Below are 72,089 nucleotides of genomic sequence, written 5' to 3'. Positions count from 1 at the left end.
CAACACAGAAACAGTGGCTTTCCAGCATATGCTGAAGAGGAAAAAACACCCTGCCCCAAAACCATTGTCACACCTTATCCAATTAGAGAAGGGATTTTTAGCCTTTCTGACCCTATCAGCTTCCCACCAAAAATCTTCATGTTGGGCAGCCACAGAACACATCACCAAACCCCAATTGGCACACAGGTACACAAAGGAAGACAGCAGTAGATCCCAGAAGCCCCACCAGAGGATAAGTTTGGGCACACAGCCTGCATCCCAGCTGACACTAATATCCACCTCTAAGAACCCCTCCTTAGTCCAGCTCCTCAGACAGCCAAAATCTGTATGGCCCAACCAGCCCCATACTGCACAGTCCTGTTGTGCCACTGGTCACACGACAATCTCAGGGAAGTCACATATGAACCAGTGACAAGCCAAAGGCTGTCCATCCAGAGAGGCAGGCAGGAAGATAAGCATCCTGGTTTCTTTTGAGAGGGGAGAAAGAGAAAGGTAGTCACCCTAGGACAAAGGTGAAGAAGAGAAAGAGATTGAGGAGATAAATCTTAAAACACAATGTTAGGGAAATTTCTTATGAAAAGAGCTATGGAAGCAATTGCTTTCACCTGACACCTTTACTCTAGCCAAGGTTTTATTTTTTAACCTCACAAAAATAAGTAGTCATGGTTTGGGCAGGAGGTGGCAGGGGTGTGTGAGGCCTTAACTTACTTCCCTGAGAACTCACCATTCAAGAATTCAGTCACCTTAACCACAGGATTTCTCTAGTTCTGGCCATGGTAAGTCAAAAGCCACACAAACACTCTCCTTCCATTTTTCGTTCTTTATTTTTTAATAGTTTCAATGCAACAACTAATATGCTCCACTTCTAAGATTACCATGTACTACAAAGATTCTTGGACCCAAGCTGTAAGACATGTTTCTGTTCTACTGCTGCCTGTAACAGGCTGATTCTTCCAATAGCCATGCCATTTCTACAGAACAACCCCTTCCTTCAGCATGGCTTCCACAAGGTTCAAATCCTGTTTGAACTGTAAAAGTATGTTCACTAAAAGTCACTTCTGTGAGAGAAGACTGCATGGGCTGAGGAATACTGCAGAACTGTAGTAAGGAGAAATGCAGGTGAAACAGGCAATTTTTTTCCCAGTAACCTCTGTAAAGATTACAACAGAATTAAAGAAGCATGTTTCACTTGCTTCTGTCCAAAAATAAAAAGAACAAAAAAATGAAAATGACAATGTACCTTTGTAGAAATCAATACAGAAATAAAGAGGAAGTGAAGCTGAAGCCTGCTTATTCACTTCCCCCCAGTGAAAGAACAATGATTAAAGTGAAGATGAGCAAGGCTGTACCCCTCTCACTAAGTTGAGTGAATGCAAAGCACAGCAGACATCTCACAAAGGTACTGATAAATAAACTGAATTACTTAGCAGTTCTCTCCCAGACTAACATCCTGAGGCAGTCCAGAAAGCCTTATTTAACTCACTTTCTGAATGATTCCTTCCTAAATCAAGAGAGATATTAAATTGCTCACTATAAACTCTCACTTTAATTCTTCACGGTTAAAACGACTCAAGGCAAGAATTATACTCTTAGTGAGAGTTCCCTCATCAGAGTTTAAAGGAATCTCTGAACTCACATAGACACTGGCTACTACATCAGAGGGCCTTCCTTTAAGCCATCCTGACACAACTACTCCACCCTGCAAAGCTGCCTGATCTTTCCAGGAATTAGCAACATAGTCCTGGCACCTCTCAAACCAAGAACTGGAGATGATGAGCTGCCTTGCAATAAACCACCAAATCCAACAAGCAGCTACTTCAGTCCAGATGCAGCACAAACCGGAGCACATTTTCAAAAATCCACAGGACCTGCCTAGATATATGCCAGACAATTGAGACAAAAAAAATGAAATCATAATTTCAGATCTCATTTCAAGACAGTAACTGCAGTTATGGTTGTTTCAGTATTTCTTATCCCACATGAGACAACAAGACATATTCAAATACAGAACTTCAAGCAGCAGGATACTTGGGATGCCTCATTCCTGGACTTCAGATAGGCTCTCCTGTCCAGGAACAGGTAAGGTTTAGAAAACATTTGTTATACCCTGAACAACTAATTAAGATGCATCCTTGAAATTTACCAGTCTCTCACCTTCATGCACTTTTATCTCAGCCTTATCAGAATGATTTTTGAACATCTGTTAGCCTCATCATTACTCCCCTGAATCCTCCTTCTATCGAGCATTACAAACCACGTCAGTTGCATTGCCTTTCTGGCAGTTAATCTTCAACTTGAAGAAATACTAAACTGCCATTCCCTCCAGTACAGACTGACATGCACTTTCCTGCAAGACGCTTTACCAAGTAGCATTTCAGCTTTGGATTTCAATCTCAACAGCTACATTGATGGATCCTCTTTGAAGCAAAGAATATTTTTTCATAACTTGTCATCAACTCAGACTTCCCACTTACTAGCTCATCCAAGTTAATACCAAAGACTTGAAGCGAGTTTCTCAGTTTCTATTATGTAAGAGCTTGTTTCACATTTCTCCCAGAACAGCACTACCAACCTCAATGCTTTCTATGATGAAGACTTTCTCCATGTTTTGCCCTATTACTGATGTCTAAACTTCTAAAATTCCAGCTTTCAGCTCAGCTTCAGTCTTCACCTGAATTCTCTCCCAAAGAATGACCAGTATTCCTTCTCACGTAGTGACTACCCACTTAACAAATCCTGTTTACCCTGTAAATAAATCCACAGGCTTCCTATTTTAAGATCGAGGACAAAAGTGCTTTTATTAAAGTCTTCCTTGGCCTTGTTCCATGTTCTGATCTGCTTTACCACATAGTTCCTGGTCTCCAAAGCTCCCCCATTTCTTTCAGAAATATCACAATCCCTTCAGGAGCTCCATCCCACACCCCAAATTTCTCTGCTTGGCAAGGGATAGCCCACAATGGTTATGTCCATTTCAAAATTGTCATGGGACTAGACCCTCCCCACTCACAACTACTCAGTGTACAGAGCAAGAGAAACCACTACAGCTCTATCTATCCACTATTAAAAGATGGGGGAATGTCACTTTCATGCAAACAAAACTTGAAACAAGAGGATTTTCCTCTTCAAAGGGTCATGAAGAACCTTTGGGAAGCTGCCAGCACACTGCAGCAGCCCCCTGCTCTGCTGCCAGCCATCCTCTTGCCATGACAGCATCCAGGGACTAATTGTGAGACTTCAAGCTTTGGTGCAGCCAGCCAGCCCTCCCCACACCAACTTAGGCATCCTCCATGGTTTGGGGAGAAAACAGCATTATTAGGAGTTGAAACACATGTTTATTTTGCCACATATCCTAATTATCTAGGGCTGGCAAAAAAACACAACTCCACTAAGCAAACAGAAAGCAGTATGAACTGGAAAAAAGATTAAAAACCCAACAGGAAAGGCATAACCTGAAGAGGAACAAAATCTATGGGAAAGCTGGGGGGAGGGGAGTAGAATGGGGAGGAAGCAGAAATAAAAAGTTTTGTTTTCAGAGCAGGACTGCCTCTGCGGCACAGAAGGAATCATGCTTTGTACATCTGATGTACCTCCACAAAATGTTTTAAGTGACACTTACTTTGTAGAAAGAGATCAAAATAAACTGTGGGCAGGTCAATTTCTTTCAAAATCACCAAGAAATTTTAAAGCTAGCTACCTGTTGAAGTTTACCAGCAAGCAGAAAGCTCAGCTGAACAGCTTAAAAAGTGGCTCAAGGACATTAAAATAAAGTGCTTCCAAAACTATCCAGCACTGGATTTGCCACATGCCAGCTACTCCCAGGTTGCTGCATTGCTCTCCCCAAACACAAGCTCATATTTAAATGAAACCTGAACAGAATAACCTCTAGGATCAGGACCATATATGTGAATTTTTATTTTCCCCTCAGAACCATTAGGAAGAGGGCAGACATTTTGGCTGCAATGACTTTTTCCAGACAATTGATTCCCAAAGTTATTTATTCCCCACCATTCCCCTCAAGGCCCTCTCGTCACAGCAATTGTCTGTGTCAGAGGAAGGTTGGACTCAGCTCCCATGAAAGCCAAGCAAAACCACACCCAAAATAGCTATATAGGTCACTAGAGAGCAAAGCTAGCCCTACATCATACCAGCAAGGGCCTCTGGTTAGTTCCCATATGCCAATAAGCTTTCAAAGTCGTGTGTTACAATGTTCTACTAAAACAGTAGCTTATAAGGTAACTAGCACTCTTTTACTGAATTCCAACTTTTAAAAGAAAGTGCTTAAATTAAGTTGTATCCTTCCTTTCTTTTTTTTTAAAGGAGAATACATTTAGAATAAGGGCAGCAAAAAACAACCAGAGTGTTTAGAAACTGCTATGGAGCAGCATTCAGAGAAGAACCCAAGTGGCAGCACATGGATCCTTGGTTTGGGCTTGGCTTCTTCTAGGTGCACCTTTACATCTCAGAAAAGTCACAATGTTGGAAGCTAAGAGCTAATCAGCTTTTATATACTTAAGAATACCCTTAAGAGCTTTGTTGTCATATTTGGGCTCTTGGAATGTGTCCTTTAGGTCATAACCTCCTTTTTATTTTTTTGCATCATGCCTTCCAACCTCATTTTCCATGAAAGATTTTTAGTGCCCAACTACGACGTGGTATTTCCATGACTGCTGATCTTGGGTAAGATGCGAATCACTGAAAGTTAGTCACATTGTGCGGGTGGAAAGAAATCAGGAGGAAAGCTTCCATCAGGTTTCAGTATCTCATCAGAACCCTAATAAAACCATGGGATGCTTCTGCATATTGTACCTCACTCCTTCCTCTGAAAGAGTTCTAAAAATTAAATAATTTTTGGAGTTTCCCTTTGCCTTTTTATCACTGCTACAATATAGACTGTATTTAAGATTTTCTTCCATTAAAATCCAGTAGTTTGTATTTGTGCTAACAAGCTATTCATGGAAATATAAATTATGAGAAACGATGGAGTTAATGTCTGTCTTAACGATGAAGCTAAATTGATAGCTAAATGGCAAAGCTAAATTAATACAGTAACTTTTCTGTTGGAAAAATGAAGGCTAAAGCCTCACCTACACACAAAAGGCTCATTTGTCAGAAAGACAGTTTAATTATTTACTAAAATTTGCAGTTTTCTCTTGTATACAGGGAACATTAAAGTAACATAAAAGTATCACCCATGTTACTTATGGGCATCAGTTAACCAGCTCATAAATCTGAGCAGTTACTGATTTGTTCACAGCGGACAAATTCGTAAGGGTTTGGAAGTGAGGATTTAAGGGAACTGGGGGAAGGAAGACCTTCAGACACACATAGCACTTGTCACACAGTTGCCTGTAGCCTTGCTAGCCACAGACATTTCTTTGAATAACGCCAGATTCACAAGAGCAAATACCAATCAGCACATTTTAAAAGCTTTCTGTCTGAAAACTAATGTAAAAAATGAGTGAGAAATAAGGGATAGAGGCAAGGTACAGGATTCAAGGAGACACTTGCATTTATTTCCACTCTCTTTCTTTCTGTTTACTTTTTTCCACCTCCTCTCACCTTAGCAACCTCTACCTATCACACTATACGCTCCAAACAGAACCAAACCCCCAAGAGCCAGCTGCTGTAGGATGCCTTGGATATGGCAGAACACAGCCTCACCGCCACACTTCAGCAGCTCTGGGAAAACCTGAGAAGCCCCTATTACTCAGGCCTTTCCAGCTTTACAGAATATCATGTCTGGGTTGTCTTTGTTTAGGTTTTGTTGTATCCTCACGCTGCAGGTCCTCCTGCCTGCAGAGCCACTCTCCGTGGGGCACAGACCTGGCACGGAGCCTCCCTGTGTGCTGGGGCAGCACAGGACCACGACACCCACCCACCCATGCCAAGCCCAGACTGAGCAGCACATCCTTCTTCAGTGCACTGCCTGCAGCTTCACCATCGGCCTGATCCACCTGGACTCACAAATAACTCATTTCATGTCCTATTAAAGTCCTAATATTATTTGAGCGTTAACAGGAAACACCACAAACATTCATCGTTTTCACTTCAAAACAGAAAATAACTTGTGTGGAAAAAGAACTACACTCAGGTTAACTGACCCCTCTACACAGACAGAGAAACCTTCACACTGCTCCTCAGGTTTCCACATTAACCAAATCCAAAAGGAACTGCTCACAACTGAAATCTCCCATCACTGCACTGAGTTTTGATTGCAATAGGAAGTATTCCACTAAAGCTCATTTTTACTGACGCTGTTAGAATGCAACATCCCTAGAAATTTTCATTTTCCTAAAAGGACTGTGTGATCCTTGCCTGTGATTGAAACTTTCCTTCATTACTGAAGAGGCAATAAAATAATTTTGGGTTACAAATATAAGGCTTTTTCCTCTGTTTAAATAACCTAACCAGGATTTACAAGCAATAACAGATATGTCATCACATTGTTAAATATTTAGTAAGATATTTGGTCAAATATGATTATCCAATTAGTATCAGCAAATCAGTAATTCAGTTACACTTGCAATCACAAGCATTTAATACTCTTCTAAGAGCCTGTGCAATGGCTTTAATATTGATCTTTATAAATTTCTTACTAAAAACAGCTCAAAAGAGACTGAAAATAAGCAGTTCAGGTTAACAGAAAGACAGGACAAGATGTGTGAATCTGTGGCATTCACCAACACTTTAGTACAGGAAATTTTGTTTCGCAAAACTGTTCCAAACTTCACATTATGTCTAAGACCAAAAATAATTACTTTTTCCAAGCAGCTGTGGTTTTAACCTAGAGGAAAATAGTACACTATCAGAAGGAACTCTGCAAAGCCCTGAGCACATTTACAACACCAAACAAGAAGAAACAAGCAATACTCCCCACTTTTAGTAGCTGGAGATAGGAAAATATACAGAATGTAATTGTTCTGATCACCTGTTATAAACCCCAGAAAGAAATGGTTAATTTTCCCCAAAACTATGTCTTATTTTAGAAGTAATTACTAGAATTTTTCTGCTGCTGTTGTAAATGCAGACCTCTTTAACAGAGCTCTCTCTGACTATCGCCTCACCGTTAAGTTTGTAAGAAAACTGGATGTCTAAAATATGGTCTATGCTGAGCAATGTGATTTCTTTAATTATTATTTTTATTTTGCTGATAAGAAAAAAGAAGTGTTGGAAACTTTCACGGTGGAAACTAGAGAGCTTGGAAGTTCCTCTCTTAGCAGCGCCCAGCAATGGAGAGGAAAGTGTTCTGCATACGTGCCCCAAGCATCCAGCTACATTTTAGCTTTCAGCCTTTTTATTATCATTGTCAATGAATGGGCCCCAGTCAAATTAAAGCTGCCATTTTAGGTTAAAGACTGGAGAGCCTCTGTTGTGCAACAGCGAGACAAAAACACTCCAAGCGACAGATGCAGCACTCTCATTGGAAAATGATGGATTTCAACTTTTATAAAGAAAAAAAAAAAGAAGAATAATTACGGATCATGCTTTTTAATATGAATTATATATTGATACTCACACATTACCGCAAACTAACGGGATTTATAATTGGGAAAAATCAGCTACCCATGCTGCTAAGGTCATAGTCATTAAGATTTTTTTGCCGTCGTTAGAATGGATGATCTGTGAGGAAATGAACAGAAACATTTTTTGTTCAACTTGCTTGTTTGTACCTCCACTAGTCCCGTATAACACAAGAAAAAAAAAAGGAAAAAGGGAAGAAAAAAAAAAAAAGGCTAACACATTCTCCCGAAAGCCATCTTCCAGGATAAACACTGCTCGCGATCTGCTTTGATGAGAGTAAAAATTGAGACGAAGATCGACACAGAAACAAACTTATCGCACAGAGCTTATTCTGATATTCCCCAAGCCAAACATCCGCGGAAGCCCAAGTGGCAGGGGAAATTAAAAAAAAAAAAAAAAATTAAAAAAAAATAAAAAAAAATAAAAAAAAAAGCTTCTCGCAAATGAAAAAAAAAAAAAAAAAAAAAGGCCCTTTTCTGTAGTGGGGAGGCACGCTCGGCCCCTTCCCAAACGAAAACAAAGGCGGAAAGTGGGGAAGTGCGGGAGAGTTGCGCGGCCCCGCACGGACAGGGAGCTCCCGGGCATCCATCGCTACTTTCCTTTTGTCCATTGTCTGTTTAAAAAACAACTACTTTAAAGCCGGGCGTGAGCGGGCTGTCGGGGGGAGCCGGGGAAAGCGGCTCCATTTCCATCCGTGCCCCAGGGCCAGCCCGTCCCCGGCTCCCCGGCCCGGCCCCGGTACCCGCGGGGAGCGCCCCAGGGGCTCCCCGGCCGTGGGAGCGCGTCCCCCGCTTTAGCGCTACCGGGATAAATGAAGGCAACGTAATGATGGCTGCTCATTGCCTGCAGCGCCTTCTCCCTGAGACTCACTAACAACCCTGCCCCCCTCCCCCCGCCGCTCTCTCTCTCTCTCTCTCTCTCACACCCGCTCTCGCACAGGCGCTCCCCGCTCCGCTCCCCACCGCGCCCGCGGACACAGCGCGGCCCCCCCGCCCCGCCCCGCGCCCCGACCGCTCTGGCCTCAAACCACCTTTTTCCGCTCACCCTCAAAATGGCCCGGAACGGGGCGGGAGGGGGCGGCCGAGGGGAGCGCCCCGGGCCCGACCCCGGCCCCATGTGCGCCCCGGCCCCGCCGCCGGAGCGAAGCTTCCCGGGGAGCGAAGCCCCTCTCTCTATTATGCGGCGTCCGCCGGCACCGCTCCGGCCGCCTCGGGCAGCGCTCTCCCTTCCCTTCCCGTCCCCTCCCTCCTTCCCCCGCTCCCCTTTCTTCTCCGGCCGCCGGGGAGCGCCGGCCGCCCCCTGCCCCCTCCCGGAGCCGCCGGGGCAGGACGATCCCCCCGCGGCGCGCACCGGCGGCCGGAGCGGCACCTCGTGCTCCCGCCTCCCTCCTCCCTCTCCTCCTTCCCCTCCCTCCCTCCCCGCCCGCCTTCCTGCCGCCCGCCGCCACCCACCGCCCGCCGGCCTCCGCTGGGGGTGCCCCGGCCGCTCACGGCGCGGCCCGGCCCGGCCCGGTGACCCGTGTGCGGAGCGCGGAGCGGGGCGGTGCCGGGCCGGGCCGGGCCGAGCGCGGCGGGGAAGCGCCCTCACTTTGTTAGCGCTTGTTGTGCCGCCGCGGCCGCCGGGAGCCGTCAGCGTGGTCAGCGGGGGAAGCGCTCCCGCGGCCATCCCGCCCGGCCCCGGCCCCGCCGCCCCCGCCGCGCCGCTCCGCTCAACTTTTCCCGGATTTTTAGTCACCCTCCAAACTTGCGGGGAGGAGCGCGGGGGGGGGGGAGAAGCAGGGAAGGGGCGCCGGCGCTCCGGCTCCCCGGTGCCCTCCCCTCCCCCGAGGCCAGGCGGGCGGCCGGGCGGCCGCAGCACAACAAAAAGCCATTTACACCCGGGGAAGTGCCCCGCTGGGACACCCCCCCGACACGCACACCCCCCGCCCCGCCTCGCCCGGAGCCGCGGAGCATCCCCCACCCCGGCAGGAGCACCCCGCTCCCTCCGCTCCGCTCCCGGGGACAGAGACCTGCCGCCGGTGCCCCGCTCCATGGCCTTCCCTTCCCTCCCTTCCCTCCGTCCGTCCGCGCCCAGCGAGGTGCGGGTCACTCACCGGGGCGGTGCGCGCTCCTCGGGGCCCGTGTCCCCCGCTCGCTCCCTCGCTGCCCTGGCCGAGGGGCCGGGGAGGAGGAGGGGACACGCTCCGGAGTTGGTGCGGCGGCCGGGGGGGCGAGGCGGGCGCGGGTCTCGCACACACACACGCACACACACACACAACACACGCACACAACACACGCGCGGAGTTCTCGCTCGCCCCGGGGCCGGGCTAAGAGGGGAGGAGGGGGATCCCTGACCGGGGCGGGCGGGCGAAGGAGGGGTGGAAGGGAGGGGAGGGAGAGGAAGGGTCAGCGCGGGTCTCGGGTAGTTTCGGGGTCTCCGCCGGCTCCGCTTCGCTCCTTTGTGTAATTTCACTCGATTCAAGTTTAATCCGATAGTTCCCGAGCGAGCAGCGCGCCCGCCGGAGCCGAGCCGAGCGCGACACCAGCCAGCCAGGCGGCTGCCGCCCCCGCCGCCTCTTCCCTCCTCCTTCCTCCTCCTCCTCCTCCCTCCCTCCGCCGCCACAAGGCGCGCCCCCGACACCGCCCCCTCCCCGGGGGCGAGCGCGGCCGCGCGCCCCGCCCCGCGACGTCACCGCCCCGCCCGGCATAATTTATGCAACGAGGAGAGAAGGGGGGAAAAAGGAAAAAAAAAAAAAAAAAAATAGGACGGGAAAAAAAAAAAATAGGAGGAAAAAAAAATAGGAAACCACCCCCCCTGCCCCGGGCGGGGGAAGGGCGGGCGGGGGTCACTAACCTGCCTGCGCGGCCCTGCAGCGCCCCCGGGGCTCCGGCCGCCCGCACAGGCACAGGGAGCGCTGCCGGGGCTCGGGGTCTGCCCTGCGCTCCGCCCGCCCCGCACCCACCGCACCCACCGCACCGGGCCGGGCCGGGGGAGCCGCTCCCACCGCGGGGTCAGCGCCCGCCCGGCCCGGCCCGGGAAACTCCCGTGAAGCCCGGGGGCTGTGCTGTGTGTGAGGTGTCACTGTGTCACTGCCGCTCTTCAAACTTCCCAACCGCGGCGGCGAAACGAAAGCAGAGGCGGCCCGGGAGGTGCCCGGCCCCGGCCCCAGCCCCAGCCCCCGTGGGGGCAGCGGGCACCGCACCCCGCCCTCCTCTCCCATCCCGGCACCGGGGCGGGCGGGGCGGGGCAGGGTGGCCCCAGAGCGCGGTTTGGGCTGGACTTTGTCCCGAGCGGGTCGGGCTCTCAAGGGGAAGCGGCCATTGAGCGCCTCCCGCCCGCCCCCGATCCCGCGGGGCCGCGTCCCCGCCACCGGCACCGCCGTGTCCGCAAGCGGTGCGCCCCAGTTCCTGATACAAACCGAAACAAACTTATTCCGTCAGTAAATCAGAGAAATCCCACCCAAAAGTGATTGCCAGTAGCGGTCCTCCCCGCGCCGCTCTGGAAACTAAATAAGCGTCTTAAAAGTATAAAGAGATTAAAGCGTAAACCCAGTGCAAAGATACTCGGCGTTACAGGAATTTTCAGCCAGTCATTTGACGAGATAACTTTTTGCCATCGCTGTTTGTGGCGGGTTGGAGAAGGAAAAACAAAGTCATGTGCTCCTGGCAGGGACACCTCCCCCCCAGCCCCTTTTAGGGGGGGCTGCTCTCTGCACCCACCCCCGTGTCTTCTCCCTGGGAAAGGGAGAAGGCGTCCTGTCCTCACAGGATCTCACACAGCTTTTCCTCTACGCTCTTTTAACACACAGTTAGTGAGCTGGGAGCTGGATCCAGATGACGTGAATGTCAAAAGCTTCTCTCTCTCTCCTTGGGTTGTTGTTGGCTCCCTCAGTCCAGGTGTCCCTGCTGGTCCCACAGCCATGAGGGTCACTACAGCTGCAAAAATATCTCGGGCTTCTCCAGAGGAAGTATGACACTCTTCCACATTGTGTCATTCATGTCTGGCCTGCTCAGTCTCTCTTGGGTTCAGGGGAAAGCACCTTTTGGGAGAAGGGAAGGTTGGGATTTGAGAGGCATCACGATCCCCCACACAGCTGGGCCCGTGGAATCCCCCAGAAAGGGGCCAGCAGCTGGGATGGTGTTGCTGTCCCAGGTTTTCAGCTGAAAAATGCAGTGAAAAGCTGATAGCACGTGATGGTGCAGGAGAATACACTCCCTGTTCTTTGCCAAGGTCTTCCACAAAGTTAAAAAGAGCAAGTGGAAATAGTATTTAAAAAAACAAACCACTTTGAAGCAGCACATGCCCCAAGTATACCTTCACAAAATTTGCCCGGTTTACTATTGTTCAATTTTTACTTGCATTTCTTTACTTTTTGGAAAAAAACAAGCAAACAACCCCAACAACCCTATGCAGAGGTATTTTCCTGAGTTACTAAATGTAATTTGTTTTCTCCTGCAGTATGTTAACAGAGCAGAGAGAAAACAGCCTAGAAACACTTACCCAAGTCTGGTTTTCTGCATATATATTTTCAGCGCACTCCTAATCTGACAGCCAAGCACCCTGGTGTAGCATGAGCCTGCCTGGAACTCCCCTTGCTTTCAAAGATTTAAGTTGTCCAAGATTTAGGGGCACGAGAAACTCATTCTGAGACCAACTGCCAGCAGCCTCAGTGCTCCCTCTAGAACTTGTTTCAGTTTCTTGTTGAGCAGAAATCAGATCTCAAAGCTGCCGAGCATGAAAAGCGTTCAAAGCATATTGTGGTGACAGGGTGAGCCAAGCAAAGAAATGCTGCACTTCTTTAAAAAGGGAAATATTTTAGTATGGCAGAAGCAGTGAGGGGAGCATGGATAGGTACTTGGTTAAATGTTTTCTCCACAGGGAAAAAAATGCCCCAGTCTCTACTGCATGTATCTTGTGGAAGGCACAGAACCAGCTCCTCAGGTCCCATAAATCATCCTCGGGCCGTGGCCTGTGGAATCAGCCAGGTTACTACTCGGATCATAAAAATGTGTAGGGAGTCTCCCAAAGCTTTCCAACATCAGAAGAAACAGAATCTGCAAATAGTACTTTCACAGAAGTGGGAGAATTACAGCTATCCCCCAACTCCTCAGTAACAGGAAATAGAGAGTAAGGGATAGTGCTGCAGAGGTTTCACCCCTCCAGGGTGGGACACTGTCAAGGTGTGGCACAAGTTCACACACATGCACACTCAGTGGTAGCACCAGACATGGACAAAATACATCATTGTGCAGCTGCTACGGAGGAAAGATTTTTGAAACCTTAACTTGTGCTTCAGCCAGTCCCCAAAGAGAAAGCTGTAACTCCACGAGTTAACAACAAGGCAGCTTCACAGGAGGGTGAGGAAACAGGAACATGGCCTCTTCATGATTAACCTTATTGGTAACAGCTTATTAAAATACCCAAGAGATGACAGGGATGAAAATTCACTTGTAGCCAGCCACCCAACCCTTTGTGTGCTGTTGGGAAGAAGTAATCCATCTGATGTAGGCAGCCATTTGGCTCACAGATTAGAAAGAATTTGCATTAATGGCTGAGAATTTCAACAGCAGTTGCAGAGCAAGGGTATGTGTACCAACAGAACCCCAGCGAATTGCTACACTTTACCTAACCAGGTAAACTCTCAAGGTGGGGATAGTTTGTACCAAGCTGAGCAAGTCACTGTGTGTGACAGGCATAGCTGTGCTGAGATAAGTTAATGTACTCCGTAAGAAGTACAGCACTGAGATTACTGGGCGGCATTTAAACATGTTTTAAAATACCAGAATTACAAAATGCAAATGATTAAGCATCACATGAAAATACAAAGGCAGGTTGCTTATTCAGTAGACTTTGAAGAACCAGCATCTGTTTTAACAGCCAGGTACAGTGAAATGTGATCTTAAGATCTAGACATTGTCACTTGTCACTGTCTGCAGGCAGCAGATGACACCTCACAAGTCATGAGTCCCCGAACAAGCTGTGCACAGGGAGGCCTTCAGGCTACAAGGGCCAAGCAGTCTGTGCCTCGTTCCTGACGACCCAGTCCAGGTATTGAGCTTGTTTGAGAGCTGGTGAGGGCTGTGCAGAGAGCTCAGAGCAGCCCACCCTGCTGGAGAGCAGCTCTTTTAAGCACATCTGGTTCCTCACCTGCTCAGCACTGTGAAGGTCCAAACCATGCATCAGCTCCGACAGAAAGTCCTTGTGCTGCTGCCATGCCCTCCAGGTGGCTTCCTCTAAAAAGCCTTTTTTGTTTGGTGAAGGAAGTTGCAGGTCCTGAGGAAATTCTGTACAGATGTACCCAAAACTCAACAACTTCTCTTCTCCCAGCCTTGCTTTTACTTTTATTCATGCACAGAGAGATGTGAAACCGTACAGTGAGCCCAAGGTTGTGCTTGGAGTAATTGCCTTCTGAGCACTTCAGGCTCAGCATCCAGGGTGCCATTTCAGAGCCTCAGACCGGCGAAGGTGTCGTGTTTTGTCCCATGGTTGCTGGGAAGTGGCACACAACCCTGATATACACTCACATTTTATTAATCTCTGAACGCTGTTTCAGTCAAATGGAGGGAGAAAGTCAAATGGTTTCTTTTTCTTTCACAAGTGAAAGTTTTACTCAAAGTTTCTCAAAATTTAGAGAGCAGTGGAAGCACATGAGTGCTTAGAGTGTACAGTGGCCAAAAGAGCACAGATGATAATGATATGCCATAAGCTGAAGGAAAACTATTCTTTTTTCCAAAGAAATTGTCCACTAACCCACAGCACGGTGAAATACCAAGAGCACGTGGATTTTAGTAAGTACCAGGAAGCAACAGACTCGTATGAGAAAGAACAACTTTAACGACTTCAGCTGAAGAGCTAAAAGTGCTGGAAATATAAGTGCTACAAGGAGCCACCCTGTGGCACCAGCAAGCTAAGGGAACAGAGGGCAAGCCAGGGTAGTTTCTTTTTTGAAACTCAAGCCAGCCGTAGTGACAAAAGCTGGAAGTGGCCCAAACAACCACTTCTGTGGTGGGGAACTCCTTAACTGAGGAACTGAACCAGAAAAGGAGAGGGGCAGAAAGCTCCAGCAGCTCTTGCCCACATGCCACTCACCTGTCAGGCCTCTCAGGGGCAAAGCTCTCTGAGGGATATCAGCATTCCCTGATGCCTCTTCTCTGGGAATCCAGCAACAAGGGGGAAATACTACTCCCAAAATTTATTCTTTTATGTGGAAGTGCTCTGATACAGCAGAATCTCTCACATAACAAAACATAGCTCTCTCAAGGCTAACTTAAGGATATAACCAAAGACTTTTAGGGGGGGAATAGGTGAAAATGCTGTCTGACACAGCACACTATGACCCATCACTGTGGGTGACGTGGGTGCACACACAGCTGTGGGCAGCTGTCCCCAGCCTGTCTGCACTGTCCCACTCAATGTCTCCAAAATGCTGCCCAGGTACAGCTGCTTACCTGTGATGAGCTGGACAGCTGGAAGGCAGCACCCACCCAAGTGCCAGCGGCACAGAGGTGACAAACAACTCCTCGTCCCTCCCAAACAGACTCATCACTTAGTTTGCTGCCATATGAGGCAGGATCATTTTGGTTTCTATCTAAATTTTGATTTAACAGAACCTGACTGCTCAGCTCAGGCTCCTGGTTCCCACTACTACTGGAGACAAGACCAAGCCACCTCTTTAATCATTAACAGTAATGAGTTCTTATAAAAATGGAGCAATGCCACAGAACTGACCTACTCCATATCACCCTTGCTGGTGAGGACGTTTGCTCCTGGACCGTGACATGAACTGACAGCTTCACGCTCGGTTTTGTTCTCACCGTGCAGGAGCAGCATTAGGGACTCCCATTTCCATCTTTGACGGCTCAGCAGAATGTGCCTCTTCTTATATGGAGAGACACAGCTATGGCAGCGCTGGCAAGTTCTGACCTTTGTCCTTAATAAATGGAAGGCACCATATCTAAGAACGAAGTCACACCCCCGCCAAAAGTATCAGCTGAAATAAAAATACGGCAACTCCTCTGCTTAGCAACACAGGCTGCCACCGACATCACTTCCTTCTAAAATACAAAGTTCAGTGCGCGGGCTCCACCCTGACTCAGAGCTGCCTGTAAAATTGGATCTGACTCGCTGAGAGGTCACGTCTCCTCGCTGTGAACAGGACTTTCCACAGCAGCAACATTTCACTGGAACTTCTCAACACATAGGGAGGGAGGAAATGCCGCCGCAGCCACAGAGTTCACCTGCCGAGGAGGCAAAGCACTGACTTTCACATTTCCATTCGTCTGTCCTTCCAGACAGATTGTTCAGAGCAGGAACTGAATAACTTGTTCCTTCTGTGGACAGAAGGCTTGAAGAAAACTTGTTCCTTCCTCCTTGTGGGGGGAGCAAGAGTGATTTCTCACAATGATTTCCTGGGTTTGCATATGCAAGGAGCACCTAGGTGTGACATTCTCGGATGGAACTACAGATGCTGTCACTGCTTGTTTTGAAATGGGAACCAATGTAAAACCTATGGCCAAACACACACTTATAATATTCTTGAAAAATATTTACAAACTATCCTTGAAAAATACTTATAATCTATTTTTCTTACTTATGTTCATTGAGAAAAAGATGCATTTAAAATTTTTCAGTTTTATAACTTTTTAAAAACTTTTTAAATAACTTTTTTCTATAACCTTTGTTTTTCTAAATGCTTCATAAAACTGCAAGTCTACAACAATTAAAAATCCATTTACTTATATAGTTAAGTTAAATGTGGTTTCTTTCTGATTCTTCTTCTATTTTCAAAGAGGATCAACTAATAGGATGATACCGTTTCCTCATTAAACTCAGGTCCACTCCCCTCCCCACTTGGTAAACTTGTAGGAAGGGGGCTGAGAGGGATCTGAAGAGACCATCTGGTCCCTGCAGGTTGCACAAAGATAGGATAGAATAGCCCCAGACAATCCCCAACAGATGTTTGTCTAACCTGTTCTTAGAAGCCCTCTGTGAAGCAGAGACTCAAACTTCCTAGGTAGCTTTTTCTGGTATTTCACTGGCATTCAAAAACAGTTGATCAACCTCTTCTAACCTTTTAAGCATTGGAAAATTTTTCTGATTCCCTCTAAAAATTATTTTTAAGGGTCAGTTTCCTTCCTTCCTTCCTTCCTTCCTTCCTTCCTTCCTTCCTTCCTTCCTTCCTTCCTTCCTTCCTTCCTTCCTTCCTTCCTTCCTTCCTTCCTTCCTTCCTTCCTTCCTTCCTTCCTTCCTTCCTTCCTTCCTCTCTTTGTTTTGTATTCTACATCTCTTATTTGCTTTCTCTCCCTGTTCTGTATTTTTCAGCACAGACCATAAAACCAAGGACAATTCGGCAGCTGGGAACTTACTGGCACTCAGTGGAGTCATCTTTACATTGTTTTTGATGACTTACATATGCCACCTATTGATAAATCCTAAGAGAGCATTTCGCAGGAGCACTGCATTGTCCACTGCAATTTTGTTAGTGATGCTCTACAAACTCCCTGTTAGCATCTACCCTGATTTCTCCATGAAACTGATGATTTATTTTTTCCATATGAAGTTCATTTTGATTTCTGTACCCATCATCAACAGTGGTAACTGTCCTCCTAGCAGCTGAGACATTTCATAAATATACTCTGCATTACACCAGTCCAGTTTATTCGTCTTTTTGTATTCTTTGTCTGGCTTTATCATGGTACCATCCTGGTGCCTTACAGCAGAGTAATTTGTGACATCTCTTCTGTCTCTTTCCTTCTCTGTCTTGTCCTTTCTCTCCAGAACAGCATGCATGGAACATTTCAGAAAGATTCAGGGGCATAAATAAAGTCACTGTATGTTATATAGAGAAAAAAAGTATAATAAATTGTTCCTTCCACTTTTTCAGACCCAGCTCTGAGAGATCAGTCTCATACATCATGAAGTTGAGAAAACAGTCTCAAAAATAGGTAAGTTTAAAGCTTATGAAAAAGCTTTTCTGTTACAGAGTAGCAAAGGTGCCAGCTGTAGCTTTCGTTTCACTGACAAAAAACACTTTAAATTTAAATATGAATCAATACTTAGTTATGGAAACAGCACAATTTGGAGGAAAAGAGGAATGCATTCACACTTATTATTAATTATTGTGGATACAGGATCATTTTAAAAAGGTGAGATATATTCAGCAAGTGTGTAAGGACTTATTACTTGTACAATCTTCACAGTTCCTCACAGTGCAGCCAAACATGCATCCTTTGTGGAGCACTGCACTGCAAGAGGAGAAACAACTGTTTGGCCAGACAGAGTTTGATCATAGAACCAATGGATAGTTTGTGTTGGAAGGGACCTCTAGGAGCCATCTAGTCCAACCATCCTGCAATGTCCAGGGACATCTTCAACTCAGTCAGGTTTCTCAGAGCCGAATCCAACCTGACCTTGAATGTTTCCAAAGACGGGGCATCCACCACCTCAGGGCAACCTGTGCCAGTACTTCGCCAGCTTCGCTGTAAAAAACCCCTTCTAATCAGCTAAGTATTTAATAGAATACACCATTAATTGAACCTTAAAACAAAATGTACTCTGGCAATACCAACTCACAAAAAAAGGAATACCTCACTTCATACTAACACTTCATAGGAGACATATAAGAGCTGATTCCATGAGGTGCTGCATACTCGTCACTCGTGCTGACACGCTTTGAAAGCAGAGGTGTTCTCTGACGTGCCAAACATAAAGAAATAAATCTAGAGCCAAAGGTCAGTGTTAAAAGCACCACCACCATGAGACAACGCCTCAATTTGTATCCCGACATTCTGCACGTTTTCTCTTTCTGTTTTGCATAAATATCTAAAATTTGTTTTATCCTTTAAAAGGAACACCCTGGCTCTGCAACACTGAGGGAACTCCCCTGAAAGCTTGCCAGAAACTCACCTCTCCTGTGCACCAGTTTGTTTATACTTCGGGTACGACAATCTTACACAACCATTGTATTTGCTGGTACACTCTGAGCAGATGAACAGAACCTGCTTTTTTCAGTTAAGGCAGGAAAATCTTGTGTCTTCACCTGGTGGGGGCTGAGGAGGGAGGGGATGTGAGGCACATCTGTAATGCCAACAGGTCACACTCCAAAGGCTGCCCACTTTGGCAGCACTGCACAGAACAGAACAGAACAGCACAGCTCAGCAGCAATTGTTGGAACAATTGTTTTCTCTCTTAAAAAACACAAGCCAGAACACGCCGAATTTTTCGCACTGAGCGCACAGATTGTATCACGGCTTCCAAGGCAGCAGGTTTTTACCTGGACCTTGTCTATAACTTAACAGAAAAGCTGTAAAGTACTTGCTAAAACATAAAGATAACAGATGCAGTGCTGGCATGAATATTCTTCTTTGGTGTAGCAGGTTACTAACATGACTTTTAAGTCAGAACACTGCACATGCTCTCAAGCTTTTTTTATTTAATAAGTAACATACCACACACCATGTCCACCTTGCAATCTGTTGGGAAATAAGAAACACTGACATGGTAGCTAAAAACTCCCAAATGTGATGGCACTCATATTGATGCCAACTTCTTGGAAACCAAGTTTCATGATGCATAAAAGCTGCTTGCTTTCTTCAGAGGTAGGCTTAGCTTTTTGAGTTATATTTGCTGTTGTACAACCAGAAGTTGACACAGTACATTATATAGAACAAAACTTCCCAGAACATTAACAAATCAACATAAGTGAAGGCAGACACTCTAATATCTCAGTAAAGGGAGTACAACTCTCTTACTTTTGTACCTTAGTCTGAATGGCAGGCAGATCTCAGGGCTTGGATGAAAGGGAATTGCAGTAGGATGAAGGGAGGAGCAGGAAAAGGCCCACTTCCACTTGGAGTTGCTTTTTATAAGCCTCCCTGCTACTAAACAGGCAATCCCAGTGCTTACAAGGATTGCCCCATGGGAACCTTGCTGACAAAGGCCCAGATACACAGTTTATTCCTGATCCAGAAAAAAACAAAAGGAGAGCCTTCAGAGAAATAAGGAGAAGGATCATCAGTTCAATATGCTGGAAAGACTTTTTTTTGTCACTACTCTCCACAGAGATTTAAGGCTAGCAAGACACAGATTCCCAAATAGAAGGAGCAACAGCATTTATTGTAATAAAAGGATCAGTGTACCCAGGCCTTGGATTTTTTCAAGCAGAAAATATTATTAGAAGTTCTCCAGTGCCAAAGACAGCAGCACATGGAGCACTCTGCTGTCCTGGGTCTTTTGTGCATGTTTATACTAAGGCACAACGGTATTGTAAGGGTTATCATCAAAGCCAGTAAGTCCTTCAACCCTCCTACCAATCCCTAGAAACAATCTTCTGAAAAACAGAGATACCGGCACACACACACAACTGAAAAAAAATTACAGGCAATACGTGTTTTTAAACCCTCCCCGTTCTTTCCCCTGGTCTGAAGGCCTTAAAATCCCAGTACCTCAAACTGCTCTGAGAATTTTAAACCTATGAAATTGTGGGTTTCGTTACACATTTTTTGCCCCTTTTAAAAATGAAAACTCAGACCCAGCTTTCAGCAGAAGTGAGACTATTGCCTCACCATGATTAGATACAAGCAGGGGAAAACAAACCAGGCAGGGCTGGGGCCTGGCGCTGTCAGCATTTGTTCTGTACATGGGGCTTTCCTGGGCACTGCTCAGCTCCAGCACACATGGTAGTTTTTGCAAGATCATGGCCTTGTTTTAGTATAACACAATCAAGATAATTTTTACAAGGTCAGAAAGTTGGAATAAGAGGAAACAAAATCCAGGCCAGTTGTGTCTGGAATCAATTAGGCTTATGTGCTTTTCAGATGCTGCTTGTCTTTCTCCTAAATAGTATTTCAATGTATACTTTCTATTAGTATGTACATAATAGCATGCACTGCATACAATATGTTCCTCCATTTATTTAAACCCACTTAAACTGGGGATGTCAGGAGGTCAAAAAGGAAGAGATGTTCATCTGTGAGGGTTGAAATTCTTCTCTTGGCATTTACAGTTTAGTCATCTGCCGCCTCAATGACAAATTGCTCAGAAGGGCCAAATGTCCATCCAAAAAGCAAATTAAAACTGAAACATTCAATCAGGTAAATACCAGATATGCCCGCTGTCAACTTTTAAGCATTTTGTTGAGTTGTAAGATTTAGAGGAAAAAACCCCACACTGTTTTGCCTTTGCACAATAAAATTTGCTGTCTGAGCATCACATTCAGTACTGAATCATCCACAGAAGACTTTAGTTAGAGGAAAGTTGACTTTATAAGGAATTTCCATTTTCTCTACATGAAACCAGTCTAACTTATACTAAAATGAAAGCCAGTGCCTGCACAGAAGGAATGCAGAGGGGCACACAATCCAGAGAGATTTTTGCTGCATTTGTAAGTAAAACAGGTGACAGTAAAAATATTGGTTTGTTCCTCATGTTGTAAAAAAAAAATTACAGACATAAAATTGTATCATCTAACCACTTAAAGATCAAAATATTTACCTGCATTGCTTCTTTTCTCACCTTCGTTTTGCCACGTATGAAAATAAAGTGAAAGAATTTGTTCTTTCTACACTTCGGGAACTTCTTGACATAAATTTGAAATTATTTCGGATAGCACTATAAATAATAATACGCAGAGAAAGAAGTTAAACCCAGCAGTTTTCCTGTTATTTTTCTAAGCAGAACAGTTCTGTGCTGTGTTTACAGTTATTGCCAGGCTGGGTACCACACCACTCCGGCATCGGCGCTGCAGCTGGAGCTGGGGCACAGGAGGAACCCGGGACGGGCTCCGGCAGGTTCTGCAGGGTCGGGGAGGGGCGACAGGCCGGGCTGCCCTTGGAGTGACACAGAGCCCATTCCCTGGTGGCCGGGGATGGTTTTCCCCGCGCAGCCCCACAGTGGTGCGGCCCCACAGGCGGCGGCGAGGGGAGGGCGGGGGTCGGGCAGGGAAAAGCATCCCGGGGGGAAGCCTGGGGTGGGCTGGAGAGGCGGCCTGCCTTCCGCACGGCCATTGTTCTTCCCGGGAACGGGACGCCGCGTATCCCGCGTCCGTGTGGGCCCCGCGGGGCGGCTCCCACTCCTTTGCGGGGTCCCGCTGCTTTGGCGCCCTGAGCCCCGGGCCCGGCGGGGCGGGAGCGCCGTGCCCGCCGCCCCCCGAGGGGCTTCGCTCTCACAGCCCCGCAGCCCGCCCCTCCCGCCTCTTCCCGTGTCCCAGGGGTTCGCGGGGAGCCCCGGGACACCCGCTCGGGATCGCGGCTGGGATGGGGAGGGGACCCCTCGCAGCGCCGCCGGGAAGGGCGAGTGGAGAGCCCCGCAGGGATGGGGGACCGGCCCTGCCTCCGCCGCCCGGCTACCTGCTCCCCTCCCCCCGCGGGCCGGGGGTTGCCGTGGCGACGGACCGACACCATCCCCCGGGACAGGCTCCGGGAGAGCCGCCGGGACGGCTCGGTCCTCACCCGCCTCCCGCGGGGAGCCCGTCCCGTCCCGCCCCTCCCGCGGCGACAGCGCGGCCGCCCCTGGGGAGCGAGCTCAGCCCGGACGGGCTGTCCCGGACCGGCGCCGCCCGCCCGCCGCCATCGGTCCCCGCCATCGGTCCCCGCACCGGGGCCGTGCCCCGAGACCCGCCGGGGCCGCGCTCCGTGTGCGGTGCCGCCGCCAGCTCCGCGCCCCCCGTGCAGGCAAAGCTGCACCCGTTTAAGCGAACCCCTCCGCAGACGTATTTATTTCGGTTTAATAGGTGTTTATGGTATGTTAGCCCGGACCTGTTCCTAATCAAGCCGAGCTTAATCAAAATAACGCAGATTTATCCCGGCCCCGGTGCCAAGCGAGCAGGTGTTACTCGCACCTGTGGCTCAGCCGGCGGGGGGTGCCCGGGGAGCCACACCTGGGGCTCCGTGCCCGGGGCAGCTCGGCCGGCGGGGCGGGGGGGCGATGGCTCTGCCCGGCCAGCGCTGCCCTCCCTCCCTCCCTCCCTTCCCGGCCCACGGTGGAGCCAAAGCAGGCGAAACTCAAGAGCCGTCCCCGGCAGGATGGAGAAAGAGGAAGTTTCGGCACAGGGATGTCGGGGGAGGCTTTTTTCATTCTCTGCCCCGGGTCACGCTGGAGCACGTGGTCGTGGTAAAAAGGCACAGCGCTGGGAGAGGAATTACCTCATGGAATCGCAAGCGCTTTCCAAGTGAAGGTGGAGTCTGGAGCAAACAGGAGATCCAGCTGATAGCGGTTGATAAGCCCAGGGAGTATCGCATTGCTGCTTTGCTTACCTCAGAGACGCCTCAGTGGAGCAGGAAGAGGAGACTCTCCAACACTCTGGCTCCCAGCACCCAGATAATGAGCCATCTCCTTCCCGCAGCAAGCAAGCCGATGTCTTGGCTCACAAAGCAGCAGTTTCATGAGAAGCTTCTCCCCTCATGGATCCTCTTTTCGATTGGTTGAGCAACAACTCCACAACTTTAAAATTTGAGAGCTCTTTGAAGAAAAGCTGCTTTTCATCTTGCATAGCAATTGAATTAAACTGGAAAGCCAGGACGAAATGAAGTTACACACACCTTTAAAATAAAGCCCAAACCAAACAAAACTCCACCATTCAGATGGTGCTTGGCCAAAAATATGACTAATGGGCAACTGCATTTTTCTTCTGAGGACTTCTACTACTGATGAACGATCCAGGAGCTGGGATTTAGCAGTTAAATAGGTGGGGGTCTCTGACCAACTATGTCTCTAAATTTATACAGTATCATTGTTAAAAGCAATCATCATTTCATCCAAAGTAGATAAAAGTATTTTGTTTTACCAGTGATAGTTAATACATGTCTTCCAGAAGAATAGGGAACTGTAAATATGGTACTCTTTCTTGAATCATTTCCCTTAAACAGACATCCAAACTTCAAGAAGGAAAGAAAAAGGTAGGAGAAGTAACAAAAAGGAAGAGAAGGAAACTGGAAAGAAAATAGAATTGGACTTCGATAGGCACCCTGAGAAAAGCCAAAGCACGTAATTATGATGCACAGTGGTCAGTTCTGCACTTGAGGATGCCTTTTTCTCTGGAGCTACATGGCTTTTTAGAAGAACTTCCCAGACAGAATTACAATACTGCACACATCAGTTTGCTAACTTAATTTCTGCTTCATAGCAGTAATTATGGGAGACACCACAAGTGCTTTTGTTTCCGCAATGTTTTACTTCTGAGATGGGCAAGGAGGAGCGGCAGAGCCCATCCACTGGATTTTTGTGCACCGCTGCTGGCTGACAGACCTTCATCAGTGACCAGCTGGCTCAGGTCAGTCACGTTGTGCTTAGAAGTGGCTGAATTGACTCTCAAGGGCACCAGACACAGGAATTCTTTTGTGTTCTGATATTCTCCATCTTAAGTACTTTAGACATGACACTAACCAGCAACCCAAGGTCTAGTCATCCTCGCAAATTAAAATGGGATAAAAAAACCCCATAAGGACAATCTGTTTCTAACTACATTCAAGACAAAGCTTTGCTGCATTTGTATACAACAATCACAGACAGGTGCTGTACACTGATACAGGTTTTTTTCTGAGTCATCAAGAGCTGCCAAGTAAATTTGTCCATGTTCTTGGCTGCTGTCACTGTACTTGTCCCTCCTCCTAAAAACCATTTATTCACATGTGTCCTACAAATTCTGGGCACTGCCTCAGCTCTAGTCCTAGTGCTGTTAAATGTGCACCTGTCAACGTCCAAATTTAAAAGTTCCTTCCTCATAGCTGGTCCAGTCGAGTAGCAATGCCACCCCACGTGTGGATGTCAGTGCCCAGTTGCTGGGCAATGCCTCACACTGACAGCCTCTCCCTGCCTCATCTTGGGAGACAGCAAGCAACCCCATGGATTTCTGTCTTCCCAAGTATCCTTGCTATTTAACTGTTTTTTCAGTCACATTCTTTCAGACATTTCCTACGTCTGAAAATGTTTTCCCATGCCATAATCAGAACATGCAGTGTTTATCTGACTACTTTAATCCAGACAATGTTAAATTGACAATCGTTAGCGTAGTACCTTGGTCTCTTTTGAACTGTCCTCACACTTTAGGATTTTCCTCCCTCCCAGTATTTTATGTCTAAATCTAAGAAAAGTAATGAAACTGGGCTTCGCTTAAGAAAGGCTAATTAGATTCTACTGTAATTTACAGCAAATGTACCACAAACCCAACCATCAACAAGAGTCTGCCCAATATAAACATCTATATCTCTGACTCTTTAATGAAGGAATTCTAAAAATCATAACTATGCTGGAGCAGGGAGGGAACTCCAACAAACATACTGATGCATCAATTTATCTACATTCATGCTGCCATGGACAATTCTATAAGAACTGTAATTTGGGAGAGCAATACAAATGGATTGCAGATTTCTAAATAAACTTTGAACTAGGTTTTTCCTATACTTTATTTCACCTCTATGTCACAGAGCCATGGGATGTTGCAGTTAAATCCCATATTTAAATGCCAGATATGTGTTCCAGTTTACATATCAAGTTAAATGCCTATCACCACAACACACAGATTTGCAACCAAACACAAGTTTTTAGAATTTATTTTTAAGTGAACAGTATACCTGATGGTACAGAACAGCCATTTCTTTACTCAGCACTCTCATAACAATGTGCTGTTTTAGGCTGGGGTATAACTGACTGTGGAGCCCACTGGGTTTGCCTTCTCCAGCTTGGACTGCCTGTGGTAAGACTGCTACAGCAACAATCCCTTTCCTTCTTTCTTCAAGCCAATGCTAAAGCAGCAACACTTCTCCCCCCTCCTCCAGCCGCTAAGCAAAGAATAAACTTTTAGCTTTGCCCCTCCTTTATTGGAAGGGGAATAGGGTAATATGCTGTAATTGGTTTTCCATGTTTGCCAAGAGTCTGTTTCCTCTTATCATCCACAATATTTAACATAAGTCTTGTAATAGTTCCAAAAATAATAAAATCTGTCCCAAGAATAAAAATGATAGATCCACAACATGCTGCTTTTTTGTCATGGTCTTGGTTTTGTAACATTCTGTTAGTAGTTTTTATTGCCTAATGTTGTGGTTTCTTTCATACGCGGCAGACCCAGTAAAGACATTTCATCAGCTACTTACACAGCAGCAGCCTGGATTATTTACAAATGGAGATTTCAGTAGTGTATTACAATAAATCACCACTGCATACTGTGAAAGTTACATTGCAGCAATGTGGCAGAAGAGAACCCAGAGATTCTAGGGGGAGGAACATTAGGTATACACAAATCATATATATGATCTCAGCAAACAAATTTATTAAGATATCCAAATAAAACCTGTTGGTCTTCCTCTGTCTCCCCTCTTTCCTCCCATGCAACAGTGGAAGAGGACTAGGCAAATTATATCCCCCCACACATGCAAACCAGTAGGCACAGTAGGTGTAACAACAGAGCCCATGCAATACTTCCTTCATGATTTTATATCATGCAGCCAGATAGCACACACATCCCCCTCTCCCTCTGCCCCACCCTTCCAGTCCTAAAACAAATGCCCCATACTGGGCAAATTCCTCCAAGTGTGGGAGTTAGGGATGTGGAGCAAGTAAAGACAGAGAGCAACATTTTACTCACAAGATTTAGTTTGAATGAAACAATATGAAAACAGAAAAGACAAAACAGAGATAATACATAAGAGAAACTACATTTAGAACAACAACAAAAAAGAACCCCCAAACAAACAAATTAACTAAAAAAACTAACAAAAATGTTGTAGGACACTCATTAGTATGAAAAGAGCAGTCTCTTAAGAGGAACCACTACCTCAGGCCTCAGCATTTACAAAAGCAATACCCTACTGGTAACAACTAAGAGAAAAATACAGGCACATTGGGGTACCCTCTTTAAGAAAGACTGCTTTTTTTTAAAAAAAAAAAAAGTCATGCAATGCTCAAAATTGTCTTCTGATATTTCCAAGTTCATTTAATATAGGGGTTTTTTTTCCCCTTCTGATTCAGTTTAACTGTATTTTTGAGCCTAAAAAGGTTTAAATTTCTTCTCAAGAACAGATTTAGATTTGTTCTAACAGCCACAGGCAAACTCTTAGGACAGAAGAAACTTTCCCAGCTTAAATGTATATAATTTAGTGTGGGCCCTTCTAACCCAAACAACATATAAATGTTGCAGCTGAAGGCTCTTCAAAGGACACCACAAGAAATTAAGTGTCACAAAAAGTGTAACACAGCAGAAAGGATACAAGTCTGGAGCAGGGGATGAAGCTCTCACTGCTTGCTACAGGCTGCAGACACTTGCTACTTTAGCTTATCAGCAAGTGTTTTGGCAGTTTTACCTTAACTCACTGCTGAGTCTGATCTGCACAAGAATAAATCAGAATGACTGAAGCCAAAAGAGACACAACCGGTCTAAGACTGAGGGGGAGTTGTTAATCTTTCTTCAGTGACTACCAAAATTCCTAGAGCATTCCATTTTTAGTAGAATGGGAGTGAGAAATTTTTAGTCATGCCTAGAGGGTTTATCACCCCCATCTTCCTTTCTTTTTAAAGTTAACTATGTTTTATACCATATTCTAAACTGGGATTAAGGGAAAAATTGCACCTCAGTATGATTTTTCAGTATCAACAGTTTCACATTAGATGTAACAACTGCACAAATTGCTGGGAAACAATTACATTTTTTGGTTCTTTGGTTGTGAAAATGTAACCAACAAAAGCAATGGGAATTCAACATGAAATCTCAGCAACTTATCAGTCATTCAAGTAAAACTGAAACCTGTGAAAGAATCAACTTGTTAAAGCGCATGTTTTAGAAGTAAACCCTCCTGCTAAATTCTGTGCTATAAAATTTTCAAATTCTAATTGGATAAAATAGCATCAGGACTTCCCAAAAAGAACCCCTACAAAAACAGAGATTTCTGAAGCAACAAAAGGTTTATGTGTGCATGAAGTTTGTGCTAAAAGCCAGCCAGAATGTGTGGAAATTTCAGTTTTGTTCTAGCTACTCTTTGAAAGTACCACGGTCTTAACATAATGTACAGTCTAAGACTGGCATGTGAGCCAGGACCAAACCAGCAGGATCAGCAACTGATTGCATTCATGACTTTAGTAAGTCACAGCATATTCTTCTCCTTGCCCCTCTCACCTCCCAAAAAGCATCCCTGGTGGCTTTTACTGTAATAGCCCTGGATTCCTGGGCAATTCTATACCTCTTCCATGTTTTCAGAAAACGGGACTGTCAGAAGCTTTCAGTTTTTCAAATAATCACTACTTAAAACAGCATGCATTTCTGTTCTTCTCAGGGCAGGGTACAAATCCCCCCTCTGCTCCCTTAATGAACAATTTGTACAGCTAACTTTATTCTCCTTTATATTGCAGCCTGAGCTTCATTACAATAGCACACTTTTCTCTCATCTCAAGCAACTGAATTCTACAATGTTGCCAAGTTAAAAAAATAAACACAACAAACTTCAAGTAGTTAATTCAAGCTAATAGTCTTGTTCGTTCACTCCTTCTTGTAAACAGCTAAGTTAGGACATGCCAGTTTTCCCTTGTCATCCATGCAGTTCAGTCCTGCAGTTTTACTGTCCTGCAACACAATTTTCAAACTTCGACTGAAACAGTAAGTGTACCCTACAAATGGAAACTCTGTAATAAACAGGTAACAGTTGAAAGTATGTAAATGGAGCAGCCTCTTAATAATTTAAAAGTTGAAAACGATTATATTACATTGCTGAAAATGTTCCTAACTACGTAAAAAAGAATTGAAATCAGCAACTAACAAATGCATACTGGTTCCCCCTTCCCCAATATACCAACAAAAGGCTCCACACCATGTTTTCAAATTTTATTTAATCTCAGAACCACTGCTGTGTTACACCTGTCAGGCTGACATTTATTCACTCTGGATGTTCAAGTTCTGACAATTAGGATGGGTGACATGAGGATCCCTTTCCCCCAGTGTTGTGTTGCAGTCAATATTGGTCCAGTAAGACAAAAGTTTTGCAGTCACTGCCTGCCCCCCACCCCTTTATTTCCCCCAATACACGAAGCAAGGCCTAGCATTAGCATCACCCTTTTATCTGCAATTATTTAAATAGGATGAGATGGAAACTCAGTTGTTTGCACATTTGTATGTAAGGTGACATGAACATTCTGTATTTTAACAAATAAACACTTAGACACAGGATTTTGTTTTGCAGTGTTGCAACCCGTTCATTTGAGGAAAAATATGCCCCCCCGCAGCCATCACCATAATAAGTAACAAAACATTTGTAGTTTTGATTTTCATTAAGATTTCCAAACTGGCAGATTTTATTTTCACACCCTCTTCACAATAGACAAGATGCTTACCATATATTTAGGATTACAAGTTGTCACTAAAAGAAAACTTTACACAACCACTATACACTTAGGTTGAAAAACTGTCCTTGCATGAAAAATATACCTAGAAATCAAGTGGTAAACAAGAAGAAAAAAAACCATTGAGAAGATTAATGTTTTTAAAATGTGCCACTTTAAATTTATCAACTCCTCCTCTACTTTTCATTCATACTCTGTTTTCACCTACAGTATTTGTTAAGGCAAACAGCTAATCCATTTCTGAAGAGGTGTTGTGGAAATTGTGGATAAACAGCAAACATTTGGCATTAAAATAGATAGCACGTATGTAGCCTCTAGTAATATACATTAAGCATCTCTCTTGGACTTCAGGATAATGACAGGGGAGGATGAACATGCTAACAATGTCAAAAAGGCTTAAAATTTAGCATCCAAGCAATTCCTATTAATGCTTCTGTAGTTTTCAAGCTCTAAGTAGTATAGATTTTTATGCAAATGCATTAAAGAATTCTAGCTTGGCAAGTACACCCAAGCAGGTTATTAAACTATATATACAGAAAGTGATAAATACAGAATTAAAAGAGTCCTTCTGCTTCTCTTCATAGCCTTGAAAATTGACAAAAAACTTGAGGACAGCTCTACAATATTAAACATTAGGTAACCTCAGGAGCTGGGAAACCTAACTACACAAACTGATTAAAATACTCAGATGACTTTGTAGTGTTTAATACAATTCAGTTCGTAGTCAAGGGCACAAGACAACATTTAACAAAAATAATCACATCAATTGACCTAGAAATCAAATGTAAATAGATATGAATACAATCTCCAAAATCTGTCTTTAAGTGAACATTAACCATTTATTTCAAAGTTATACAAGAATTTGAAGGATAAAGTCTTCTGCAACAGGAAACCAACTTACAAGTTTCATGTCTCAGTCGAATTGAAGTGGAGGCGAGCGGGGCGGGGGGAGGGAAGGGTGAACAAACAAGTAAGTAGGCCCCATCCAGGCAGCTAGAAAGTAAAAACAGGCTCAACAGCAGCCTCCTCCAGCTTGTTGTCCTCCCTGATTGCCTGCAAGTGTTGCGTTGGTGGCAGCATGTTGAGGGCCAATTTTTATGCCATTTGCCTGAAAGGAAGTTTAATACACAGTGTAAATATTTTAGAATATACTTGAAAAGCTACTTTGTCTATTTAGAAGATCATATAACAACTTCTCCTAATGTATGTAATGAATACAGCCAAGTTGCAATTTTTTCCCAGCATGTTCTTGGTGATTAAATATTATTTAAAGTAAGATGCCTTCCTTCTCATTTAAATTTTATCTCCATGTTACACTCTGTAACTTAAAGTCCTAAAAAAAAAAAAAAACCAACCAAACCACAGAGCAAGAAATGTATTTGAATGCTACTTGGCATACAGCTTAAAAATACATAGCATTTGCTAAGAATGTATAACCTCTCCCCTCTTGCCAAAATCTCCACTAGTTTAATAGTTTAATATAAAACTTTTCCTTTCTAGACAGCATTTCTTTCTGTGTTGAATCAGCTGTAGAGGCTAAGGGCATACGAGTGTTCTGTGTCATCAATAATTTCTGTGATCCCAAAAGACATGGCTACTTGCCAAGAACCCACACACAGCGTAGCTCTTTCATTCATCAAAATCATGCTTATATCTTAACCCTCACTCCCTCAAGTGGATTTTACCTAAAAATACAGCACTTTGAGAAAAGTAATACAGTAGCTTCAGAAATTAAGCTCTTAAGGAAACTTTGCGTCACAGCAAATCTCAGATTTATAGTGCTTGGCAGTTGTTCTGCAGCAGTGGTAGCCTTCGGGTTTCTGGCACTCGCTCAGTATTGACAGCAGCTGATGTGGTTTCTTTTCGCTCTTTGACTCCTCTTTAATAAAAAGCATGCCCTATGGCTCATTGGTTTTGCCCCCTCTGGGCTGATAGCAACTTCTTGAGGAATCAAGGAGCCAGACTTGGCATAAAGCCAAATAAGTAGCACGGACTGTTGGCTCTTGACAGCATATTGCAATCAAAGCTCCGTAAGGCACAGTAAAGCAGTCAGCTACTATATGAAACTCGACAGATACAACGAGCATGCTTTTTCAGACACACTGATTGCTCTCCAATTTATATTGCACTACCAACTGCATTTTCCTCAGGAAAGATGTAAAAGATGATTTTAAATTTTTCATCAGTGAACTGAATTTAAGAAGTGTTTCACCAACATGCATACACACTTTCCAGTCAGACCTAGTTTAGAGGATTACTATTCAAGTCTTATTTAGCTACAAGTTTCCTGATGCATTACTTTGCATACTACTGAAGTTTCTCTTTTTTTTTCCCTCTCTGAAGTAATGAGTAATATTTTCAATAGTCTAAATTTTCTCATGTTGAAATATATTGAGCAGAAAAGAGATGAAACTACTTAATTTGAGTCCTGTCAACTCTCTCCCCACTCTGAACAATCCTGCCAGGACTGTAACGTTTAAGAGAAGCATCATGCTGACAGTCTGGACACACCTCTCCACAGAGCAGAAACAGAACAGAGTGGTGGTGCAGATTTTCACATGTGGTTTCACTAAGCACCTCAGCAACAATATTCAGGGACATGCAGGATAAAAAAAGACTCAACTTGATCTTCAGAAAAGACTGATCACCTCACATTGTCAAAATTTTTATGAGACTGTTAACAGAGAGCTTGTATAATCTTAACATTTCTATACAATACTAGTGTTACGAAGCAAGATTTTCAACAGCACAGTCATTTCAAAATTCAAGAGACATCATATGTCTTTCTAGCTCTTGTTCTCCTTTCTCCAGCTCTCCACTCTCATCCTAAACAAGCAAAGGCACAGGCCCCAATAATCTGTAATTTCAGTAATGTGCATAAGCAAAAAGGCTAATCTTTTATTCCCTACAGTATCCAGCCACCTAAACCAGGAACATTTCAAAAGTCTTTTATGTAACTCTCAAAGCAATCCCTCCCCTCCACTGGACAGCTCATGGAGTGCATCTGGCATATCAACATGGTCCCCCATTTACATAGTGGAAAATTATCTTTGAAAACAGATGACACCATATGGAGAAGTGGATGAAAGTGGATTTTCTTCTCTTTTGGGGATTTATATTATTTTGTGATGCTTCATGGATGGATAGGGTCACTTATTTTAATCCATTTTTATCACAATGGCAGACAACTCTACATCCAAATGGAACAGAAATCTTTTACTGTCCAGCCTTCTAGGCAAGGTGAATTTTGCAGTTTTAAAAAGCAGAGAGTGTACAGAGTACTAAAAGTTACCTCATTATTAATGTCAAAAACGCCTTCCTGGATTTTCTCGTAGATCTCCTTTGCAGTGTTAATAAATGCCTAAAACAGAGGAAAAAAGACCACAGACACAATGAATGCGATACCCTTCGGTGTAAGATGCACTAATTGGAATTCAATCTCATGTGCAGTTGCTTCAGTGAGACTTTCCCTCCTGACCTCTGCAGAAACAGGTACGACAACAGCATCCTATAACACACCCTGAAGCAGCAATGGATCACACGCTGTTTACCAAAACAGTGGCATTTTCATAACATCTGTATTCTACAATCTGTTGTCCAGTAATTACAGGGAAAAAGTGGTTTTTAAGATATATAAATTACTTTTAAATTATTTATTTCTGACCCTTATGGATAGATTGTGTGGCAGATGGTTTCCCCTACCCTTAATATCTTTGTAATAGGCCACTCTAGATTAGAGTGCTTAGCAACATAAAACCACAGGGTACTTACAATGATGATGTAAGGATGCTGTCTGCTGGATGAAACCTTACGCTATCATTTAATATTCACCTAATTTTAAGAACATATTCTCTTTAATTAATCTTGCACACAATAGGCAACAGACTCTTAACAGCAGAAAGGAGAGGCCCAGGTTTTATAACGACTTCTAAAAATCTATTGTTTTAATTCAGAGAAAATACTTTGACACTCAGGTCTGAAAAGGTGACTGATATAAATGTTTTTGGTTAAAGTTTACAATCAATGATTCCATTCTTCATCTCTCATTTAGCTTTATAGGTCAAGTAATGCCTAAAATAGTGTATAATTTAGCAGGTGATTAACAGCAGCTAGTAATTACAATAAACACACAGTTTTTTTGTTTAAAAATACCAACACCATGCAATCACACAAGACACCTTCTGCACAAGCCTATTATAGCAAGTACAGATCTAATTCAAATATAAAAAAGTAAACAGGGTTCATGGAGAGGAACAAATCATACCTTTCCTCATTTCTACACTGGAAGCATTTGACTGCTGAACTTGCCACCAGAGCTTTGTTTCCTAATTAACAGGACTGATATGTTTTCACCTTTAAAGGCCTTACAGCTCCCCAGAGTAATCAATCTACTGCAGCTCAATTACTGCACCAAGCACACACCACAGCTAGTGAAGGAGACTTGAACGACTGCAGCAGGAGCAGAGAGATATGAATATGCATAAACTCTAAGTGGGTGATCGAATCATCACAGAGGGTCATGAGAATTTGCAGCAAAATAATGAGAAGAATTAATCATTGCAGATTCACAAGGCACTTAGGAAGCGAGTTCGTTTTTCAAACACGTGTTAGAGTTGAGAAGAAAAATTGGCTTTTGGCCAACTATGAATTGATTCGAATTCCTCAGAAACTGAAGTTTTCTATGTAAAGAAAAAGATTCAAACTTATCTTTGTTCCTGATAACATACTAATTATTGTAATGGCCTCATACATGTGCCTACTGAAAGGTATAAGTCAACTCAAAAAAATTCACACAGCTGAAATCTCTGCAGATCCTTACTTCTACTTCAGCAAGACATTAAACAGAACTTGAAGTCTTAAAAAAGCGTTATGATAACTTCATGTAAACAAGCACTTAACAATTGGCACTTCTAACTGTTCTAGAAGTTGCTGGCTAAGTACAACAAGACTCTTAGAATTAATTTCATGACAACTACATTAAGTCTATAAAAATTACTTTAGAGTAACAAACTTGAATTTTAACAGACTCCAAATTAATACAACTGAGAATAAATTAACTTTTGGGTACTACACTCAAGGGCGGTCATTGTAGCAATGCATCTATCCTTACAAAAAAACCAGTAAAATACACTGGAAAACAGCACTACACAAGCACGAAATTCCTTCTGTTCCTACACATGTACTGGACAAAGCAAAAAAGCATACTGAGCTCAGTATAGCATATTTTAATATTAAACATATTAGCCAAGAAACTGCTTATCTGAAAAATCCAGATAGCCCATTAATCTCAGTTCTATCACTTCAGTTCTCTTGGAAGTCATAATCTGACTACCCCATTCCCATCAGTGATTCTGGTGCACGACGTATTTAGTGTTATAACAGCACCTATTGTAACTCTGCATAGCAAACTGCCAGGTTGCACTAGGCCACAGAAATTATTTCTGATTGAAAGAAGTCGTAAGAACATAGCACATAATAAGTCTACCTCACATTCTGTTTTTTGCATATATTCTAAAAAATTGTCATTAATCAGCCATGAAAAAAGACTTGAGTCCCTTGACACTTCCATTTGTTTCTCACATCCATGTATTTTAAGTAAACTTATGATTCCAAGTGTAAGCAGACTCAATCCCCTGAGAACATGACTAAAACAGCAGTCTACCTGCTTCAAGAATATCAGATCAGATTTTGGCATTGCATGCTAGTGCCCCAATTAGCGAGGACAAGAAGGTGAACTTGGCACTTGACTTCTTCCAAAAATCTCTTTTAATACTGCACATTCTAACTCTTATCTGGAACATGCAGTATACTATAAACTCTTATTTATGGGCAGTTTATCCTATTTTCAGATTAACTGAGCCATAGATGCAGAAAGACAGAGTAATTTCCCCTCAAATCCAGTTTAGATTTATTAGCCCACGTGCAGGGGACTGCAAGAACACAGCTGTAGCACCTCACACGCCAGCTTGGATCCAGGTGCAGCTCAGCCACTTCCACACAAGACCTCACCAGCAAGCCCACAAGGGCTCAGCTGGCTGCCTACCAAGTCTACTGCACTTGCACTGTACTTTCCCATAATGCTGCTGCTCCTGAAACACTAGACAAAGATACTCGTGTCTTTCCAACCCAAATCGGGTCCAGGTTCGTTTTCACCACTCCAGGGGAGGCAGTACCAGACTCACCCTGCATTTTTACATAACCACCTGAAAGATGGCCATGCCCTAGCACACAGTACCTCTATTACTCATAAAAGGAAGTGAAAGACTATTGCAAAATCAGTACGTTAGACTTCCAAATATAAAAATTCTCGACTGCATTTTGGGAAAACTCAAGAAAACAATGTACCTTCAGGAAAATGTCTAACTCTTAAGTCATTTTCTAAACCACAACATACTCATGCTTTTACACATGACACCATTGAATATAACTGTACCACAGCATTATAAAAGGTCGTATAGAAGTTATTCAGTGGTTTGTTTTAATGTAATGTGTTTTTCAATTGTGTGCTCATTATAACTAGGTTTCCAAATAACAGCAATACCCCTTTGAGGAAAAGGGTATTACTGTACAAATGGTAAAGTGAGTCTTGCAAGATGTGATCTGCCTGTTGTGTCATGCCTGCACCTACTGCAAAGCCAATAAAAGAGGCTTTTAAATCACAATATATGAGTATAATATCACTTCAGATTATTTGTATAAGGAGTTTCCCAGACCATATTGCAACATGGGAATCAAGAAGTCATGTCTCACAAAGCCTGCCCCCCAAAAAAACCCCAAACAATCCAAAACTGCAACTACCGAACACTACATTTAAGGTTAATTAATCCTACAAACATTGAATGTAGAATTAAATAAACTTCAACATTCATATCACACAAATAAACAAGTAATGCAGTTTTACTATCCTTGAGACAAATCCAGAAAGAATGAACTCTATAACTGGTAAAAACAACACAAGAAATAGGTAAGGGAATAAATTCCTGATACCTCTGTCTCAGGGAAGCTGCATGCAGGAGTAATAATAAGCTAGGGGTACCAGAACATGAGTAGTAGAGCAGCTACATTTGGTTTTCACTTGCAGATGTCAGTAATGTCACTTGTCTTTCTCAGAAAGCTAGCGGCAGGACAAGAATCTGAGTACTCTGCCATAAGCTGAGCATAACAGGAAAAACTTGTAAATGAATCACTGACACTTTTCGAAACTCAAGACTTTACAAGTTCAATCGTTGCCTAAAATCGGGAACGAGCGCACGTTCAGCACAGCCAGCTCGTGGAACATGCTGCCCTCTGGTGGCAACGTTAATTATTGCGTGGAAAGAAAATTGGGCAATCACTATTTCCTGGATTCCTTCTTACAATTACATATTTAACTTAAAGGTTAAATATGTCACAAATTCTAAATCATGACCCAGCCAACACCTAGAATTTCCTCCTCTCCAATTTCCTATCTCATCTTTTAGCAGTAAGATATGATATAGTTAGATTACTCTACTATTTAAGAATGCATTTGGAAACAGTAACAACGTAAGACAACAAATGGATTTATGCCTAAAGCATTCACCATCCCAGTGTGTAAGTGGTACTGGGTGGCCACTTAATAAAGTGAGATTCCAAAGCTCTGAGCAGTTCCTTTATGCACACACAGTAAGGCAATGCTTTTTACAGCTAAATGATCTTTCAGCAAGAAGCCTAGCACGCTAAAAGGGATGCAGAGGAGTTAATTAAAAGCAGTAAGGTTCTACATAATGAACCCACACCCCAAAAAGCACCCCAACATATTTGTAACCTTATATTGCAAGAATAGTTGCAAAGACACAAACAAAAATTTGATAGCAATTTATTTATGTCTCCATTGAGGCACAACATCTCTGACAACAAACTTACTGAACTGATGCACATTACTAGAGCTCAAACTGACTTAAAAAGTCCTGTAACTGTTGTTGAACAGTCACACAGGGCAGAATACTTGAGAGGAAAAAAAAACAAAACCAGATAACCCCCCCCAGAACTATGACTCCATTTCTCCAGGAATCTACAGGTCAGGCAGGCAGTATCATACATTTCATGCTCTTCTATAAAGCCTGAAACAGCTTCCTGCAAAGTTGGGGCACAATCCAAGGAGTAGTCACATGCAGCTAAAGGCTGTCTATCTTCATTACAGCCAAGTGTCCTGCCCCTTCTCCCTTCCTCAGCTGAACTGACACGATCTTCAACCCCATTTTCTCATGGGAGAAAGCGGCTAAAATGTCAGCTTTGCACAGCTGAAAGGTCACAGAACTTTGATTTCCAGGAACTTGAAGGAATACTGGTTTTGATACAAATTAAAACTCCTGACCTAGAAATCCTGCTCTTTTCCAAGTGCTAGTCAGACTACCTCTTGTATGTCAATATACCTTGCTATGAAAATTATTAACATCCTATGACTTTTACCTTTTATTACCATGTCAAACAACTGTTTGTTTCCCAGCTAGTAGATGTATTCAGGGAAGGGCTGGAAGAGAAATAAAGCACACTCTAAAAATCAGTTAAACTTTAGATGGCTCTAAGAATCTGGTCTTTCCATGAAATTTTCACTTCCACCCTTCAGAATATTACAAAAGGCCATCTCCCTTCTCTTATCTGTGCCACTGTTGAAGCTACAAGAGCTTTGAATATTTGTTATCCATTTAAGCAAAAGTATGAAAGAAGCTGCCTGAAGAGAAATTAAGTTACAACTGTGTCCTGGGTTGACAGTGCTCTCTATCCCATAATCCCATATCGTGGACACCCTTGTTATGTCTAAGAGAGGTGTTCCGTCCCCTTTAGGGGGGGGCGGGCACTGGCCTGCTGGCTGGCTCCACTTTGGCTTTTGGCTTCCCTGCTTCTAGTCGCTTCTAGTCGCTCGCTGTATCGCAAATTTTTCTGCTAGTTTCTTGCCCTTTCGTTCTTTTGTTTTTTCTTCCTTTCTTTCTGCCGCCTCTGTGCTCTGTTTGTTTTTTTTTCCTTTTCCTCTTCTCCTCCCTCCCCCCCCCCCCCCCCCCCCTTTAAGATTTAGGACCGGCACCCGGAGCTGATCTGGCTGGAGGAGTCCGAGGAAGATCGCCGGGGCTTGTAAAAGACGCTGCGCGCCCCTCCCCTCACAGTAACCTGAGCTTTTTCTGTTCTTTTTTTTTCCCTTGTGTCGGGGGGTGTTTATTCATTTGTTAATAAGCCGGTTTTTTCCACTTTGTGTTCAAGAGATTCCTTCCCAAACCCAGGGTTGGGGGGAGGGGTGGTAGAGGTTTTGTTATTAGGGGATTCCTTGGAGGGTTTCCCCTAATTCAACCCAAACCAGAACAAACTGAAACAGAACTATTGAATGACCATTGAGGTCCATGAAACAGAAGTGCTCCACTGCTCAGTCAAAACCATGAGTCTACTCAGATTTAATCCTAAATAATGAATTCATTATTGCATTCTATTTCTGTGCAGACATCTTAGAATAACACAAACAATGTTCTTAAATTTGGCACAGGCACCCCTCCATTCAGGAAACAACTTACTAAAACCAACTCCCACACCAGGAGTCAGTGACACACTGGGCACAACTCAAGTGAGATCAGTTGTCTAGCACTGCTTTGACCAGCATCCAGAAAACTTTCTGGTTTAAGATTGGTCATATCATTAATCATTATTAAAAGTAGCAGTCTGGAATGAAATAACAGTGCACAAAGTTACTGCAGTTTCCCAAATACAGCTAGGTATCCTTACTTCTTGAGAATTAGTGCACATGAAAGGATTCAAACCACTGATATGCCGGGACAAAGAGTTAAGCATCATGTGCTATAGGGGACTACATGGTCACCCTGAGCTCATGCAGGTGATTCTACTCTGCCTCCGCCCAAGCAGAAAGCTCTCAGCAAACTCTGAACTGCAGGTTGCAGGTAAGAGCACAATTAACAGTCATATACTACTGCTGAACTCCAATGAAAAACCTAACGTGAAAAAATTGCTAATGTCTCTTGCAAACAAGACAAAAAAATTCTTATGTACTATGTGTTGGTTTAATGAGAGGTCAGAAAGTAATGGATGTTTTGATTAAAACAAGTGCAAACCTGCCTGGGGTTCAGACCCCAGACTTGTGTGTACAAGTGAAAAGCCTCCCAATGGACATCACAGTGTCTTCTGAGAGAAAAGTAAATAAGCAACACTGAAGCCTGCAAACAGTATTTCAGACTGCACATTACCCATCGACAATTCAACAAAGTAGAGCAAATATGATAACCAAGATTCTAAAAGTTAACAAGATTCTACCATGAGAAAGCCCACAGCCATGCATGTCAGAGTGTACCCTGCTCTAACTCCAATCACCTTAGAAATCACTGAGGAGAAAAAAAAAAAAAAAGGCACAGAAAGTAAGTAATATTTTGATAGTTGGTTACCTTTACAGCTTCAGAGAGAGGCTAAAAGGAAATTACCAACAACCTCCTGTTCAAATAAATGATACTGCTGAAGAGACTAGCATTAACTGTCCTTGCAGTGCAGTCAAATCATAAGCCTGTCCCTAACCTCCCTCCAGTAATCATTCTATCCTCTCAGTGATGCAGAAACTCTTTTTACATAATCCTATTCCACATGAAATATGATCATTTAACTCTGTGGTCACAGCAAATTCTAAGAAGTCTCCAAAGTAACTATGAAGGAAGGAAGAACCTGCATCTACTTCTCACTCCCCACAATCCATTACCTATTATGCAAACAGGGTGGAAACTTGTCCAACAGCCTTGCACAAAAGGAACAGTTAACAGGACGTTTTCTACTCCTTATCATCCATTTCTATTCAAGATATAGGTAATGAGACATAATCCTGAAGAATATAATGAACAAATTTAAACTGTTTTAAGATCCAAGCACCAAAAAGGTCAAGGTACTGCTCCAGCTATGGATTTAAGTAAGGTATTCCACAGTGGTGGAAATCAGGATGAAACAAGGGAAACAGCTTAAAAAAACATTACCAACAGAAGCTGATTTGCTCATCTAGAGAAACTGCCAGAGGTTAGAAATTTTGCTTTTGTAGCTGTTAACTATTCTACATCATGTCACTTTTTTTGTGTTTACTGAGAACATCATTTAAGGGATGCACTTGACTGTCACTGGAAAGGCTTATATCCTAAAACTTTTCCACCAGAATTAGAAAGTTAGTACACACAACACAAAACTCACTTGTATAATCACAAAGAGAGGATTCTATGTGAACTTTTTGATAAAGAACTTAATGCTCATTTGCCTCCTGATAATCAGAGACACATTAAATACTGGACAATTCATTCAGTAGGACATATTTTTTGATGCAAAATGAGATGATTATGTTAGAATCAGGAAGCAATGAATTCTGTGAAAGTCATCTGTAGCTTACTGTAACTTTTTTAAAAAACTAAATATTTTATAACTAAAAGGCTTTACCAATAAAAGAATACCTCATTGGTCACAGCCCATTTTGAATTTAGGATAGTTTTGGAAAAAGAGTAGACTATGTAGTATAAGAAGCTGAACAATGTCACTATAAGAAAGGTCAGGGTGGATGAACCCAGTACGGGCTGGAAGACACGAAGAATCTGTCTGCTGTACACAGCAAGAGCTTCTCAGCTGGAGCTCTTGGTCCACCACTGTACTTGTCTGCCTGCAATGCAGTTAGTTGTCCTTATAGCAGTCTGCATGGTGCTGTGTTTTGGATTTGTGACTAAAATGGTGTTGGTATCACACCAATACTGTAGCTACTGCTGAGTGTCAAGGTTTTGTTTCTTACACTGCCCTCTCTTGACAGTGATTAGGCTTAGGGTAGGCAAAATTGTAGGGGACACAAACCAGCCAGGACAGCTGACCAGAACTGGCCTGACAGGTATTTCATCTAATATGATATAATGGTCAAGAATAAAAATTAAAGGGTAGTCAAAGTTGCTATTTCTCAGAAACCGGCTGAGATTCAATTTGTAGGAAGCTGTGAGTGAACTGCCTTTCTGTCACACTTCACCCATCTCTTTCCTGAATTTTAAAACTCTGTCTCAGGCCCTGAGTTTTATCCTGCTTTGGCTCTTCTGGTGCTTTCCCCCATCCTGCTGGACAGCGGCACTGAGTGAGCGACTTGGTGGGTATTCAGTGTCAGCTGAGCTCAGCCCACCATGACTACCCTTCAAGAAAGGAATGCAGTAAACCAAGGTGAGAGATGCAAGAACTCACGTGCGTCCAGAAATGTGAACTATAAGCCAAATTTGAAAAAAGACTAAAGTTCTTTAAAGTACAAAAACTGAAAAACTTATTCAAATACATAGCAGACTACATTAACCAAGACAATGACCTCTCCAGCAGCTCTTTAGAGGACAGAAAATAGAAGCTGTGTGCAAACTGAAGAAGATTCCTACTAGGTAGTAGAGAGGAAAGACAGTGACAGTACAAATACCAAATCACTGCAAGAGATTGCTCTGAAAAGCTCGTCATATACCAGGAGCCTTTAGAACAGGTTGCAGTGACATCTGCCAAGAATTCCAATAGCTTGGCTTGCTTTGGACTAGTGAATCTATTCTAGCCTTACTTCTTAGATTTCATGGTAGACAGAAGTTAGCCATTTCTCTGATCAAACACTTCAGAAAATACCACAAGTACATTAATGAGGACATCTCCACAATATAATTGTGCTGTGTAATTATTTACAACGTAGACATTGTTTTTCTCGTACTATAAGGAGTGGTTAATTCAAATTAAGGAACCCAAAATCTAGAGGAATAGTATCTATACAAACAAGTGTAATTTAAATCAACTGTTTTAGTGAAGAGCTAGCGTTGAGCAAAGTTACCTCCTCTACATTGGAAGCAGTTTTGGCAGATGTCTCCATGAAGATAAGTCCATGTTCTCGTGCAAATGCTTCACCCTCCTCTTTCTTAACTTCTCGTCTAGATTCTAAATCACTAAGATAGAATAAAAAAACAGAAGTTAAATTACATGATCCAACATGTCCATATAAAGATTATTCTTCATAGACATACTTATAAGCCTGAGAAGCCAAGTGCCCCCATCAGAACTTGAGTATGCAACTTGTCAAGCCCTCAAATAAAGTATATGGAATAGTCACAGGCATCACACTTACTTGAGCTATACATCCTAGCTGACATAACTCTTATCAAAGAACTTCATGAAATAGCTTTCTACAGGGGATGAGTGTGTTTTTATTTAGGTAGTCTCGAATACTAACTTTAGACATTGTATTTTCAGTACATATCACTCTCTTCTATGTTATCTACCAATTCAATACTATAAAGCTGAGCTGATAAAGGGGCTTTGTAAATTATTTATTAATATTAAAAATAATTTTAAAAATAAAGTTCCTTTTTTTATTCAGTAGTAGAACTTCATACAGTCAATTTCTTTTCTGATAAAAAAACCTTAAAAGCAGAAATAATTTCTTTTCAGCTATGTTAGCTGTTCTCTCCCAGTAAGGTAGCATTTAGGCTGTGAAACTTCTGGCCCCCCAGCAGGAAAAGAATTTGAAGTGATTGTTAGACAAGTTCTTGCTTCCTGCTTTCCAAGCAATTTAATTCAAAGTTAAATACCACCCAAAAAAGCAGGAAAAAACCCCTCTTGGACAGGACAACTAGAGAAAAATTCATTTCTCTAAGTCATACAGATACAAATATTTACCCTTAATTCTTAAAGATTCTTTAAGAACAAGGAATTCACAGTTTGTCCTTCTTTGTAAGTGTATTACATATTGAGTAATAAAAATTATATATTTATTATTGATGTGTAAGGCATATATTTCAATGAATTTTCATGTAAGTTGTACATGTATAAACACCTTAGATACAAATTTTTAATTAAACAGCATACAAATAGATAATTTGCAGTCAGTATACAAATAAAAAGTATCATAGTAGACTTCAGTGTTTGCCAACTTTGTAATTATACATATATTAAAAGTAAGTAATACTCACTGTGGCATCTATTTTGCAGCAAAGCAGGTTTTTGTAATTTTTAACTAAATGCTAGCTTAGGTGAGTCAATACAATTCAGCGCATTATTTAAATATTTAAAAAATTTGAAGATAATGAAGATAAGGATACAAGAAGTATCTTCTCAAAACAATTTTGAAGTTGATGTTCATTACATTTAGGCCCTCCCAGTATTAAGTGACATTATCTTTTGCAACCTGAGCAATGTCTTTATTTGCTACTACCATGCTACTCTCAAAAATACCTTATTTAAAACCTTGATTCACTTCAGTATTATCTCCATGACAGAACATAAACAAGTAACTTGTTACTTGTTATAATGCAGTTGTATTAAAAACTGCAATGACAGCCCAATCAAAACTCAATACTGATACCTAAATATAGTCTTAAAGATCTTTAACTGCTTCTACTAACCACAGTTGTCTTCCTCTCTCCATTCCAATAATTCGAAGCATTTGGTCTTACTAGATCAATATAGCTATGCTTTGTTCTGGAAAGAAGATTAAGTACAGTATTTGTAATGTTTTAACACTAGTATTTGTAATGTTTTCAACAAACAGCCATTATATTTCAAATTAAATTCTCAACACTCTTCAAATCCAGCAATAAGTCAGTACTACAAACTTATGTCAAGTGCACTTTTGGGAGTCATTAGAGCAGTATTTATTCCTTCAAAACTACTATGTTAACACACATGTTCTTCCTTCCACCCATCTCTAGCAGTATACACTGCCGTAAGAACTGTCAGGATAATGCAAAGAAATTGAAGGAGTTTGCTTCCTGCCCTCCTTGAAAATAATATTCTTTAAAAAGCTTAAAACTTTTAAGATTAACTCTTAACAATTTTAGTTCATGTGGCACCTTAATATGTAACAATTTACTGTGCAAACTTTAAGTATATTTATTGTTTGAATATATTCCCTAGTTGTAACTGGGAATTACTGGGCTAGCTGCAAGTAGCAAATCAGTCTGCATCAGCAGCATGCAAGACATGAAAATTTAGTTTAACTGCTAAGAATAATCAGAAAGACTTACAGGTGTAAATTAAGTATGCAAACTTATCTCAAGTGAACAGTACACTTTACTGTTTCTCTCAGCACCATATTTTTACTCACACAAGTATAAAACAGTTGGTCAGGGCCATCACGGGTTTATCAAAGCTTCATTTAGTAAAACAAGATTACATTTTTTATATTGATTTGTCAAGAAAATGCTTGACACATTCCTCAATTAAAAAGAAAGTTGTTAGTCATTTACCAGATAATGTAAAAAAAAGTTGACAAGCTTCACAATTACTTAATATGTACCACGGTTTTCAGGAGGAGGTAGAGGGTGGTGGGGCAGTGGGGAAAAACAGAAGGGAGAAGAAGGGGAGGAAGAAGAAAGTAAGAGTTCAACAGGCCCGAATAGCAAACCCAGACTCACTATCACAAAGCTGCTTCTCAGTAGCATCTAAGAAATGATCTGGCCGCTCATGAAATTTTCAGGAGCGTGCAAACATGCCATTATTTCAGCTGGCATCTTTACCTTCAAGAATTGCTGAGGCATGGAGAAAAGTTCAAGTCAATTACACAAAAGCCTAAAATTATTGGGTTATAAAATTCTGAGATGATACTTTTGATATTTTGAAAAAATTCTGCATCCAGCAAAAAAAATCTAGATCTGATGCTATAATTCACTGGATGAAGAACCAGAAGAATTACAATATATATTCACTGATGTGTTTTTATTAAGACTTTCACTACAAAGTCTCAGCATCAACAGGGAATAATTTTAGACAGAGCAGTTGATGAGAAGACCAAGTAAGGAACTGATTACAAATTGGGTAATACTTCTGCAACTTTTGGTTGTATTTTCATCACCCAGTGAATTTATCAGGAAACAGTGAAAAAGCATTCTCTTGACCCCAGACCCAGCTAAAAGGTACAGAATATGGAAGAGGCTTGTAAATCAGAAATGTCTCAATCATTGAGGTATGCACTTCTTACATTTGAGAGAAGTTTTTGATACGAGTCCTGTACTATGAGCTTTTTTTTTTTTTTTTAATTACGTTTTCTCTGATGTGATACTTAACCAAAAACTAAATCTGATTCCTCAACTTAGGAATCATATTCTCTTTATAAGAGAGATCTAGGTGTTCTAATTGGTGATTCCAGAAACAAAAAAGCATAGTAAGAAAATAACTCATGTAATCCATTGCTTCATGCATTTACAATCAATCCTTTAGAATAAAATTATGTCTAAAACAGATATTCAGAACGTAACGCAGTTGATCCATGTGCTGCACATTGTGTTAGTAGAAGAAGAATAGGAAAGGTTTTAGGCTCACCACAGAATTATGCACAGTGACAGAAGGGAATTTAAAGTTAACATACTGCCTACCAATAAGAAAACCCAAAAGCTGAAATACAGAGAATTTAAATCTTCCCCTCTTAGAAAATAAAAGCTAATAAAATTTTACCTTTTGTTTCCAATAAGCATTATAACCATGTTGGAATTGGAATGCTGACGAGCATCTTCTAACCAGGTTGTCAAGTGGTTGAAAGTGTCCCTCCTAAGTATAGAAGAGAATGAACATTAAAAGCAGTATTTTAAGACTTTTTTCCCGTTAGTCTGCTTCTCTACTTGAATAACCAACTCATTTATTAGTACACATGCTCTAGGGATAAAAGCTAGTAATTCTTTTGTGAGAGGAAGAACGGGCAAGCAAAAATTTAGCAAACAAGGAGTGTTAATGAACTCTGCCTAAGACATAATTGAAAACATGTTTGCTACAAAGATTAAGAGGATTCTTAGAGCTGTAAAAACTCTGTAACTTTATATACATATAAAAACTGAAGAGAATTTTAAAAGTACCCATCAGCTTCAACCAGGGCAAACAACAGTACAAATAAACACAGAGTAATATTTGTTTTACTGAAAGCAGAAAATAGTCGATAATTTTTATGTGAGTTTATAAGCTGAATAATAAATTTAGCAGTAAAATCTTTAAAAGTGAAGTATATGAATGTGACACATCACAGTTTTTACAGAAAATGTAAACTGAGTAATAAATCTCATGCTTGTAGAGTGATTTTAAAATATTGTACTTTATTTACGAATCAAAGATTCATTTACTGGAAATCTGAAGGGAAGAATACGTTACTTCCAGATATTTAAATGTAAAAAGGGAACAAAAGGAAAAATATCTAGGAAATCTCTAGTACAAGTGGTTGCTCAATGCAACAAGAGCCAAGACCCACAAAAGGAGGCACACAACTTATTAGGACTTTGGAGCCTGAACATTTTCATAAACCAGACAGAGTACCCAAAGTTTTACAGACCAACTGTATATAGACACTTTATTTAATATAGCAGGGAAACTTTAGTAACTTCTGAACAGCTACTAAAAAAGTATCAGATAAAGACCTGTATTTTCCAAACCTCATAAACACAGCAATGGTATAAGTTTCCTGGTGTTTTTTATATAACCAAACTTCTATATTTTACTATTTCACTCCTGTCCAGAATAGCACTTCTGCTACAATTAAAGAAAAAAAAAAATCCCTCATGATAATAAAACGCAAGAAAGGAATTAATGAAACATTTTCAGGTATTCCTCGATAAAGGTAATCCAGAGGTTGATGGTCAATAGTCTACAAAAATATTTTATTTCATTCTTCCTGAGATTTTATGCATGCTTTCTCAACTACCATACAGAGAAAACGGCAAGTATATAGGCTACATATGCTGTACCTTGACTTAGAGCACTTAAAGAAAGTTGACACAATGTTAACTACCAGTATGGATAAAAAAAGCCAAGCTAGATGAGACACTTAGCACAATGCTACAAAGACATATCATTGCAATCCAGTTGGTATTCTCACCTTGTAATGTCATACACTAGCAAAGCCCCTGCGGCCCCTCTGTAGTATGATCTTGTGATGGAACGGAAGGACTCCTGCCCTGCCTGTAGAACACAAAGTTTCGTTACTTCAGATCTAATACTTATTTTTTGCTCCTGAAAACCATGAACTTAGAATCACAGGATCAGAGAATTCTACTTTTGAGAGATGGGGATAAGGACGAGTACGGATGGGAAATCAGAAAGGGGATAAGTGGGGACAAAGTCTCCAACAGCAGCAAGAAAAGGCACATAGGGAGAAGACACCAACTACAGCACACTGCTGCTAAAAAAGAAAAAAAAAAAATCGGAACAAGACCTCTAAACCTTTTTTGGCAATCCCTGACAACCCAATTTACTGAATGGCTTCACAATACATGAATCATTATTAGAGCACAGAATGGACTCCTAGCAACTAAGCTCTGAAGACAAATTTGAAAGGAAGCAAATAACCCAGAGCTTCACATTTGAATTCAATAACCCGCTCCCTGGGGCAGCTGTTGACACTAGAATAAATAAAGTCCATTGTAAATAAATGATGAATGACATCTTTACGCCCACCATCTGCTGGTGTAAAGGTTGTTGGAAGGCCAAGGATGCAGATTTTATCCGTTATATCATAAACTGCAGCCAGCTTTCAACAGTCTTCAGATGGAATTCTTTCAGTAATCATTTTATTAAGAAAAAACAGAAAATGGTTGTGAATTCAATTTTACACAATTTTGCTCCACAGCTAATCAATTTCCTCTGTACTTGATAAATAATGCTTGTCAAAGCAGCTCTAGGATACAAGAGTCATCTTCATGTACACTGAAAAACTTCAGAGTCAACATATATTAGATAGTTCTCAGAGAATAGTATTCTGTAAAAATCTCAGCACTTAACATGCTCAAAAGAATAGTCCTGAAAAATAAATATTCATGGTTGCAGATCTTAAGCTCCTCATGCTCATGTTTTTCAGAAGAGCTATCTAGCACTTGACACTTGCTAGAAGAAATATTTACTTCTAATATTTAGCAATAACAGATGCTTTAGCATAATTCAAAGATAACACAGAACATGTTTAAGAAATACTAATGCTGAGGAAAAACCCTATGTGCAGTAAATTTGTAGAACTATAGGAAATTGCTGTGATTTAAAAACATTAAACACAAGAATAATATATTTATGAAATACAAGGTACCCTTCAGCCATGCCTACAAAATCAGTATATGGACAACGTTTTCTTCCCACAGTTACTGTACTTTTCTTAATACTAGATATTCTTGAATTCAAAGAGAACTTGATCTAGATACTGTCATTCAACAAGAACAGTGGCACAAGTTTAGATGTGTTTGATCTTCAAAGCATCCTTATCTTCCAGAATAAACAGTAACTTCTATTCAAGAAAACACTTTATCTTAGCAATTCCAGTGGTAACAGTTATTACATACAGTACAACACACTTAATAGTTTCAACACTGTAAGAATACACTCACATATGCTCTTGGCCAAGAATCCAAGTACAGCTTCATGTAAATTTTGGTAACATCTTAATGTAAGCATTGGTAATAGAATACAGACAAACCAGTAGAATACACTAAGAAATAATAAATAACCAACAGTTTTTTAGTCTAACACCCGGCTTCCTACATAGAAATTCAAGTAAGATTTACCACTTTCTCTTGGTGTGGTGACAACTAGCTGAAGTGGATGATACATAAATGAAACATTTCCCTGCTAAACAGACAACTTACTGTTGCCAGGGAATTCCATACATTGCCTAAAATCATACATCACCTGGAGTTCACCTAACACATTAAGATTGCCTGTTACACCTTCATAAATTCCACCCTGACATGTGAAATTGTTCATCTCCCCAAGTAAATTAATCATGGTCAAGCAATGTTGTCAGAGGTTCTAGAAGATCTTACAAAAATGTATGAATTGTGAATTCTTAAAAGAATCATTTACTTACAAAAGTTCAGTATACAAATCCTGAAAGTACTGTAACAATTTTAATTGTGTCTCACTTGAAAATGGTGGAATTCAAGTATCATTGCTCCCTAAAGGAAATGGTGTAAAATGGTACCTTTTTTGGTGAAGGGATCACATTTTTCATATAGCAATAACTAATTTATGTTTACATATATCAATGGACAACACAACTGAGTTTCTGTAAAGAAGCTCCATGATATAAATGCTTATTTTATCCATAACATAAAAACGTATTATATGACAAAACCACCTTATATATAAAATTTACTGGCTACTATAACAGTATCATTTTGAACAAGATCCAGAAGGTCAATACAGGGTCAATATAGACAGTCAAACAGGGTTAGACATGTAGAATACATCCCACAGCTTTTTTTTAAGCATCATTGTTACTTTACTTCTTCATCTGAGAATTTTCTCTCTGTCCACTTCCCTTTTCTCCAAGCTATTTCAAAAGTCAAAAGAAGTCTAAACTGAAAGAAAGCGTAGGCTACTAGCCAAAACTGACTTAAAAAACCATGAGTGTGCCATAATTATACTTTATCAGTCTTGCAAAGTAGGACCTACCCGAGTTTAGCTGCTTGTTACATGGAGCAACAGAGAGGAACAGCAGTATAGAAACTCAGTATAAATTAAAATCAGTTTCAATACCAGAGAAAGACCCTTTATCTTAAGTATAATTTTGTTATTAACATCCCCTTCATATTCCTGCAGAATCCAGTGCTTACTAGTTTTTTATCTCTGTTCCGTATTAAAAAGCTTTTTTCACAGAACAGTTGAGGTGAGAAAGGGACCTCTGGAGGTCCTCTATTCCAACCTCCCTGGCTCAAGTAGGGCCATTGAAAGCAGATTGCTGAGTTCCACATCCAGATGGTGGGGGAGGCAGGGGCTGTGGTGTCAGCAGTAGCAGGGGCAATAGTCAGGAAACAATTACCAAACAGGGTGTTTGCCAAGGCCATATTATATCCAGTGCAGGTGATGCAAACTTTTTCTCCAAGACAATCCCAGGTTATACCCACTGTCAGAGTTACACTGCAGTGGAAACGAGAAGATGAAGGATGTTTCTGTTAACAGCCAGATCTGACACCCAGAGAAACTCCAGCTCAGACATGGCTGCCTGCAGGAACCTATAAGTGCACACTGAGCAGGCCTGAACATGCCTCCACTCCTCAGAAAAATAGGTGCTAGGTCTGACGTGAGTAGCTCACTAATCATGAAAATATGTGAGCCTCTGATAAACAAGCAATATTTTAAATGCTAAGTAACATTCTTTTCGGGCTGTTTTCTACTCTAAGCTTTTACAATTCATACCATAATGGTGCACAGAAACAAACAAACTTTCTGATAGGAGATCCGGTATGTCTCCATAGACATAGTTCTAGAAGTGATAGGTCTTTGAGCAAGTACAACAATCTTCATCTCTGCTTCAACTGCACGGACATATATATCCCATGTGCTTTTCAAAGCATACTTCAGTACAGAGACCAAAACACAACTTGAAAATAACAATATAAGTAGAACAAGAAGCATTATCAATCACCTCAGGTCACTAAGATACATAAGTACTAAGTACACTAAGATACTGCACTAGAGTTTGCAGGAACATTTAAGTTATGCAGCTGTGTTATTATGGACACAGTATCCCTGGCACATTTAAAAAAAAGACTCCAAGTGTTACTATTCCCACAGGAAAACTTGGTCTCATTTCCAAGTATGCAGTGTAGTTATAACAGTTGCAAAATATACAGGCAAGGCTTTGTTTTCAAAAAGAGTTACTCGCAAGTCCCTTAACTGCACATTTTTGAATCTATAAAGTAAGGAGGAAAAATGAAAAGAGCTATAATGCAGGACAAGAAAGTAGTTAAAAAAAACAGCATCCACAACAGTGTATCTCCCTAGAAAACAGTTCATTATTTTTCCTGAATTCTCTACTGTCAATGCCAAAGGATTTGTAAAGTTTCTTCAAGGACCAAGTTATCTGAGAATATCCCAGCAGGCCTTCAGCATCCAAGCTGACCAATAGTTTTTATTAGGAGAGAATGTTATAGTACATATCCACATGCAATACGAGAACTACAACACACCTAACGGGTAGCTCTAGATTCCCTCACTCTGACAACAGGCATATATGTGTGGTATGTTCAAAACTGGTGAGAGAACATTTCATTCATGTTGGGAATTACTATTTACCTGCTTATACTTTCCTAAGTTGCAAAGAAGACTAAAAAGACATCTAGGAAATAACCTCAGAAGTGTTACACCACCTGTGACAGCTGCCAGCTGGGAACAACTCCACAAAGTTGATCCCTGGAATAAAATGTTCCAGAAAGAAAGAGGAGCAACACATACCTTTAAATATAGATTTGAAAGTTATAAATACATTAACAGCCTCTAAGTCACATGTCAACTTGTTTATACAAATGCATTAATCTTTCTTGCAATCATGTCTCCAGTCCAGAAAAAAAAAAGAATTTTAAGGTGGTTTGCTAGCATGTAGGACAAATAGGCACATAAGCAGTGTAAAAATAAAAAGCAAGCCCTGCTGTTTCCAGCAAAGACATTCCCAAACCAAAACAGAATTAAAAATGCTTATGAAGAAGAATCTATCACAATATACGGAAGTCTCAGTATTTATGTGACGGATTTAGCCAACATGCTGCTTGAGAATAACCCTGTCAGCATACAGTGAGAACTGGAATTTCAAGAGGACTAAAGATTCCCAAGGACGAAACTGTACATACATCTAAATACAGATAATCTGTACATCCACTTTTTCCTCTGTTGGTGTTGAATAAATGCCACTTACATATCCAAAGCAATTCCCAACACATCACAGAAACAAAGCCTTGGCCTTCCATTATTAGAAATACACATAACTTGAAAGAAACTGTATTTGAAACCTTTAGGTTTTAAGTAGCAATCCCCACTAAAACAGGAGTTCTACTGTGCAAAAATAGTGATTCATACTCCTCCTATTTAAGGCCTTATCCAAAGCAAGAGCTTGTTCTTGTAGAAATCTTGCAATTATTGTAGAAAGCATGGATAAACTGCCAAGAAACCAAAAAAAAAATTCAGAAAATAACATGCCAATAATACAGTATTTCAATAACCAAATATATGTAAGCATGACAAAGGTTTATGAACACTAAGCTAGGTGTATCGAGTTGCCTTAGCTTCCTAAAGTGACATCATGGGTGTTAACAACAACTTAAGCTACTGGCACTGAAGTTCAGATGATGGTCATATTAAACAAACAGCAACAGGAGTAACTATTAAACAGACAAATCTCCCAGCCTCATCCTTCAGTCCATGGATCCATAAATAAGTTAATCCTCCCACATGGCAGCAAACACAGTCTGTGACTGATGATCAGACTAGTTTCAGAAACTAAAGCAGATCCTCCGTAAGTTCTTCACGTAACCTCACAGCAGTTTACAGAGGACCATGAGATGCAGCAGTATGTGTGCAGGTACCATGGTTAAAGAGTCAAATTAGGGAAAATGTATTAAAAGAATACACCAACTGCCCACAAACATATGAGTATGCTCTGAATACCAAAGCGAGTAGAAAATATCACAAAGTAAACAGTAAGTAAAGAGTTCTAGGGGCAAGCCCTACATCCTAGCAATTGTCAGAGTCACTAGGATGGATATTCATTTAATGAATGAAGAGAAATTTATTTGGTTCTAATAGATCCACACACTAGTTGCAAACACAAGTAAAAATTATTTTCCAAGAAGAATTAGTATATTCAGAACACCGGAAAGTGAAATATGCCTTTAACAATTATGCTCCAGTCTTCCACAAACATGCTATTTTATACAAGCTCTCAACTACTAAAAACCACCATCAATTCAATTTGAAAGTACACTTGTATGGAAATCAAGAAATTAGTTGAAATTAGTTTATAATTATTTCAGCTTTTAGTCTTTTTAAGGAGGACTAAAGTGCAATATATAAACATAATAATGAATTAATGTTTTTAAATCATGCATTTCCATGAAATAAAGCTGAAATACATACTAAAAATATAGTACTCAAGTACACAGGAAAAGTTCATTTTCATACCAATTTAGAGAACATCAGCATTAATTAGTGTCATCACAGATCTCTCCTACTTGTCTGACAGAAATATCCTTTTTCAATTACTGCTTATTTTTCCTCAACAACAATGACTTGTTAGTAACAGTCAATGCAATACAGAACATCCCCCTCAACAACAAAACCAAGGCCACTGACTCAGCCTGGTAACAAGCCCAGTTATCTCTCTACAACAATGAACTTTTTCTGAGGAGAAGCAATTTTAATATTTCTTAGTGTTATGCTGCTGCCACAAGACAACCAACCTTACCTACACAGATAATTTAAACTCAAAAAGCTTAACAGCTTCCAGAACAGTAATTTTAACCCTTACTTGCTGCTGTAAAACCACTTCTAGAGTTCCCTAAAAGTTATGTGTGCAGCTGACACTAGCTCAAACACCACACTTCCACAAAAGAGTTGCTTAAATTATCATAATAGGCAATTACCAACTGAGCAGTTTGGACAAAAGTATTTCTCAGTCCATCCAACTATGGGAAGCCATTACTAAGACTGGAGATGCAAGGAAAAAAAGAATCTAGTATCTAGAGACACACAGACAAACAATTTGGTCCAATATCGCCTCTTTACAGACCTAAAGACACCGAAAAGGAATAGTGAAACCCAAAGACTCACAGAGCTAAACACCTGGGCGTGCCACAGCACACACAGCAGTAAGCTTGCAGAGCCCAGCAGTGGGGAGATCCAGAACAGCCTGCAGCTGGGAGAGAACAACAGGACACTATTTGCTTGTGCAGACATGAACAGCAGTAAAGCTGAGACTGCAACACGTAACATTAAGAATGCAAAGGCCACACTGAGTATCTTTCATGGAATGTAGATTTTTATTTGGAGGGTTTTTTGTGGCTAGGTGTGTTTTTGCATCAGACTAGTTTAACTAGACTACCAGCTCACAGGACCAAATACTGGACTACAATTTCTAATAGGCATATGTGCATTCCTTAAGCCTATCTTTCAGTCTGGCCTCATCCAAAAGGAATTCAGTTAGTGTACTCCCTCATGGAAAACAGACTGCAGTAAAGAGAACTAACTTCTGTAATATGCTCTTAAATCCAAACTAGGATGATAACAAAAAAGTAAAATATTCTTGAGTTATCACACAAGAAGGACACACAAATGGATCTCAGACATGCAACAGTGTTAGGCTGTCCCTGTAAGGTGCAGCACATTCCTGCAGTGAGGTATGCTGCAGCTTCTGTATGTTCCCATTACTACGACACGCCTTTCTCTGGGCCTGCAGGGATCTGCTGAAGACAACACAAAATGAGCCCCGTTGCACAGAAATATCTGGCAAAAACCCCCTGAATTTTAGTGTTTGATTCTCTTAAGCTAGCAAGTTCATTGTTAAGCAATCCAAACAAATTTTATCGAGTTCTCCACTTCTTATGCCTCTGCTCAGGATGCATCCTGTTCAGTGATGGATTAAAAGCAGGTGTATAAGGCTAGCACCAAATCAGAGAAGGGTTAGTGCTGTGACTCAGTAAGCACCAACTGGAAACAAACATTTCCTGTGTTTCCTTAGCAACATCTGTAAAACAAACCCTCTCTCATTAAACAGAAGTTGTTGCAGCTTAATAAATATAGAGATAGCACCAGTAACAGCTACCAGTTTTGGCTAACAGAAAACCAAAAAACGCTCAATGCAGACAGAACACAGTAACCTTGGTCATTATGGACATTTGTGTACCTTAACACTCGTAAGTAAAATATTCCTTGAGAATCACCTCAGCATGTTTCTGATTTTTGCTATTCCTTCAACACCTTTGTACTCAAGATCACAAATGATACAGCAGAATTCAGATATGCTGACAAACCAAGACTGGATTAAAATAGAAATATCCTGAGTTTTAAAAATCAGACTACATACAGTTAAACTTTTAACTATGGCCAGTATACTGTCATTTATTGCATACAATTTATAAATTATTAAGTAGAACACCAGCATACAATCTACTCAGTGTACAAAAGCTTTCAATTAATATTTTTAATTTATGTATAATGTACTTAAGAAGCTGGCCAGAAAAAACCCCTGCTCAAACAGAGCTTATAAATTATAGTCAAAAGCACTTGAGTGTCCATTTTGGCTGGACAATTTGCACACATTCAAGACAACAAGCAGACAGCAAAGAGCCACTGAGGAGTCAGAGGCACCAGGAAAAGCATGATCTGCTGAAACACAGTTGAAGTTCATTTGTATCTAAGGAGATTAACAGATTCAATTCCAAAGCCGGTGAAAGACAGTAGCAAAATTAGTACTTTTGCCTACAGACAATCTGCCCCAATTTTAGAAAACAAGGACAAATATAGGTATGTAGTCACAAAGTCACACTATATACCAAGGGTTTGATTATAAAGCTACTTTTTATGCAGAGATTTCCTTATTTGTTGAACTTAATGCTCAGCCACCTTGGTAGTCTGCAATCCACAATTATAATAGTAAAAATGCCCAGGGCAGAAAAAGCCTAAACTAAGCTGACCATATAGTTCTATGCCTGTTTCTCAGAAGTTCCAAGGAGGCAGAGGTGTTAGGTGCCATTTCAAGGAAAGAACTTGTAAAATAAGTAAGGACTTACCTATGAAGTTCACTAAAATACTATATTTATCTACATTTTATATACACATGCACATATATAGGCATACATATATGAATGTGTGTCCCTTCACTGACTTGCTGAACCAAAAAGAGCACACACATAAGGCTAGGAATGACGTACCTGTCAGTTTCTAAAGATACCCTAAAATTCCTTTAGAAAAGGAAACAGGCAACTCTGTCTTAGGGAACAGTCAAATACATTTAAAGGATATAGCTACCAGTATGAACATCTTAAATCTTAATCCTGCCTCATCACAAGTGTAGACAGTGATGCTGACTGCTTTATAATAAAGGGACTGACATCACAAGAATAGCCAATACATATTCTTAACCTGAACCCTCCTTGAAAGTTAAAGTCTGAATTTTAGAAGGTGTTTTGAAACTTAAAGCATTTACCAGTCCCTTCTTGACTGAAATATTTACTGTCTTAAACTTGTGTTCTTCAGTCTTCTATGAAAAGTGAGCCACGTGTTTTCTTCTATCTTGGAAATGCAAAGGAGTTACAGTGCAAATGCCAAAGAATACATCATACCAAAAAAGGGAATATTAGCAAAATTTTAACTTTATAGAAACCAAAGAAAGCTGCAAGATGAAGTACATGGGATGCTGATGATAGAGAGTTTAGCCAGAATAAAGGAAAAGCTAGTGGAGCAACATGTTTAAATAATTTTTTATGATTCATTACTTACCGTATCCCATATCTGAAGCTTTATCTGTTTTCCATCAATAGTTATCATTCGAGCCCCAAATTCTACACCTAAACAGATTTTACAAAACATTACATTATTAGCACATATCAGAAAGAACAGTGGCAAGTACTATGAAACCAAGAACAAAAGTTTCAGTTCAGCCAATGTTGTAGGAAAATAATCTCTTTCACAACCTGCTTTAAGCCAATTTTCCAGCTGCTTGAAAGAACTTTCTAGAAGAAAGGTAACTGTTACTGTCTAAGTGTCTGGGAGGTATTTCCAACAAAGTTTTCCAAACCAGTTTGTAGCTCTAGATTAGAGGGAAAAATACACCTCTTTGAATGTAAACAGGAAATTGAAGAGTTGCAATTATTTTAACACTCTACCAATGACAGATTGCTGGGGCCAGTTTAGGTGACATTAAACCTATAATTCTTTATCAATAAATAAGCTATTAAGTGAGCATACAACAAGTCACCTTTAACAAGATAAATTTTATTGCTGTATTAATTAAAATCCACCCATCTTTAAGAAAAAAAGCTACTTCCAAAATTCTAGCTAGTTAATGATCCAAATTTTGTAACTGAGGGAAAAGAAAGTATGTTCCAAATAAACAAAAGTACCTTCTTCAGTGGAAAAATTCAGCCTTTTATACCCTTTTTAAAAGCAATTTTGAGGTCATTAACAGTAAATCAAGTATAACTTGAGGCCATTACTGCAGTAGTTAAAATCTAACAAATGGCTGGAGATAGCGGACATATTTAAAGGCTACCAAGCTTCCATTAATCAATAACCACTAAAAAAAAAAAAAAACAACCAAAAAAAAAAACCACCAAAAAACCAAACAAAACTGCTAGCTGAAGTTTCACTAAAATTGGGTCATTGCCTAAACTTGGACTCAAGACTCTCAATTAAGCAGCCCCGAGTTGAAATATTCCAAATGTCTCTCCAAAATTCAAAAGCTTGCTTAGAACATTTGAGGGTGCATTGCTGCTTCCTGTGGAATGGCTTTTGGGGAAAGTTCCCCAAACTTTTGGGCAGAGTTCCCCAACTGGATATTGGAGCCAAATAAAAGCCATTGGCCAAAGACCACTGTGCTCTTTAGCAACCAAATAATTTGCAGCAACTGTATGCAAAGAAATTGAAAGAATGGAGGTGGAGAGGCAGCAAGGAGGAAGCAGGTGAATGACATTGCTCTTCCTGAAGTTGACTGCAAAGGCGGGTATGTCTTTGGACTACTACACATGTAAACTCTGAAGGTTTTACCTGATCTTGAAATATGGCTATGGAGTTGCTGATTTAAATCTAACAATCATCTTAAATGTTTAGTTTCTGCACACAATCCCTTTTAAATATTTTTTTTTTTAATTTAAAAAATTTAAAAGGGTATTTATCCTACTCCATCAAAATATATGCCAGGAAAAAGTACTGAATTTGTAAAAACACAAACAGTTTGATGGCAAGGTTGTTCTTAAAGAAGGAATGGAAGTGTTTACAATAAGGGCATGTCCTACAGGCAGTGGGCAAAACAGCTGGAATGTTTACAATGGTTTATTTAATCTACACATTTTCAGGACTTTTAATACAACCATTAGGGCATTTAATTAGTTAAATTCAACCCACCCCATCTCACCCCTGCAGGGGCATTCATACAACTTTGAACCCATGCTCTTTATCTGCCTTTCCAAATCTGTTTGGGCAATTGGGAGAATCTGGCCAAAATACACATATGCCCTTGCAGTTAAAGAGGCATTTCTAGCCTCTTCTGATGCCTCTAGGGACTACTCAAAAACAGAGGCCAGACAAAATCAAGGGGAATAAAAAGCAGTTATATTTACTGAAAGACCTTAAGGTATATGTCAGGCAGATGAAGGCCACCCAGGGGCTCCACCCAAAAATGGATGACGGGTCACAGGTTTTCATAATTTTATAAGTTTGGTCTATTTGCATATTGAAATTAATCTTCCAATTACAGCATCAGGTAATGAAGTAATTTACTCCAAGTTTGCTGCCCCCCCAAATCACTTCTGTTTACATTTTCAAGGCCTGAGACAGTAAAGTGTCCTTGATTCCTAGACCTAGAGAGGAATTGTTTTGTCTGACCAAAATGGGAAAACAGTAGCAAACACTATATGGAGTTTATAGTTATATTCTAAAGAATTGCAAGACTACAAACATATGGAAAATATAAAAGCTAAAATCCTTCTTCCCTCCTTTTCAAGCAGCTTCCCAGGCTCCATTACTCCACCTTCATTATATGTTGCTTCTAGTTTCACCTCCTCATCTTACCAGCTTCAATTTCTGCTCTGCTCACAGATTTCAGCTAGTTGTATGCCAAGCTAAGAAAGAACTGGCACCACAACCACCCTGCTGAGGTGAAGCTGTTTCCCAGAGCAGATCAGATCAGATCAGTCTGAGGTGACAGGGCTGCCAAATGCATGAGTGACATGGAAGGTGTCATGCATTTGGCAGGCCTAAAGAAGAGATGACGATATTAAGTCATGCCTCCCTAAAGTACTCAGGCTCTTTCTTCAGCCAGAGTATCTGCTGCCAAGAGCTCAGAAATATCTGAAAACTGATGTTAGCCAAAGAATTTGAACTATACGACAGGCACACACAAGGTGTAGAAGGACTGTCAAGAGAAAGGGAATTCATAATCAAACCACCTGATACACTCTGTTACATGAAGAAAATCTGTTTATATTTCAAGCAGCTATTCCAGTACTCCCAAACACAGGGAGCCTACCTACTCCAGGGCACAAACTAAAAATAGAGACTAGAATACATTTTGTGCAAGGCTCATGATTAAAGCTGATAGGTTCCTTGAAAGAACATCAACAAGTTGAAAGGTTCTGCAACCTCCTCTGAGACTAGCATCTGTTATGCTTAACAGCAAAACTCATCTGCAGACTAAACTTGCCCTCAGAAGAATTTAGTGCCACACTATTGGTCTTATTTTGTGTGGAAAGACATATAAAAGCTTGTATTATTTACTGTAGTTATATCACAAGCAATGTGTTAACATATATTCATTCCCTCACTATCAAATCACACCTAACACAAATAGTCCATATCCAGTTGAAGAGTTGGGGAAAAAAAAATCCCTATACTTTACAAAAGCAAATGCATTCACACTTCAGCCCTCTATTCAAAAGTTAGTCTTCCCAAATAAATTCTTTATTCATTCACCTTTAAGGTTAACTTTCCTATAGTTTAACTTGTCTTCAAGGTTTTGTGGCTAGGCAAATTATGCTCCCTAGTGAAAAAAATGCCACTTCCATCACCAACAAGTGCATTTCAAGCTTGGACAATTTTTCTGTGCCCAGTTTTCAGCTTTTCTGAAGAAACAGTTTAGATACTGCAGCTATGAACTTTTTAAATTGTTTCATATTTGTACTCTCCCAATAAAAGATCCCCAATTGACTGTATGAGCAAACATATATCCATTAGCTAGAGATTCCCTGCCACCTTAATACAGCACAAATTCTGCACTTCCGCAGCACAACAAACTCATAAATGCACCCTGAGGTACCCCAACCACTTAACTGCTGACAGTGGGCAGCACAAAAGAGACCTACCAATAGTGAGATCGTGGACCGGTTGAAACCGCTTGTCTGTGAACTGTAACAATAAACATGATTTCCCAACACCTAAAAAAAAAGAAAAGAAATAAGTGTTACATTTAAAAACAAAAAAGGCCTGTAAAGGACCAATAGAAATTAATTTAAGGAAACTTTACATGTTGCTTGAAATTAATTACTAGAACTGAAGGTACCGAATCTCAAATACTTTGAAGTGTGTGAAACATTTTAATTACAGCTTTTAAAGTTCTAGAAACATTATAGTCAAAGCAGTTATTTTCAAAAACTGAACGAAAATGAATTATTCTTTGGAAAAAGTAGTTCTGCCTTCAAAATTAAGTGGAAAAATTTTCTAACAGACCTTCAAAGTACCATTTTATATCCTCTCTCCATAATAACTACAGGGCTTGCTACTCTTCACAACCCTTTATCTCCTTCTCGTTCAGCACTTCCAGCTTTCTCCCAAGCTAACTAGATCCTCAATAGCATCAGCCTCCCATCTATCTCCCTATTTTTCCTGAGGTAACTGCAGCAGGTCTGCTGTAAAACCACTATGCTGCTGCCCACTGGTCCCCCATAGGCCAAAAAGCAGCCCAAGAAGAACTGGCAGCAGCTGAGTTTACATTACAGTCAGACAGGTAACACAAACACCCCCCTCAGATAACCAACTCCTATCAGAAATCAGAGTAACTACTTCCCATTACATGGATACTAGTTGGCAACTGGGCAATTTCTTCTGTATGTGAATGCACAGAATAGCAGAAGTAAATGCAGTCAGCAGGAGAACTCAAACTACCTAGATTTGTAAACATACCACTTTCTACAGTTAATTTTTTCCTTCTTTTACTTGGAGGGGTTAATCTTCCTGTTCTGTGCAAACTTGATCTTTTCAGCCTTAAAAATTTGACAGCAATATATTTGGTTTAAACTCTGAGCTATTATCACATAACATACTATTCTGTAGCATCCATGTTCCTGCTGTACTTTGTTTTATCTGTCCAGCAAGATAAAGCCATTCTAACCACATACTAGAGGTCAGCAACAGTTCATCATAAGAGACATATCTAGTAATAAAAGATAGCAAACAAAGGGATAAGGAAAAGAGCCTCACTACTGACAAAAGATACGCATATCAGAGGTTTGCATATAATGACACTGGTCTTGCTAGTACCAAATTCAGCAGAATTTTTTAGTATGGTTTAATGAGGAAACAATGCCTACAGAAATATAAATCACCACTTGTCTTATTTTGGACTTTAATTCTAAGACTAGTAGCCAGTTTCAACAAAGTCTAACAGAAATAGGAAACCTGCATTTGGTTTTGTCACAACGTGAGCTGTGGCCAACTGATGACACTCAGATTAATATCCCAAACAATGCAGCAATTCCAACAGCCTAAGCTCATTGCTAGTGCTGCTGTCTCCACAGTATGCTCCTGTACATTTCTCCACACAGCTTAGATGAGTTCTGAAGCAATTCAGTTTCTGCTGGGTTAGCATGCTAATCTGACAAGAGTAGTGACAAAGCAAACAGAAATGCAGGGTCAGACAAGCAGCAGAGTTAGTTCAAACGAGGGAGAAGAAATGCAGCAGGCAGCAGCAGATCAATAACAGAGTGGCATGGAACTGAATCCAAGGCAAAACTTGCAGCATCTGCCTTACTAGATCTCTTTAGCTTTCTGGCTTATGATGGCAAGCTGTTAGAACACAAGCAGCTTTGAAGCAGGTACAGATTCTGTTCCTAAAAAATTAGTAAACGTAACAGAAGTGGAGGAATAAAGGGGAAAAGCACTGCAGGCAAGAAAGAAACAGAGAAAGGCAGAGTATGGGAGCTATAGGGATAGAACACAAAACTGTAGGTAATTTAAAAATATTAAAAATTCTACCCAGAGAAGAGCTCTTATCACAGCTGATGAGTGATCCCACCAGGGGAGAGGACTACACTAGACCTGCTTGTTTGCAGACAGAGATGGGCAGGTGGGAGATGTGGTGGCTGGAGGCTGTCTGGGGCACAGTGGTCATGAAATTAAAGAATTTTCAACATTTGGTGAAACAAGAAGGAGGATCAATAAAACTTCTACACTGGACTTCCGCAGGGCAGACTTTGGCCTATTCACAAGATGGATTCAGAGAGCTCCTTGTGAAGCAGCCCCTAAAAATAAAGGAGTCCAGGAAGGTTGGGCATGCTTCAAAACAGAAATCTTGTTCAAACAGACTGTCCCTGTGTGCCAAAAGATGAGCTGACAAGAAAAACGACCAGCTTGGATGAGCAAGGAGCTCTTGAAGGAACCAAGGAAAAAAAAAGAAGGTGTATTACCTTTGGAAGTAGAGTCAGGTATCTCCAGAAATGCTTAAAGGAATTGCTAGGTCATGCAAGAAAAAAATTAGAGAGTCAAAAGCCCATTCAGAGCTCAACGTGGCCACTTCTGTAAAGGACAATAAAAATATTTTTATAAATACATTAATGGCAAAAGGAAGGGCAAGGACAACCTCCATTCTCTATTAGGTGAGAGAGGGAATTTAGTAACTAAAGATGAGGAAAAGGCAGTACTTCACACCTTCTTTGTTTTAGTTTTCAACAGAAAGACAGGCTGTCCTCAGGACAACTGTCCTCCTGGGCTAGTAGATGGTGTCAGGGAGCAGAATGGTCCCCTCCCTTATGCAGGACAAAGCAGCCAAAGACCTGCTGAGCCACTGAGATGCTCACAGATCTATGGGACCAGATGGGATTCATCCTAGGGTGATAAGGGTACTGGCAGATGGGCTTGCAAGGGTGGTCTCCATCACCTACCATCAGTGCCAGCTCAGCTAGGAAGTCCCGGCTGACTGGAAGCTGGCCAGTGTGACATCCACCCACGGGAAGGAAGATCTAGGAAACTACAGGCCAGTCAGCCTGACCTCAGTGCTCAGCAAGATTACTGAGTGCCATACAACACCTACAGGATGGCCAGGGTATCAGACCCAGCCAGCATGTATTTAGGAGGGGCAGGTTGTGTTTGACAAGCTGGTCTCCTTTTATGACCAGGTGACCCATGTGGTGGATGCAGGAAAGGCTGTGGATGTTGTCTACCAGGACTGCAGCAAGGCCTTTGGCACTGTCTCCCACAGCACACTCCTGGAAAAGCTGGCAGCCTTCAGCTTTGACAAGTGCTCTCTTCACTGGGTTAGGAACTGGCTGGATGGCCAGGCCCAGAGAGTGGTGGTGAATAGTGCTGCATCCAGTCATTACTGGTGTCCCCCAGAGATCATTGCTGGAGCCAGTCCTGTTTAATATTAATGATCAGGATGAGGGATGAGTCCACCATCAGTAAATTTGCAGATGACACTGAACTGGGAGCATGTGTCAATCTGCTGGAGAGTAGGGGGGCTCTGCAAAGAGACCTGGAACAGTTGGATGGATGGGCAGAGTCAAATAAGATGAAGTTTAACAAGTCCAAATACTGAGTCCTGCACTTTGCCCACAATAACCCCCTGTAACGTTGTAGGCTGGGGCTGGTGTGGCTGGACAGTGCCCAGGCAGAAAGGGACCTGGGGGTGCTGGTGACAGCAGCTGAACATGAGCCAGAAGTGTGCCCTGGTGGCCAAGAGGGCCAATGGCATCCTGGCCTGGATCAGGAATGGTGTGGCCAGCAGGAGCAGGGAGGTCATTCTTCCCCTGTCCTGGGCACTGGTGAGGCCACACCTGGAGTGCTGTGTCCAGTTCTGGGCCCTCAGTTTAGGGAGGACATTGAGACACTTGAGCACGTCCAGAGGAGGCAACGAGGCTGGTGAAGGTCTTGGAACACAAACCGTGTGAGGAATGACTGGGGGAGCTGGGGCTGTTTAACCTGGAGAAAAGGAGACTCAGGGGTGAGCTTATTACTCTATACAACTCCCTGAAAGGTGGCTGTAGCCAGGTGGGAGCTGGTCTCTTCTCCCAGGCAATCACTGACAGAGAGGACACAGTCTCAAGCTGCCTCAGGGGAAGTTTAGGTTAGACACCTGAAAACGTGTTTAAAAAAGGACTGGTGTGGCACTCAGTGCCATGGTTTAATTGATAAGGAGGTGTTAGGTTAGGTCATGGGCTGGACTTCAGGATCTCAAAGGTCTTTTCCAACCCAGCTCATTCTGTGAACAATGTTTATAAATACAGGTAACTTTTAGATCACTAATGAAATAAAACTACCCCATCAGAGAACATAATGACCACCTCACTTACAAAAAACATGTAAGTCACACCAGAAATAGCTTTTGCCATTAACCTTGCAAAGTGATTTCAGTATCAACAGACAAACCAAAACCTTACACCAATCCAATATTCCTGCACAAATGTTGGAACAGTATTTCAAAATCTAATCACTTAAAATGACATTTTATTAGGTATTCCAGCACTAGCTCTCAAGCAATCTGGTATTTCTTCTCCTTGTTAGGCTGGTGACCAAGTCAGTTGAAATGAGCACACAAACACCACCCTCAGCAGAGCAAAGATGACAGACAAGCAGAGCCTCTTTGATGCAAGCCCTGTCTCAGACTGGCACAAGATGACGGCACCTCCAGTCACTCCTCCATGGCAGGACTTTCAGGAGCAGACTGCAGACTGATGGGCTCACGCAGACAAACAGAAGAAATAACTAGTTTCTCTTTAACGCCATTCCTGCTACTTCGGAACCTTCCAACAAAAAAATCCCATCTGAAAATCCCTAGGTTCTGTACTGCTGTTGACTGAAATAGAGGTTTCATTTTAATTTTATAGTTTTAAGATATTGCATGTTTGCATCACAAAAGTTCTTATGTAAATAGTTTGTAGCCCAAATCACTTCCAGAGCTTGAGCAAACTCCCATATCATAGACAGGAACATGTATCAGAGACAGGAGCAGTATATGAATGCCTGAGCAGTTTATCACCCTGTGACACAAACAAGCTACAAGGATCAGTTAACAGCTGCAGGCAGCTCATTCTGTGGCATGCAGGTGGTTTAAAGTAACTACACCGGTTAACTCTAAGAACAGAGTGGCTGCTGACCAGTATCTTGTTCACCTAGTGCTGTAATTTTACACCTGAAATGATGCAGATACTGTGAAAAGTAGCTGAGCATGTCCTGATGATAGTCAATTGCAGAATGCAAAAGGGATTGATTCAGTTATTTAACTCATTCTCCATTTTACTGCCACAATTATTTTAATGTAGCTTCAGATAAACCACACCAGGAAAAAAAAAATCTAGTATTTTCATATGAGAGAGCTTGGATACACTTCAGCAACCACAGTAAACAAAAGCTCTTGCTTAGGAACACATGAAAACAATGGATTACGTGTTCAGAGGGAAGGCAGCTTGCTTTTTTGCAAGTGTCTGCTTTAGGATCCCTTCATTGCTTCTTAGTACTCAAAAAATTATGGGAAGTAGAACTTGTGCTACAGTAATTTTACCCTCCAGCTCTAAATTCCAAACCAGCAGACCGAGTTGATTCTCCAAATTCCTTTGACTCCCTTAACAGCTTCCTCTTAATTTGGGTGGAATCCTTGCGGTCAGTTTCCTTAGACAAGGCATTGCCAGAACTTTGCTGTTGTCCACTTTGGCCCAGCTTCACACCATCCTTCCTTATGTACTTGTGTTTATTTCAGGGCTCAGCAGTAAAGCCACCTTTCTCCCTTCTCACTCACATGCAACAAGCACAGAGAGAAAAAAAAAAAAAAAAAAAAAAAAAAAAAAGGCAGCTCTGGAACCACAGCACGGGTGATGTTACAGCTAAACCAGCCTCTGGCTAAAAGAGCTAATTTGCTTCCTTCTCCCCTTCCTGACTCCCTGTGAATAGGGCAAGGAAAGTTCAGTTACTGGCTGAGTCAGATGTGCACTACTGAATATGAGGAAAACTTTCAGGCTTTTCTTACCTCTAGACAAAACTCATCAGTGCACCTTGCTCATCATGTTTGCCTTGAAAGGCTGGCCTGGTTCAAAACTAAAAATGGATCAAAAAGAGGGTAGGGGGAGGTTAAGAAATTCCTTACTTCTCACCTAAGCACCACTGTAGCTCAAGAAAGGTGACAGAGGAAAAGAACTGCAGTAGTAGTCCTCCCAATTGTGGAATAAAAACTGAATGCTAAAGAAAAATCTGTTAATCTGCCTGCTGTCTCTGGTGAGTAGACTCACTCCCTCCCACACAGCTCCACCTCCTTACCCAAAAGGGCTCTTGCACTCTTTTGAGCATAACTACTATTTGTTTAGTTTTGTTTTTTAAATCATTTTTGTGAGCTGAGCTGGCTCTCTGAAGGATCACACGAGCAGTGATGCTGACAGCTAAGAAGCAGCAGAGCTCACAGTTGAGACAAGAAATGGTAACAAGGTCTACTCATTTTGGCAGCAGATAAACCCTGGATTAATTCAACAGTCTCACAGAACTATTTTTCTTGTACTTGATAGTGATCAATCAGTCCACCACACACACAGATGAAGACCTACTTCCCTTTGATATCTTGCTCTCACTAATCTTCCTACTTCCAGTTTCCTTCCTTGAAAGCACTCCAGACTGTGGAAAGCACAGCCACAAGGCCAAATGACCTGATTCAAGCACTAAAGAAGAAGTTAACCTGAAAAGCAGGTAGTTTTCTACTGTATTAATGGATGGATCCAGACCATGGCAGACTACCAAAGTCAGCACGAGGTAAGGGGAGCAAGAACTCCTTCTTTCACATGTAACCAACTATGTCAGCTTGGATGTCCATGAAACCAGTGCCACAATACCAACTAAGCTGAAACACACTTCTTACTTTCTCACACTCCTTTAGAAAAACCAACAAAAATAAATCTTAAAGACAGGGTAACACAGTTTCAAATAATAGGTAAGATTATATATATGATTATTTTATATATATATAATATATATAAATAGATTATTATTTAGATGATACACATAAGAACACAGATTTTAAAACTAACTTTGAATTTAACCAGGTAATTACACATTACAAATGTCACAAGATATATACCTCTAATCTGGTTTATGAGATACTTTTAGCTCTTTCCAGTAGTCTGCAGAGCTTCCAGATGTTTCATAAGCCCTTTTCTAATTACAGTTCATTCCCTCTCTCCTCCCTTTCCAGCCACAGCAACTTTATGCAACTTTGGGAAGTGCAGCATTACCTTTTCCCAGGCCTAGGCATAACAAGACATGAACCTAAAGCAAAGATTTTTCTTATTGTCTTCTCAGTCAGTTATGTCTTAGACAGAACTCAACCATCAAATGGGAAAGCTGTATTTAAATTTATAGGAAGGAGAAACTAAAAAATTCCAAACTGTCACATACAGAGCAAAGGGAGTTCACATACAGATGTAAATGGACAAGAACCGAAGAAAAACAACCTCCAAAATCCTTCACAATGCCCATGTAATTCTGGGAACAGTAATAAAAATGGCTCTGTTAAAGCTGATTGAGCCTCTACACTTTAACATTTTCAATAGCATCTCTGAAGCCAATGATGTAAATTTCTCTTTTCTCATAACTATTAGCACAGGCCTACAAAGTTAAAGGAGCTGTTCAGCTTTACCATATTTCAGTTTGTATGGCACTGCTCCACTGCTAACTGTAGGTTTTAAAAATAAGTAAAAAATATTTCCAAATAAAATTAAGCTACATTTGAGTCTGTAAAAATGCTTCTTCATGTTCTGCATGGTCACAAATCACTTAGAAACTACCAGCCCTTCATAATAATATGTATTTAGATTAAACTGGGGATAGGGCTGGGTTAGATTTTTTTTTTTGAGTGGCAAGGTGTTTGGGGTTTCTTTAAAACAAAGTGTTAGAATTATTACAAGTGTGCACACCAGCAGCCTCATGAAACCATTTGTATGGACATATAGTTTGTTAATTATAGTTAACAACTTCTAAGAGGCTAAGAGGATGTTCTTATACAACACCTAATATCTGCTCTTTTGGGATTAAAGCATCATTGAAAGGGTCTCAAAGCAAGATATAAGTAGTACAGACCTGGTTTTCAGCACAAACAAGTTCTCAATCTATCACAGGGTATTAACACCAGCTCTGGCGAGATGAAAACTGGTTTGGCGAAGAAATACTATTACATACTTAGGGAAAATAAGGCCAAAAGACTCTGGTCATACACATCACTAGCTAATAACACCTGCTGTTCCAGAGCAAAGTGCAAAGTCACTAGAAATATTTCACAAAGGGGACTGAAAAAGAAAGTAAATTCAATTGCTTAATTTCAGCATTTGAAGTCTCCTAGATAAGTGAAATGGTTGACTAGACAGCTTACTTTACTCCAGAGAGTGAGGAGAATTAGATCACCGAACAATTATATTTTCTTTCATCATTGCCTCCTAATAAGAATAACTCAGAGATACTCTTGGTCTAGGAGCAGCAACTATCTGCTGAAATTGAAAGGCAAGTGAAAGCCCATTATGTAAAAAGCTCAGAGAGTTGCTGCAGTAACACATTCAAGAAGAGCAGGTGGACCTGCTCATGGAAAATGCAGCAACAGTGCTCCTAAAAAGACATTTAGATAGGCTACAACTGGCAAGGCACGTTGGTGGCAGGAAATCTGACCATTGCAAAACTGGAACTTGAAGGATCCTAAAGTTCAGGAGCATCCTCTGGTGGAATCTAGCAAACATAGTCTAACATAAGAAAATTGTGATTAATGTGTATTATTCTGAAAAAATATACAAGATTTCTTGTATGTTTCCCAGTTTATTCCCGCATGGTACACTGCTGGTAACAAACATGTAAATAAAGAAGATTTTACCATCATACAGAAAAAGATCTAAAATAAAAAAGTGACAGATTTCCAGACACCAACTGCACAGACAGTTCTCATTTGCCAAGAGTATTAATCCTAGCTCAGATCAAAGTCCATCTCAGCTTCAACTGGTGACCAAAGGCGGATGTATAGGGAAGAGTGGATGAAGACACCAACTCCTACTGGCAACCAAAACGGAAGACACCATCAACCATAATGGCAAAGGTCTCAGAGGTACAGCCCTAAGCAGCAGGCATCACACACGCTTCTAAATGAACTTGCAAACTCCTACAGTGCTTTGGAAATAGCCAGATGAAAGGGTTTTTCCTCAAACTCTCACAGTAGTCAGTATTCCATAATACTTTTATTCTTCTCTTGAACTCCACAGCTAGTGATCCACTGCTACAACGTAAAAACCACACAGATTTGTGGCAATGTTATTTGAGAACCTGATACCCAGCCATGCCATTTCAGGTCTCTCCCATAACAGAAAACTAACTAGATCCTAAACCAGTTCCAATTATACAGAAAACTATTTTTATATTAAAAATACAATTAAAAACCAGATTAGAAGCAATCCTATGTTCATAAAGCTACTGTGACTGAAGTACCAGAAAAAGAAAAAAACTCAGTGAATGCCAATGACCAACGAAACAGGGAATGCAAAGGGACAAGAACTGTTGAGCACAAAGCAGTCAGTCTCTGTGGCTGTCATTTTAAGAGACAGAGATTATCCTGAATTCCTGTGTTTAAGCAGATGAAAGCATGTGGAATCACAATTCAGAGAAGGCACATACAGGTGTCTTGTATAACTCCAGGGGGTTTTTGTTGGTTTGCTTAAGGATGGCACAACCTACTTTGTTTTTTAGTGCTGAACGAGGAGCTAAATGTTAACATCTGTCCTCAGCTGAGTCTCTTAGTTTTCTCCTACAGTTTGTTTACAACTAATTGCTGAGTCACCAGGCAGCTGAGGCATTTCCAAAGCCTCTAAATCAAATACCAGAAACAAATTTCTTGATTGCTATGAAGCCTACATGGTCTGCCAGGCCAGTGGCACATCTTCACTGGGTGGAACACTGAGGGAAACCATGGAAACTGAAGAGGACAGTCACCATCCACTCTTAATTTCCATAGTCAGAACTTTGAGTTCAACTGTCTTTCTCTGAGGAAGAGCAGTAATACCTAGACCACCACCATCATCTTGGCAACTGTGCACAACATAAATTGCTCTTCAGTACTAGCTCTATGAGAATACTTAAAAGACTCACAGGAGGTTTAAATAAAAGCAAAACCAACTTAACACTACTGACATATTCAATTAACTTCAAGAATAATCATTGCAGTTGTTTTAATTATCTTTCTATAGCAACTCAAGAATACAAGCCATAAGAATTAAAAAAAACTAACCAAAAAGCCAACAGCAAATTTGTGAGCTGTTTTCCTCTCTGTGTTTCCTGTTTCATACTCTTCTGATATTTGGCTCTTAAGCAGCTGCAACAACTTCAGAAGTGACACATCCACTCCGCATTTCACATTTCAAGCAACTCAAATGCAAGAGTGTAGTACAGACCATTACACTGAGGGTATTTATTTGTAAAAATTTAATCACTATACAGTCAATGTACCAAAGCAACTGCAGGCTGCTGTTTACCACTTGAATAACTACAGGTTTGAGAGATGCACCAGAACTAACCACCTGCTCTGACACACTGTCATTCTGAACTGTGCAATACCATCTTGCATCACCCTGGCCTGACAAACCTCTTCTTACTTCTCCTGAATTTGCACAAGTGCAAATGCTGTCCTACTGTCCTGGCTTGATGAACTGTTGCTCAGGTAAACACCAACAAAAATCAGAATTTTCAGTTATCATCTACAGCCCAATGCTTCCAACATGGTCATTACACCTGTGATACATTTCTAAAGATTCATTTGTACTACAACTGCTACTGCAGAAGCCTAAAACGCTTTCAGAGCTTAAATGTAAGTTTAAAATGCAGATAAAAGTCACATAGTAGTTGCATCCAATGTATTTAACAACTTCATGTATAATGCAACTGCAATGCATAATTATAATCCACCAACAGGTAATTTGGTTCATAGGTATGAAGTACAATTATGCAGGCACACTCAGAATAGCACCTAAAATAACAGGTGTGTCATCAAACGTATTAAAGAAGGCATTTAGACAGGTATGAGGAAAACAACAAGGAAAATGCACAACACACAGCTAACTAAGTTAGCTACCTTGTCCTGACAGCAGTCTGATCAAAGTATGCTACTCTCATCCATACTAGGCCAAGGAAGCATAGAATACATTGGCAAAGGGGCTTCAAGCAGCAACTCCTATGAGCACATGGCTATGCCAGAGGCATTTGTGAGCATTACTATGTGTCACACAGCTGCCACTTACAAACAGAATGGAGTAAGTTTTTAAGGAATGCTCAAGGCTGTGTTGGATGGGGCTTTGAGCAATGTGGTCTAGTGGGACATGTCCCTGCCCAAAGCGGGGGGGGGGGGGGGGGCGGGGGTGTGACTGGATCATCTTTAAGCCTCACTCCAATTCCTTGATACTCTATGATTCAATATATTTTTAAAAAGCAACAAGAAACATCTGAAAAAGCAGTGGTGTGTGTACATAAATACACATTTAGAAAAAGGTCCCTTTAAATCAGACTGGAAGAGACAGGGCATTTAATTTTCTTTTGACAGCTGTCTTCACACAGTTTGCCACCGTAGAGACTGGAAAGGGCATCCTTGCAGCCTGAGCTGAAGGAAACTCAAAGCAACAAGACAGAAACTCATCACAAAACTGCGGGGTGGAGTGTGGCCTCGCTGCCACAGGGCTGCCAACCACGGGCACTGCCCAGGTACAAGTTTCGCTGTGACAGCGCCTTCTCCCTCTGCGCTCCCCGCTCCGCCGCCGCGGGCAGGGCGGTGCAGGGCCCAGCTGCCCCGCAGCCCTGGGGCAGGCCCGGAGGCGGCTGCCCGCGGCCCAAGGCCATGGGAGACAAGGCCGAGCGGCGGGCGGGGCCGGCGCAGGGCGGGGGGAGACGCCGCCTCTTCCCCGCGCGGAGCCACCACGTCGCGGCCCTCACTGCCAACACTGCGGAAATGGGCGCCGGAGCCGGGCCTTCCCCTCCGCCCCCCGCCCCGCTGCGGCCGGGCTGACCCACCTGTGTCCCCGATGATGATGTACTTGAAGAGGTACGCGTAGGCCATGGCCGCTCCCGGGCTGCGCTCCCGGGCTGTCCCGCTCCGGCTCCGGCGTGAGGCGCGCTGGCCGCCCGGGCTGGCGCTGCGGAGAGGCGGAAACGGGTTAACGGCCCCGGGCGGCGCCTCCGCCCGCTCGCCCCCTCCTGCCTCTGCCTCCGCCCCCGCCGGCGGACGGGCTCTGCTCGCTCGGTCCTGCTGTCCGCCTTCCCTCCCTCCCTCCCTCCCGCCGCGACCCCGCGGGCGCCGGGAAAGGCAGAAGGCGGCGGCGGCGGCGAGAACAATAAACAGGCGCCGAGCGGCCCCCGGACCCTCCGGCGACGTCAGCGCCCGCCCCTCGCGCCGCCCCGCCCCGACCCGGAAATGCTGGGGCTGGGCCCGCCTCCCCCGCCAAGCGCCGGGCGGGGCTGGGCCGGGGGCCGGGGGGTGCCCGGGGGGGCCGGGCCCGATCCAGGCTCGGCCAGGCTGGGAAAGGTCTCTGGGGTCATCGAGTCCCGCCTACGACCAAACACCGCCATGTCAACCAGTGCCACGTCCAGTC

The 72,089-nt window shown here is 41.8% G+C and overlaps 2 protein-coding genes across 2 annotated transcripts in view; both read right to left on the bottom strand.

Annotated features, from left to right (window-relative positions):
• The window catches only part of CHD7 (chromodomain helicase DNA binding protein 7), a 129,962-nt gene extending 121,724 nt beyond the window's left edge, over nt 1-8,238 (bottom strand). The window contains exon 1 of the mRNA XM_083884904.1: nt 7,517-8,238. The gene's annotated coding sequence lies outside the window, so the exon portion shown is untranslated. The remainder of the gene's footprint in view (nt 1-7,516) is intronic.
• Nucleotides 8,239-26,036: 17,798 nt separating this feature from the next.
• On the bottom strand, nt 26,037-71,641 carry RAB2A (RAB2A, member RAS oncogene family). Its single transcript, XM_083878524.1, has 8 exons — nt 71,512-71,641; nt 59,601-59,672; nt 56,023-56,090; nt 46,646-46,728; nt 45,241-45,333; nt 41,627-41,738; nt 32,111-32,179; nt 26,037-29,926 (listed from the first exon to the last, which is right to left on the bottom strand). The coding sequence occupies exons 1-8, from the start codon at nt 71,555-71,557 to the stop codon at nt 29,831-29,833; spliced, it is 639 nt and encodes a 212-aa protein (XP_083734650.1). The 5' UTR covers nt 71,558-71,641; the 3' UTR covers nt 26,037-29,830.
• Between the last annotated feature and the right edge of the window lie 448 nt (nt 71,642-72,089).

This window comes from Zosterops lateralis (genome assembly GCF_965231275.1).
Source record: "Zosterops lateralis genome assembly, chromosome: 1".
In the NCBI taxonomy this organism is placed as follows: Eukaryota; Metazoa; Chordata; class Aves; order Passeriformes; family Zosteropidae; genus Zosterops; species Zosterops lateralis.
Note: the sequence above shows the minus strand (reverse complement) of the source record. Positions and strands in the feature narration are given on the sequence as shown.

What these genes read in the sequence shown, in the direction of transcription:
- RAB2A (XM_083878524.1), bottom strand. Translation starts at nt 71,557, where the DNA reads ATGGCCTACGCGTACCTCTTCAAGTACATCATCATCGGGGACACAG. An exon ending in GGTCCACGATCTCACTATTG is followed by an intron (nt 56,091 to 59,600) that starts GTAGGTCTCTTT and finishes AAATCTGTTTAG; the next exon opens with GTGTAGAATTTGGGGCTCGA. An exon ending in AGCTTCAGATATGGGATACG is followed by an intron (nt 46,729 to 56,022) that starts GTAAGTAATGAA and finishes TGTGTTCTACAG; the next exon opens with GCAGGGCAGGAGTCCTTCCG.